The sequence below is a fragment of the Chenopodium quinoa genome, unplaced genomic scaffold, assembly GCF_001683475.1.
Source record: "Chenopodium quinoa cultivar QQ74 unplaced genomic scaffold, ASM168347v1, whole genome shotgun sequence".
Taxonomy (NCBI): domain Eukaryota; kingdom Viridiplantae; phylum Streptophyta; class Magnoliopsida; order Caryophyllales; family Amaranthaceae; genus Chenopodium; species Chenopodium quinoa.
The window spans coordinates 7,299,691-7,371,779 of NW_018742914.1; the positions used below are offsets into that span (position 1 = coordinate 7,299,691).

Below are 72,089 nucleotides of genomic sequence, written 5' to 3' on the forward strand. Positions count from 1 at the left end.
CACTATAAATTTTAGGAATTTTTTCAATATGTAAGAGTTGTTAATAATAGTACGTTTTCAACTTATTTAGTTGACATTTTGTTAAGTATACGTAAATTAATATTATTTGATCAAATATTTTCGTTGATAAATTGTAACTTACTAAAAATCTAAAATTATAGGATGTCTAAAATATTTACTAAAAAGTATCCATATACATGTAATATTTATAGAAGACATATAGGTTTAACAAATATTTTGATAATTTATAATAAAACTCTTTAATTTATTTAAAATAGCAGAAATGGCCAGGATTGGAGAGTACCAAATTCTAACAATTCTAACTTTGATCTTCCAATTTTCTTTGAGAGTTGTGAAATCATTACTCATGTCATATGCCATTTATAAATAAATTATAAAGCTGTAAATTTTAGTTATTCAGTCTTAGGGTGATAATATTATGTCACTATGTGTATGTAAATATGTAATAAGATCAATTTTTTAAACTGGCTAAGCGCCTGTTCACTTCAGCTAAATTTCAGTTCGGTTCAACTCAGTTCAGTTCAGTTCAGCTCAATTCAGTTCAGTTTAGTTCAGCTCCAATCAGTTGAGTTCAATTTAGTTCAGTCAATGTGAACAAACCCTTAGTCACTATTAATTGAATCACAATTACAGAAATATTATATCATAATTTAATTTATAATAAAAGATTTTGTGCAATCAATATATTCCGTGATAATATATTTTGTAATACTAATTGATCTTATTAGTGTAAGAATATTTTTAAAAAAAATTGTATGGTGTATGAATATACGTATTTATAGTGATATTTACAATATCACAATAAGATAAGCTGATTTTTTAAGGTAAGAAAAATAAGCGGGAAAATTTTTAACCACGGAGTGACATGTGTTAAGTTATAGATTGAGCGTCCTCTGTTTTAGTATATATATAGATAGATAGATAGATTGATCCTATTATTAATTTTCAATTGTTAAAATTTATAATTATTTATACTTATTACCGAGTATCTTTCAAATTTACAAGAGTCTATACTATATACTTAAGTAATCATCGGATGGGACACTTGGCATAATTTTAAGAAAACTAGTTTAGGTCCCGTGTCACGCACGGTAATTTTTTAAAAATAATACCCCTATCAAATTTTAAATATAATTGGTTATTTTACAAAAACAAATTAAAATCTAAAAAAAAAAATCAATAAATATACACACTACTTTGATGTGAATTCTAATCAATAAATGAACAACTATTTTTATTAGAGGAAAAATATGAATACTTCCTTGAAGTACATTAAAATAGTAATTATCTTATTAAATTATACTTCATATAAGAAATTATTTTTGTATAAGATTTTATATTATAATTAATTTTTTTTTTCAAAAAAAAATAATAATAATTAAAGGACACACTAGGAGAATTAGACGTAAACTAAAGAGTCCCTCTCTAGGGTGAGTGAGTCCCGACTTAGGGTTTGTGAGTGTGATATCTTGCTTTCCAAACCAATCTTGATCAATTTCTCAATCTTTCGAAGGCAAATTCCCTGAGATTTAGTTAGTGCTGTGAATCATGGGGGACGAATTGGTGAAGGAATGGGAAAAATTGCGTTTAACGGATGAAGAAGGTGTAGTGCTTGGGGGTGCTTATGTAGAAGTTGTAAGCGATGTTACTAAAGCCAAAATTAATCTCATGTTGGTGGGAAAATTATGGACAGTGAAACCCTATAATTTAGAAGCTATGAAGAGAACCTTATCAAATGTATAGAGACTAAAAGAGAAATTCGCAATTAGGGTTGTACAAACAAACCTGTTCGTTTTTCAATTTTTATGTGTGGAGGACAAGGAACGAGTATTAGAGGGTAAACCATGGTTTTTTGACGAGAAATTGCTGCTGATACAAGAAGTTTTTGGTGATGAGCAACCGTCAGAAATTTTTTTCAAGCAGACTCCTATGTGGGTTAGATTATTAGACGTGCCTTTGAATAAACGTTCACTGGAAGTGATGTACGATGTGGGGGAGTTTCTGGGAGGCTTTCTGGAGGCAGATGAATCTGATCCTCGAGGGTGGGGTCATAGTTTGCGTATTAAAGTGTTGGTTGACATCAACAAACCTCTACGGAGAGGTCTTTTCTTAGCTATGGGGCAAAATAAGTCTCGATGGGTGGATACCAAGTATGAGAGGCTTGCTGATTTTTGTTTCTTTTGCGGTAGACTTGATCATACCGAAAGAGAATGTCAGTTTAAAGAACACGCAAAAGGGGATGCTGAGAAGATGGTGTATCAATATGGGCCATGGCTGCGGGCTTCACCAAGAAAGAAACTCAGAATTGATGTTGCGGAACGTGAATTAGAGAAGACCTGGATGGAGAAAATTAAAATGTCAGCATCATCCAAGAAGGTTCCTACCTATAATGACCCGAATACAATAAAGCTGGGGCCTATAGGGGCTGCTCGAAAACTTGCTTTCTCCTCTCCGATTGATCATGATTTAGAAGAAAAAAAAGGCTCCTATGCAGACTAAGGAGGTTGACTTGTTGCGGTGAGGGACAACAGCGAAGGGAAGTTGGTTTTGAGAACCATATGCACATCGATGAGTAAGAAGAGTGAGGTCTCTAATTTAAATATGAATCTTGGAGGAGAAGAGGGGAAATCTAAAGATGTTAGTGTGGGAAGGAGTGGGGAGAGGGATGTAGGGAGTATAGTGGATAAAGCTGGAGAGAGTGTAGATGATTTTAATAGTAGTGAGGGAGTGGTGGATATGGACACTAGAGAAAATTCTGACTTTAGTGGTTATCATGTGTCACCAAAGGAAGGTGTAAAGGAAAATATAGAGGATAAGGGAAAGAATGAAGAAAGGGAGGGGGCTGCTAAGTTTGGGGAGGCAGGGAGAGGGCTTAGGAAGGTTAATATTCTAAAAAGTGAGAGTAAGGGGGAGGGAGTTAAAAACCAGGTAAGTGGTGTTAAAAGGGGAGGGCGTGAAGAGTTAGAAGAGCAGCATGTGATGGTAGTTGATGGAGAAGATATTGATACTGTGAGCAAGAAGCGTAAGACTATAAGCACAAAACAAAATGTGGTGGGCCCCACACCATGGGCTCTCGGTGATCAATGAATTACGTCCTCTCATGGAATGTTAGAGGTTTAGGGTGTACCTCGGCAATAAATGTTGTAAAGAATGTGGTTGTTCTTGAAAAACCCCAAATGATCTTTTTGTCGGAAACAAAATTAAAAGCTCATGAGATGGAAAGAGTTAAAAACAAGCTCAATTTTAGTAATATTCTTGTTGTCAGTTGTGATGGAGAAGGAAGGAAACGAAGTGGTGGTATTGCGTTGCTATGGAAGGATTCTTTGGATGTTGAAATTAAGTCGTAATCTATTCACCATATAGACTCATGGATAAAAATTCCTCATAAAAAGGGATAGAGATTTACAGGAATATATGGTAATCCGGAAGCAGAAAATAAGCACTTGACTCGTACCTTGCTAGAAAGTCTCAAGTGTAACCCGAATATCCCTTGGATTTGTGGGGGTGATTTTAATTTGATGTTGATGTTGAGTGAGAAGCAAGGTGGGAATGATTTCCGTATGGAAGAGGCGGATATTTTTAGAGAAGCAGTGGAGTTTTGTGAATTGATGGACTTGGGATTCGTGGGTCATGGGTTCACATGAACAAATAACCAAGGTGGTCAATGTAATGTGCAAGAGCGGCTCGATCGCTACTTGGAAAACAAATCATGGAAAGATATCTTCCCTGGTTCTTTCGTGATGCATTTATCGAAGAGGAAGTTGGACCACCTACCAATTCTGCTATGTATTAGCGAGGGTGTTGGAAAAATAAAAAAGAAAAAAAATAAAAAAATATAGGTTTGAAGAAATGTTGCTCCGAGATGAATCCTGTAGTGACATTGTGAAGGAAGCGTAGGATTGGGGTGGTGACATTTGTTCGAAAATTGCTCATACTTCGATAAGTTTGAGTGCTTGGAGTAGGAACAAATTTGGTGATTTTATGAAAGAAATGAAGGAGTGTAGAGCTACAATGGAGAGTCTTATGGGGGAAACGCAAACATATGAGATTATAGCCCAAATTCGAGCTCTGGATGATAGAATGGATGAGTTGGAGGGAAGGGAGGAGGCTTATTGGAGGCAAAGGAGTAGACAAGATTAACTTAAAAATGGTGATAAAAATACTACATTTTTTCACACAAAAGCTAGCCAAAGGAAGTCGAGAAATCATATCAGAAAAGTGAAAGATACAGCTGGGAACATTTTTCAAGATGAAGAGCAAATTTCTGAGGTTTTTGTGCGCCACTTTGATGATTTATTTTCATCAGGTGGACAATGTGATACGGCCCCTGTGATTGATAAAGTGGACTCTGCAATTTCTGAAGCTCAGTTTGAGGATCTTGCGGCCCCTTTTGTTGGAGAGGAAGTTCGTGAAGCTCTTTTCCAGATGCATCCTACTAAGGCTCCTGGCCCCGATGGTATGTCTGCTTTATTTTTCAAAAATTCTGGAATGTTTTCGGAAGTGATGTAGTTGATAATACTCTGAATATTTTGAATAATGGTAGTGATATAGGCTCTATTAATCAGACACACATTGTTTTAATTCCGAATAAAAGAGTGTGAGTCTCCTGTTGATTATAGACCTATTAGTCTGTGCAATGTACTATATAAATTGTGTCAAAAGTGTTGGCAAACGGACTTAAAAAAATTCTGCCATGTATTATTAGCGAGTATCAGAGTGGGTTTGTGCTTGGTAGACTAATCACGGACAACATCTTGGTGGCTTATGAGTGTTTTCATTTTTTGCGGAAAAAGAAAAGTGGGAAGAAGGGTTACTTGGGGTTGAGATTGGATATGAATAAAGCATATGATAGAGTTGAGTGGGTTTTACTGGAAAAAATGATGATGGAATTTGGTTTCCCGGACTCTTATGTGAATAATATTATGAAATGTGTCTCTTCGGCTTCTTTTGATGTTCTTGTGAATGGGCAGCCGTATTGTGCTTTTAAGACAAGTAGAGGTTTGAGGCAAGGAGATCCTTTATCTCCTTTTCTGTTCATTTTGTGTGCTGAAGGTTTATCTGCTCTTCTCCAGGATGCATAAAAGAAATAGCTTATTCATGGTGTTAAGATTGGGAGGCATGTTGATCCAATATCTCACCTGTTTTTTTGCTGATGATAGTTTATTATTCTTACGGGATAATGAAGAGGAAACTGAAAAAGTGCTTGATATTCTGTATTGGTGGACGACTCGTTCGAATCTCGTGGACTAAGTAGAGGAGCAACACTTGGGGCTCTATTCTCTCCCTGATTTGCCTGTCGAATAGCTTCGTGGAATTCACGCGTCAAAGGTATGATTATGTGTCTTGTGTGTTATGCATGTGATTCTTGGGATTTGTACTTGATTGAATATGATTCATGTTTTTCCGCTGCGTAGTACCTATAAACTCCTACAACTACTGCTCATATGCTTCTCACCTGCCCTACAGCCTTATCTATATGGAGACACTCGGCCCTTAGACTGGACACAAGTGCAGGGCACTCTGATGGCTTTCGATCTTGGTGCAACACGATGTATGGAAAAATGAAAGAAGCTAAATGGTGGGATTTTTTTGGTGTTTGGCGTGGGGAATTTGGTTGAAAAGGAATGCTTGGGTGTTTGAGAGAAAAGAGAAAAGAGAGGTTGATATTATACATAAGTCAATGGCTTTGGTGGGAGAATTTGAAGAAGCTAACACCAAGGCTGCCGTGATGCAGCAACAGACGCACTTGAGCTCCTGCTGGAAGGCCCCTGCTGCTGGTCTGTACAAGCTGAATACAGATGCAGCATTTCAGGATTGCAAGTTGGGAATGGGAGGGGTTTTGAGGGATGAGTATGGGGATGTTGTGGTTGTCTTTTGCTCGTCTGATTTTGGGAAGGTGGAGGTAGGTATCGAGGAAGCTATGGCAATGAGAGCAAGTCTCAAGATAGTGTTGGATGCAGGATTTAGAAGATTGATCCTTGAGACTGACAATTTAAAGCTCTTCCACCACATGAAGAAGGGCTATACTCCTCCCTGCTGTTTTGGTATTTTGGTGAAGGATATTGCTGCTTGCTGAGAAGTGTATTAGGTGTGATTTTTCTTTTGTTAAAAGGTCGGGTAATGAGGCTGCTCATAGCTTAGCAAAATTAAGTTTTAGTGTCAATGAGTATCGTGTTTGGCTTGAAGAGTACCCTCCTGAAATTCAGGGGGTCTTATGTAACGATATTGAACTTTTGGTGAATTAATAATATGTGCTAAGCTGGGGCTTTTGTTAAAAAAAAGGACACACCAGGATATAACACGTGTCATTGCTGGTGTGTTTTTTTTAGTATATATTATTATTGATTTTCCCTCCAAAATGCTTTTTTTTTTAAAAAAAAAAAAATTCTATTAAAAAAATTAAATTTTTTTAATAAATTTTATTTATATATATTTGTAACACATAAGAATTTAAAGGATAAACATTACTCCCTCCGATTCATAATGTTAGTCCCATATGGAATCAATCACATAAAATAAGAAAACAAATATATTTGGAATCTAATATTAAAGTACAACATATTTCATAATTAGTTTACCTTAATTAACTTTTTTTATTTTTTATTAGGAAAGCACAAGTCATAATTGCATAATTTAAGGTAAAAATTTCCTTAATTAGAGTCATGTCATCAATCCACAATAAATTAATTCCAAAAAAAATCAAGTCATAAATGAAATATATTCAATATGAGTAGAACTTTTTGAAACGCCCAAAATAGTATATGGGACTAACGTTATGAAACGGAGGGAGTAATAAATTTAAATTTTTATAAAAAAATGTTACATAAGTTATTTAAGTTAATTAACTCTATATCGATTAACTATTATTATTAATAAATAATGCTCCAAAATTATTATAGATGAAAATATTAGTCGTTAATTACTCATAAGGAAAGTGTAAGATGAGAAAAAGGAAGAAAATAATTACTTATTACTTCCCTAATCTCAACTCACTTGTAATGCCAAAAAATTCACCCACCTTTCCCTCAAATTCCTTTCTCTGTAAACGCACAAATTAAAGACCTCTTTCCTTATTTTGCTACTCATAAGCTTACCTCAAGAAATCAATAACTTTTTTTTTTGAATAGAAATCAATAACTTTTTTATGGATAATTATACAATTGATTACCGTTTAATTATCACCCAATTTTGGGAATTATTTAATTTGCCTCCCTTGAATTATGGTAGTCAATTACAAGGGAGATTGAGAGTGGTAGTAGCGGCATCGGATGGACGACGATGAGTTTCATAAGTAAATATTATTCTTCTTAATTTCGTAGTGTTATTTTCAATTTGATGATCTTGTAGTTATGGTTGATTTGAGTCCTCTGTCGTATGATTTTTGATTGATTATCTAAATTCAAATTTGGTTTAATATTAAAATTACATTGTTTAATCAATTTTATGATTATATTTCAAGCTTAATTTGTTATCTTATTATGTTTGGAGTATAATTGAATGCTAATTATGTGGTTTGGGTTAGTTTAAATTCCATAATAATAGTAGTTTTAATCTGAATTTTGGTTGGAATGCAATTCGGATTAATCACCTATGTATTAGTTCAATTAGGATTAATGATGTCTTATATCAATTGATTCTTGATTTAGCTATTGTATGTTATAATTATATTTAATTATTTACCGTAGAAAATTAGAATGATATGTGTTGGAGTACACGATCCAAGTCAGCAGCCAGCTCATCAGTTTGTTACAGCACAGTCAGCAGAAGAACAGCTCAGCAAATAAGTTTGTTAGAGTTTGTTAGATTTCTGTAACAAACTTTTGTATAAATACGATTCTTGTACTGTAATAATTCATTCAATAATAAAAACTTCTTTTCTTCTTCTCCAAGTTTATTTCTCTCTCTATTTTCTGGAGAAATTCTCCAAGCTAAAGTTCAGTTGATGAACTTCAACATGGTATCAGAGCAATTTTGATCCAAATTCCGCATTATCTTCTTCAAATTTCTTTGTTCTTCTTCTTTCTAAATTTGTCTTCAGATTTTTCTCTTGATATTTTTCTGATTTTGATCGATTTTGATCAACAATGGCACCACGAAATTCTGGAAATTCAGAAACAAATGGAGAAAGCGATTCTACACAGAATCCTAATTCAGCTTACTATTTGAGCAATTCAGATTTATCAACAACAAAATTAGTCAATATTGTGTTTGATGGAAGTTGCTTCAATGATTGGAAACGATCAATGATCATTGCATTATTTGCCAGAAACAAGCTGAGTTTTGTTGATGGAGGTTTGAATCAACCTTCTAATAACTCACCAAACTTCAAAATCTGGATCAGAGTTAACAATTTGGTGATTTCCTGGATTTTGAATTCACTTGATCCTTCAATTGCTCGAAGTATTCTTTATCTGAAGACAGCAAGGCTAATTTGGCTGGATTCGGAAGAGAGGTTTAGTCAGTCTTCTGGACCTCAGTTGTTCTCAGTTCAACAGCAGATAGCTGACATTTCTCAGACTGAAACTGAAGGTATTCCTGAATTTTACACTAGAATTAAGCAATTATGGGATCAATTAGATGGTTTAGAACCTTTGCCTGCATGTGTATGTACTGGTTGTAATTGCAATTTGACACAGCAATTACTTAAGTCTCAGCAGAATCAAAGACTTGTTCATTTTCTGATGAAAGTTCATGACAAGTATTCTCACATTAAGAGTACTATTCTTATGATGAATCCCTTGCCAACTGTATCTAAGGCATACAGTTTGTTGCTTCAAGAACAAACTCACATGAATTTGAGTAATATTAAGAATCAAAAACTTTCAGAATCTGCAGCATTCTATGCTAAGAGGTTCAATGACAGCAGAAATCAGTTCAATAGCAACAGATTTCCTATTACTGGTGGAAGTGCAGGACAATCTTCAGATCTGAATTCTAGTGGATCAAACACCAGAAATTTTGTCTATACAAGAAATAATCTGTATTGTGATTATTGTAAGATGAGGAATCACACCAAGGATAAGTGTTTCAAGCTACATGGATATCCTTCAGATTTCAAGAACAAAGGCAAAAAGATAGCAGCAGCAGCTCAGCTAGATGATTCTACTGTCTCTGAATCTGCAAATTTGGTGAATCTGTCTGTTACTCAAGATCAGCACAAACAGATTTTACACTATCTTGATAAGCAACAGTCAGCTGAGCAAGGTGAACTCTCTGGAGGTTCAAGTTCCCTTGGCTTAGCTGCAACTTCTCATTTGGCAGGTAATTTATGTCTTGCCTCTACTTTTGTTTCTAAATGGATACTAGACAGTGGAGCTTCTGATCATATGTGTGCTGATATTTCTATGTTCACATCATTTTCCAAAATTAATGATGATAGATATATCACTATACCAGATGGAAAGAAATTGAAAGTTGAACACACAGGAACAGTTTTACTCAAATCAGGCATTACTCTTAGTAATGTCCTGCATGTTCCTGGTTTTCACTTTAATCTGATTTCTATATCAAAATTATGCAAAGATGTTTCAGGATCAGTATCATTTACTAATGATACATGTTTGCTTCAGGACCCTTCTTTGACCAGTCCAATAGTGCTTGGTAGATTGGAAAGAGGCCTTTACAGTCTTAATGAAGATTCCTTAAGTTCAAATAATGCTGCAGATTTTAGACACTATAGTCTAGCAGCAGTTGAAGAAGCCAAACTTTGACACCTTCGTTTAGGACATATGTCTTTCGATAAAATAAAATCCATCAAAGGCACTGATGTACATGGTTGTTTAGCTGAAAACTTGTGTCAAATTTGTCCTTTAGCTAAACAGTCTAGATTTTCTTTTCCTACAAGTTCAATAAGAACATGTAAGCCTTTTGAGCTTATTCATATAGATGTATGGGGTCCTTATACTCAAACTACTCATACTGGTTGTAATCAATTTCTCACCATTGTAGATGATTATTCAAGGATGACTTGGGTTCATTTTATGAAAAGTAAAAGTGATTCAGTCTCTATTATGACTCAGTTCCTTAGTTTTGTTGACACTCAGTTTTCTACTAAGGTTTTAGCTGTGAGATCAGATAATGCTCTTGATCTTACAGAAGGAGGCATGAAACAGCTGTTTTTACAGCATGGCATTGTACAGCAAAAATCTTGCAGTGACACACCCAAGCAAAATGGGGTGGTTGAAAGAAAACATAAGCATCTTCTGGAAACTGGAAGGGCTTTGTTTTTTCAATCAAAAGTGCCAGCTCGTTTTTGGGGAGATTGTATCTTGGCTGCAGCTTATTTGATAAATAGAATGCCACTGAAGTCTATTGGTTTAGTCACACCCTATGAAAGACTTTATGGTTCTGTTCCTGTTCTTTCTCATTTAAAAGTCTTTGGATGTCTTTTTTATGTTTCTACAACAAAGATTCACAGAACCAAACTAGATCCTAGAGCCATTCCTTGTGTTTTTCTAGGATATCCCCCAAATCAAAAAGCTTACAAAGTGTTAAATCTTGCCACAAACAAAATCATCATTTCCAGGGATGTTGTTTTCTATGAAAAACATTTCCCTTTTCATTTTTCCTTTACACCTTACAAAACATATACAAACAAATTTTTTCTTCCTGTCACTCATATTTCACATACAAATATTGATATTCCTGAAATCTTTTCTGATTCAGGCAATAATTCTATATCTCCTTCTTCCTCAAACACACCAACTTCACCTCTTCCTGCTAATACCCAAATTTCTACCCCAATTCTTCCTACTTCTTCTGATTCTAAAACACAGGACATTCTTCCTAGACAGTCTTCTAGAGTCAGCAGACCACCTTCTCATCTATCAAATTATGAGTGCAATGCTGTTACTAATCATTGGTGTAACCTAGTTAGCTTTGATTCTCTTCCTGCAAAGCAGAAACTGGACATTTGTGCTTATGAGTCACTCATTGAACCCACAAGCTATAAAGAAGCTGCAGGGGATCCCTCTTGGGTGGATGCAATGGACAAAGAAATTTCTGCCCTTACCAAAAACAATACATGGGATATTGTAATGCTTCCTAAAGGAAAGAAAGCAATTGGCTGCAAATGGATTTTCAGAATTAAGAAAAATGCAGATGGCAGTATAGAAAGATACAAGGCAAGGCTTGTTGCCAAGGGTTTCACACAAAAATATGGAGTTGACTATGAAGAAACATTCTCTCCTGTTGTGAAAATGTCAACTATCAGATGCTTAATTTCTCTTGCTGCACAAAATAGTTGGGATTTATTTCAACTTGACATTAACAATGCTTTTTTGCATGGCACTCTTCATGAGGAGGTATATATGAAAATTCCAAAAGGCATCTCAGCTCCTACAGGGTATGTTTGCAGACTTAAAAAGTCTTTATATGGCTTAAAGCAGGCTTCAAGGCAATGGTTTGCCAGATTGGTTGAAGAGTTTAAGTTTCAAGGGTTTTCTCAGTCTAAGAATGACTATTCTTTGTTCTTGAAGAAAGATGGAGTTGATACAACAATTATTGCTGTATATGTTGATGATATTATCATCACAGGTTCAAATAATCAGTTAATTTCTGATATCAAAGCTCATCTGCACACCATTTTCAGCATCAAAGACCTTGAACAGTTGAACTACTTTCTAGGCATTGAAGTTAGTAAGTGTGCTGAAGGTTATGTCTTATCTCAGAGGAAGTTTACTAAAGAGCTATTACAAGACTGTGAGTTAGATATTTCTAAGCCTGCAAATTCTCCTTTTCCCTCTCATATGAAGCTTTCTTCAGATATGGGTGACCTTTATGATAATGCTGCCCTTTACAGATGTTATGTTGGGAAGCTAAACTTTCTCACAAACACAAGACCTGATCTTGCCTTTGCTGTTCAAACCTTAAGCCAATTTATGCATTGTCCAAGAGTTCCACATGTTCAAGTCCTGCAACATACTCTGAGATATGTTGCAAGCACAGTGGGTCAAGGTATTTTACTCAGGGCTTCTGATCAGCTTACTTTACAGGCTTTCTGTGATTCTGATTGGGCTGCCTGCCCTTCAACAAGAAAATCTGTTACTGGTTATGTCTTACTTCTTGGACAGTCTCCTATCTCTTGGAAATCTAAGAAGCAAAGCACTACCTCAAAGAGTTCAGCTGAGGCTGAATACAGAGCCATGTCTCATGCTGCTGGTGAAATTGATTGGTTGGTAAGGATTCTTGCTGAACTTGGCTTTCAGAATTTGAAACCTGTGAAGCTTTATTGTGACAGCCAATCTGCTATTCACATAGCCAAAAACCCTATTTTTCATGAGAGAACAAAACACATTGAGGTCGATTGTCATTTCACCAGGGATAAGGTTTTTGCAGGACTGATTGAACTTACTTATGTTCCTACTGGTTTACAACTTGCTGATGTTTTTACCAAACAACTCTCTATTCCTCAGCAGCAGTTGGTTTTATCCAAACTTGGCATGGTTAACTCTCCCCTGCCAAGTTTGAGGGGGGGTATTGGAGTACATGATCCAAGTCAGCAGCCAGCTCATCAGTTTGTTACAGCACAGTCAGCAGAAGAACAGCTCAGCAAATAAGTTTGTTAGAGTTTGTTAGATTTCTGTAACAAACTTTTGTATAAATACGATTCTTGTACTGTAATAATTCATTCAATAATTAAAAACTTCTTTTCTTCTTCTCCAAGTTTATTTCTCTCTCTAATTTTCTGGAGAAATTCTCCATGCTAAAGTTCAGTTGATGAACTTCAACAATATGCTAATGAGTAATGAGTTATAGTGAATATCCGTTCAAAAAAAAAAAAAAGTTGTAATTATATTTAATTATTTACAATAGAAAATTAGTATGTATGCTAATGAGTTATAGTGATTAGTGAATATTGCTTGTTTATTGGCGAAATTTTTGCAATCAATTTTTTTTTTTTCTTTTGAAAACACAATCAATTTTTATTAACTCAACATAATAACTTAATGTGCATCAAATTGAGTACTTTTGTTGGTTAAGCTCTGTTTGATTCACCTTAATTTTGCTGAACTGAAATTATTTTTACTGAACTGAACTTATTTTTACTGAACTGAACTTAATTTTACTGAACTGAAATTATTTTTACTGAACTTAAATTATTTTTACTGAACTGAAATTAATTTTACTGATTTTCTATTATAATTCTTCTTTAAGAAAACTGAATTTTATTGAACTGAACTTATTTTTACTGAACTGAAATTATTTTTACTGAACTAAAATTAATTTTACTGAGCTGAACTTATTTTTACTGAATAGAAATTATTTTTACTTAATATTATTTTTTTAAGGTGAATCAAACAGGGCCTTAGTTAATTTAGTTTGAGTACTGTATAAATACAGCTAAAATCATGCTAGCTAATTACACAACTTAGTTCTAGGAGAAGATCATGGGATTGCATGATTATGGGAATTACAAAGATTGTTGTCATGTTTAAGATTGCAGAATTATTCTCTTTTTCAAATTATTACATAGCGTTTTATAAAATCTCTGCTCATATTTGCCATTACAACAAATAAATCCATTTTGTTAATGCTGCAGAATCACCTATTGAAGCAGTCTGTTTCGAAGTCCTCCTCAACATGGTAAACTTCGTAAAAAATATTTTCAATATTCATACCAAACGTCTCCTAAATGTTTAATGAAATTGATTGTTGTTGTATCAACTTTGCTTGTATCAACGTTGATTGTTTCCTTGATGTGTTTGTGGGCAGGAATCTTACTTATCAGAAATTTCCTTTTCCGAAGTTATGGAGAAACTATACAAGGAAAAGCTGAAGCCATTGGAGACTGAGTATCACTTTTGTGACTTTGCGCTACCTCCTATGTTGGTAAAGTCTAATACCTTGTAGTTAATTATAAGCACATATGCTTTGTTTAGTTGGTGTTATCATCATAATTCTTTTGATTTATTTTCTTTTGCTAGGATGGACTTGCATTTGCCTTTGACCCGCTTATTATGGTGTTGGGAGAGTCTTTAACTGGGAAAACTTCATTAATAAAACAACTGTTCGACGGTGATTATCCAGGTCTTCAACAAAGTATTTGCTTTCATGATTGTGCATTAAAATACTTCGATTTTGACTTCACTAAATGTTATTTTTGTGCTATACATCCAACAGGTTCCGAATCTGGCAATACAGACAGGTTTTATTTTATCAAGGACTATTGTCACTAGCATTTTTTTTAGTTGAGTCCAGGATCTAGATGCTATCATTATTTGGCCCTTTCTCTTCTACTAATTTACTTGGAATTTTCGGCTGTGTAAGGAATTGTTGTGTCACAATTGGTTTTTACTTGTATAAAAAGATGTGAAACAATGTGTGTTTTTTGTTACTGTTTTTGTTGTTAGTAAACTGGGTCATTTCATTTCACAGCAAGGACTTTATAATAAGACCGTGATGGGATCTGGGTTGATTAGACATCCAGATTATAAATTGGATTCCCTTCAAATGTGTGGGTCGGATGTCTTATCATGTATGGAGGGTGTAATGCTGAAAAACAATGTAACTGTATATATATAATACAGTGCCATTAAATATTTATTCACTGTCAATTTTCATCTTGCTAATGTTTAGAGTTTGCATTGCTTGACATCAGGTGCTGGGGTATGCTTCTTTTGTGGACACACCTGCGATTCGTAATAGACATGTGAAAACCATTCAATATAGAAAGATTATATTATGGTGTGCGCAAAAGTGTGACATGATTCTTCTCTTTTTCGATCTTCACAAGCCTGAGATTTGTGCTGAATTCAAGTGGTTACTTTCATCACTACGTGGTCATGAGCACAAGTTCCGTATTGTTATATATAGTGTTGATGGCATTAATCCTGAGAAGGTAAGATCTTGATTTGAAATTATAGGGTTGTACAAAGAGAGTTGCTTGAATATAAAATGTAGGTGTAACTAATGGAGCAATGTACAAATTGCAGTTGACCAAAGCATATGGTTCACTGATGTGGTCGCTTGGGAAGGTTATAAATAGACCTATTGCTTGCCGTGCTTATATTGGGTAGGTCTTGCTTTAATTTATGATTGGTCTCAACTGTCTAGATCGTAGTCTGCGCATCTAATATCTATATTATACGTCTTATCATCAGGCTGATTTCGGTTAATTTACATTCTTTTTGTGGCTTGGATATAATCTGCTTAATATTTACATAGTATTGGTGAATGTGTTGCTACTAATCAACATCATTGTACAATTCTGCTTCTCTGCAGCTTCTCGGAGAAAGTAAAGAATGACTTTCTGAATGAACTGAAGAATTACAGAAAACCTGATATTCGTGAAAGAATAGTAAGTCTAATTTTGTAAAATCTTGCTTGTTCCCTCTTTAGTTGTTGCAATTTCTTTTTTCATCTTGAGACTATATATACGGTAGTAATTATCCTATCAAATTATACAGATCATGGACTTTGCAAAACGTGCCAAAGATGCGAAGATTCATGCTTGTATTATGAGTCATTTGAAGAAAAAGATGCCTTTCAGCTGGGGGATTACAGATCAGTTTCAAATATGTGATAATCTTGAAGATGACTTTGAGAAGGTTAATGCTTTTAATTTCCAAGTCAAAATCCTTAACTTTGTTCTTTTGATTTTGATTTCTCTTCAATGCTACCTCCTCGCATATCATCAACTTTGCGAAACAGGTCTCAAAGAAGTATGGAATACCATTGGAAGATCTTCCTCGTGTGGACAGGTATAAAGAAGTTCTCAATCACGAATATGATTTTAACAAATTGAAGAAATTGAAGCCGAAGCTGGAGCTGGTTAAAACAATTGAGGATATGCTTGCCTATGATATTCCCTTGCTCATTTGCTAATAGTTGATGGCGGTTTTTCCTGCACGAATAAATACAATGTTTTGAGCAAAGGTCTACAACATGATTCATATTTTGTTTAGTTCTAATCTCCATATCATGTTAATGAGTTAACTTTGATGGTCTTATCTTGATCGCATAAACTGACCATGTTGCAGTTTTTTAAACCTCAGATAGCATTTTTTAGTGTCATGTGTTGAACTGATGGCATTTTTTATTACTCCTATTTTTAGCAACAATGAAAGTCGTTGCTATGCTTGTAGTTTACAAGATAACCAGATTCATGAATTGGCCACAACCAATATGTAAAGTTCAAGAGTCCAAAGAGCCTAGACTTGCCTCACAACATAAACATATAATACTAAGGTAAGTCATAACACAACATGACAGAAAGAAGGGTTTTTTGACGAGTATAAAAAAGGGTAATGAGTATATACAATCAAATGGCATTGGAAGGGGATTGAAACATAATCATTCAGAATCGAGTCTCATCCGAATTAGGCCAAAGGGTGAATTGGGTGGGAACACAAAAAAAAAAAAAAAAAAAAAAAAAACGAAGTATAAAACTGCATTGGGAATTGATTGCAAATGTATAGTATAATATTCTAATAGCATGCCAATATGACATAATTCATACAAGATGAGTTCCTAAATAACTTAAATTTCAAATAATATTGTAATATTGATTATTTAATCAAAATCTTGAAGAGTATTTATGAGCAGATTGATGCCTTCTCAAGATTCTCAACCTAATATTTCAGAATGTACGAGTCAGAGTAAGTCTTGTTTATATTTTCAGGATAAATCTCGTATTAAATTTGAAATATCCACACATTAGAAATGAGATACTCATTTGTAAAATATTTTATGGTGTAGAAGAACCATAACTCCATAACAGATATATGTGTAATACTTTTTTTTTTTTTAGGAGTAAGATACAATGAGGAGTTTAGTTAAATCTTCTCACTTAAATATCCAGAGTAAAAAATAAGAAAATTTGCTACCTAAGAAAGGGTTTATATCTTGATTAGTCGGAGTCGAGTAGCTGAGAGAGGCAACATAGTCTGCCGCCTGATTTCCTTCCCGATAGATGTGTCTTGCTAGAAAGCTCGAAAAAGAATCTAAGGGCATGTTCTCTTACGTTGAAATTCAGTTCAGTTCAGTCTAGTTCAGTTCAGCTCAGTTCAATTCAGTTTAGCTCCTAATTTCCTTCTCTTATAAAATATCTAGTTAAGTTCAATTCAGCTCAGTTCAGTTCAGTTCAGCTCAATTCATTTCAGTTCAGTCAATTCAGTCAATGAGAACAGATCCTAAGATAGCATTGACATCCGCCATAAGAAGCTGAAGTTTCTATGGACAACTGAAATGACCTTGCAAAATATTAATAACAGTTAGGTTATTGCCTTCAATAAAAATATCAAAAATACCACTCCAAAAGGAGGCCATTTTATAGGACAATAACTTCGACAAGGAAGGATGGATAGGAGCCTATACAAATTTCTAGAAGATTGAGCTATGGTATTAATGAAATCACATATTCACATGTGTTGATGTGCCATATAATTGTGATTAAGAGAACATTTAATCAAATTTTGATCAATTTCTAATCAAATTGGCCTTAAATGTTAAAGCTATCCTTATACTATAAAATTATCATTTTCTTAATACTAATTTTACCATAAAAAAAAATTATGAGTATAATTAGATTAATCACATTAACATTTATAACATCATACATGTATACATAAAAAAAAATCTAATATATATATTTAAAGGGGAGTTTTTTCCCGAGTTTTTAGAGAGCTACGTAGCATTTAATTTTCTTAGCACGCCACGTAGGATTATAAATTTAAATTATAGCCAATTAAATAAGAGATTATTAATTTCTTTTACAATTAAATAATTCAAATGCCACGTAAGCAAAATTGACGAATGATATTTTAATGTTTAAATTAATTAAATACAAAATATTATCTTTTGAGATTAGGAATTTTATCTAATATTTTAAAACTAATATAATAACAATTTTAATCACATAAATATGAAAAATATTTTTGTAAAAAACACTAACAAACTGTGCATCGCACGGGTTTCATCTAGTATATATATTAAAATACAATTAAACTCATTATAATTTAAAAGTAATCATTAAGGTTATGTTTGGATAACAAAAAATGGAAGGAAAGGAAAGGAAGAGAAAGGGAGGGAGACAAAGTTCCTTGTTTGGATAATATGTTGGGGAAGGGAAGGGGAGGGGGAGGGAGGGATCCATTTTCCCTCCTCCTTTAATAAAGACCATCCCTTCAAAATTGGAGAGATTTGGAGGGAAAATGGAGCTCATCATTTCCTCCACTTCCCCTTCCTCCTATTTCCCTCCCTTCCATTTCCCTTCTAATTTGTTATCCAAACATAACATAAAGGAATCAAGATTATGATAAGATCTATTAAAGTTATCCTCACATTAATCCTCTTTTAATAAAATTAACGGAAATCCACCTTATATAAAACTTATTGCAAATTTTTTCTTTTAATACTCGGATCAGATTAGGCCCAAATCTCTACCCAAAAATAAAACCATAAATGACTTAAGAATTGGAATTTGGCCCATTGTAACTTTTACTTGGACCACTTTCCACAATTTTAACAAGTTGAAGAGGAAAATATGCCACAATTAGTACAAGTTTGAGAAACAAACGTGGCGAGATTCCATTAACATAGAAATTCCCGAGGTTATGACCTTGATTTTTGGGCTATATATTTATACCATAAGAAAACTGCTAAGTCGTACTAATACCTACCTTTAGTGTTTAATTACACCCATTGTCATCCCCACTACTCACTCATTTGTTTGTCCCCTAAAACTAACTCATTGAGTAGTGTTTGTGAAGCCAACCTTAATTTTTGAGATGCAAATTAATTATGACATGCATACTTGCCTTATTTTAGGCTCCAACCTCATATATATTGTTTATTTATTTTGTTATGATGTCATTATATCACATGTAATGCCCTAAATTCAGGAATTTGAGAATATGCATCCAAAATTTATTACTCAAAACTTCCCAACAAACATCACCTTCTCCACCAAATGTCCAAATGATAGAACATGTAAAATTTGATTATGTATTCACTCTTGTATCATTAACATGAAGTTACATCATTATGTTTTCAAACGTCAAAAGTTTGTCGTTCAATGTAATTATATATCTCCATGTATTATGAACAACATATTATCTCGACCTTTTTCAATAGATTTTAAAAAGTTGTTTTTCAACCAGATTTAACTCTCATGTGTAGTCAAAGTAAAGTAGGGAGTATAAGATAAAATTTGTATTTGTATACCTATGCTTGTTTTATGTGTTTTGAGTTTTTTTGCCCCTCCAAAATCCATTTTCTTATCATTACTAGATTAACATGAACATTTTTAGCTTGAGCTATTGAGTATAAATTATACGCACAATAAAGAGTATATATTTATTTGATTTTTAGCCTTGTAGGACAAGGTCGAGTATAAGCCTTTTGAAAGATATTTTTTATAGTGTAAAATTTAAAACCCATTATTATATGAATATATGGCAAATGCTAATCTATGTTGACTTTGACAAAAGCAAGCAACGAAAGTATTTGACACTTCGTTTTGTGTGATTATCATAGAGCTGAACATGTGCCTTAGATATGGCTAATGATAAAAATCGATTAAATTAATTGATAATATATAATTAATTAATTAGTTGAAAAACAAAAGATACTGTACAGGTCTGGACATATTGAATTATACTACTACGGGACTTCGCTGCTAATTTTGATTCTTAGTACTATTTGTATATTTTAAAAAAAAAAAATTAAAAAAAAAAAAAAAAATTAACTGTGATGAGAGGTAAAAGTATGTGTTACTCCACAAACTTACTTTTGCCTGGCTAATGAGTAATGTGAAATACAATATTATAAACGTAAATTAGCTTAGTTGATAAAGTCTTAAAATTAGCGGTGTGATATTAAGTATTGGTTTGTATTCCGTATTAGTCTAATATCATTGCCTTACAGCATATTGGAAATTCTAATGGTCATATGACATAATATCATTGCCCTACACAAAATATACATCATAACACCATTTTTTACTTGGTCTAGTGATAAAGATCGAAGAATTCTTATCTCACAATTCTTCTAAAGGAAATTGTTGAAAAACTGAAGAAAAAGGAGGGGCCAAAACATGAGGTGGAGTTGTTGAAAACTTTGCATTTCAAGGGTATATTTTTTTCTTTAATTTGGATTTATATTAATTGTGGTGGAACAATATGCTGAAATCAAGGAACCAAATGATGCTCATTTTACCAGAAAATAAGGGTAAAAAAAGAGTATGAGCTATACAATTTCAAATCATCTTAATGTGAATAACAAACTATTCAAATATGCTGAAGTACAAGTATATGTTTGTTTTGTCTTTGCTTTAAACTAATAGTAAGAGTTTAGAGGAGGAAGCAAGGTTAAAGCAATTTAGTCCACTAAAGTTTACTGATAATAGTATACTTTGATAGACTATCAGAACTTTAAGCTTTACTCCTTGTGGCATTGAGCAGTGTAATGTGCTTTTACTAAACCCTAAGCCTTAAATGAACAACTAACAAGCTAATCAAGATGCAGTGAAATGATTAACAGTTCGAAATAACAACGATATGTGCTTGGGCATCTAGGTGAGGTGTGGCCGTGTGGAGAGGTGCATACATGAAGCAACAACGTATGGACAATGGCAAATTTAAGATTTTTCATAAAGGAAACACAAACATTAATAAAAGTGGGATACAACTGTACGATCACATTCCTATCCCATGTACCTATATTGGATCCGCCACTATGAATGGGCGAGATGTTAAAAGGTCTAAGTGTTGAAAACCTTAAACACCGGGACAAAATACATTAACATAAGTTATCTTCTTCAAATAGAAAAATTAATCAAGGATGGATTCCAACGTGAGTTATTCAGATGAAGCAGCAAATAAGCATCACATTTAGACATAGTGAAGAACATAAACCTGGGACACAAACAAACACATATGTTAATTCTTTAATTTTCTATTTTCACCTTCTTGTTTGTCACCTACAATATGATACACAAACTCATAAAGACAAGAGGAAAAAAACCACAAGATTAGGAGGCATAGGATTAGGAGTCTCGCGACGCGCAATGCTAATTGTAATTAACAATAAGAAAATAAAGAACAGCACCAATAATTAACATTAGTGACTATAGATTAGAGGCTCGATTATCCAAGCTAAACCACAGCCCATCACTAATTTACTACACTGACCTTATTTTGAGGAAAACAATGCATGAACACATGGGGTTGCATGGCTACAAAAGCTATTCAATTCAAACTTAAAACCTTAGTATAAAAAATTACCCATAATCCTAAATCAATATTAGGAAGACAGACACAAAACACAGAACCCCGAGGTGAAAGCTGGTGGGCTATTAACTAAACAAACTCATAATTTTTCATCACCTAAGATTTTTTATACACTCTTTTTTGCTTGCTTGGTTTGAAAGCATTGTAATCTTAAACTGATGAGTAAGCAGTTGCCCTAGAGAAAGAGAGTGAAAACCAATGCAAAAACTAGAAGAGAAATGTGGGGTTTGAGGCCAGTGTCAATGCCAATGCCGATGCCAGCGCCGATGCCAAGGCAACCCTTCAAGCCCCACCACAAACAACACCGTATCCGCCGCCACGTCCATCTTCATCTTATCCTAACTCTTTCTCTCTCTTTATTTTTCTTCCCCACATCTTTTGCATACACAAACAATGAAGTTCTCTTCCTACATTCATGGCTTCATAGCTCTTCCCAACCTTCACCGCCTTCTGCTTTCTCAAGCTGGAACCCTTTGGACCAAAACCCTTGTAAATGGTCTTTTATTACTTGCACTTCTGACTACTTTGTTTCTGAAATAAACATTCAGTCAATACAGTTAGCTTTACCTTTCCCTTCAAATATCTCAACCCTTAGCCACCTTCAGAAACTGACCATTTCTAGTTGTAATCTCACTGGTTCAATCCCAGAAAGCGTAGGGGATAGCCTGCAGCTGACATTACTTGATCTCAGCTCGAATGGGTTAGTCGGCTACATCCCTCGTACAATCGGGAAGCTTAAGAACCTGCAAGATTTGACTCTGAACTCCAACCAGCTCACTGGAAAAATCCCAGCTGAGTTAGGTGACTGTATTAGCCTAGAAAATCTTTCGCTCTTTGATAACAACTTCAATGGTGAGCTCCCAGTTGAGCTTGGCAGACTCATAAATCTGCAGGCGTTGAGGGCAGGCGGAAATAAGGATATCTCTGGACCGATACCAGAAGAGCTAGGGCAATGCCAGAATTTGACAGTGCTTGGGTTGGCTGATACAAAGATTTCGGGGTCGCTTCCAAGGTCACTGGGCCAGCTGAGGAAACTAGACACCATTGCAGTTTATACTACAATGCTGTCAGGGGAGATCCCACCAGAACTAGGTAACTGCTCTGAGCTTGTGAACTTGTATCTCTATCAAAATAGTCTTTCTGGGTCAATCCCTAAAGAATTAGGTAGGCTTGAAAAGCTAGAGAAGTTACTGCTTTGGCAGAATAATTTGTCTGGTGCAATTCCTGAAGAGATTGGGAATATCTCAAGCTTGGTAATTATTGATCTTTCATTGAATACTCTATCTGGGACTATACCTTTATCATTTGGGAACCTACCTAACCTCCTAGAGATAATGTTGAGTAGTAATAACATTTCTGGCTCAATTCCATCAGTTCTTTCAAATGCTGCAAATCTAGTACAATTGCAGGTTGATAATAATCAGATAACAGGCTCTGTCCCGGCCGAGCTAGGAAGGTTAAGTGGGCTGCAAATCCTATTTGCCTGGCAGAATAGGCTTGAGGGGAGCATTCCTTCTGCATTGGCTAATTGTAGCAGCCTCCAAGCTTTAGATTTGTCACACAACTCACTCACTGGTAGCTTGCCCTCTGGTCTGTTTCAGCTTCAAAACCTCACGAAGCTGCTGCTGATTTCCAATCACATTTCAGGTTCAATCCCACCTGAGATTGGGAATTGCAAGTCCCTCGTTCGCCTCCGCCTTTTTAACAATAGGATCATTGGGGAAATTCCAAAAGAAATAGGTTTCCTTGGAAGTCTTAGTTTTCTTGATTTATCTTATAACCGCCTTTCTGGGTCGGTTCCAGAAGAGATAAGCAAGTGCAAAGAGTTGCAGATGCTGAATCTGAGCAATAATACAATCAGGGGATCAATTCCTGACGCACTGTCATCTCTGAGTAAGCTTCAAGCTCTGGATCTGTCATATAACCAACTTACAGGTCCAATTCCAGATGGTTTTGGCCAGCTAGATTCAATCAATTCACTCATCCTTAGAGGAAATTCTCTCTCTGGATCAATCCCATCATCCCTTGGAAGCTGTTTGGAGCTTCAACTGATAGATTTAAGCAGCAACGGATTTTCAGGAAGGATCCCACAGGAGCTTTTCCAAATTCAAGACCTTGATATAGCCTTAAATTTGAGCTGTAACAATCTTTCAGGTGTTATACCCCCGCAGATTTCTTCCCTAAAGAAGCTGAACATTCTTGACATGTCTCACAACAGGCTTGAAGGCAGTCTGATGCAGCTCTCTGCGTTGGATAATCTGGTGTCTCTGAATGTATCTTACAACAATTTCACAGGTTTTCTACCAGATAACAAGCTATTTCGACAGCTATCGTCTAAGGAGTTGGAAGGAAATCAAGGATTGTGCTCACAAAATCATGATTCATGCTTTGTAGGTGATGGCATTGGATCAGATACGGGGCATAGTAGGCAGTCAAAGAAATTGAAATTGGCAATCGGGTTATTGGTAGCTCTGACAGTCATACTGGTGGCTCTAGGTGTCGTTGCAGTTGCTAGGGCAAGGAAAATGATTAAAGATGACAGTGAGTCTGAGATTGGGATGAATGCCTGGCCATGGCAATTCACTCCTTTCCAAAAGCTAAATTTTGCACTTGATGATGTTCTGAAGAGCCTGGTGGAGAGTAATATCATTGGAAAAGGATGTTCAGGGATAGTTTATCGAGCAGAAATGGAAAATGGAGAGCTGATTGCAGTAAAGAAGCTATGGCCAGCAACAATGGGAGCCAAACAGGATTGTCATAAAGACAGATTTAAGGACAATGGACGCGATTCCTTTTCAGGTGAGGTAAAGACTCTTGGTTCCATTCGTCACAAAAACATAGTTAGGTTCTTGGGCTGTTGCTGGAACAAGAATACAAGGTTGCTTATGTATGATTACATGCCTAATGGAAGCTTAGGGAGTCTTCTACATGAAAGGAGTGGAAGTTGCTTGGACTGGGATCTAAGGTACAAGATCATCCTAGGGGCAGCTCAAGGATTAGCTTATATGCATCATGATTGTGTTCCTCCTATAGTTCATAGGGATATCAAAGTCAACAACATTCTAATAGGCCTTGATTTTGAGCCCTACATTGCTGACTTCGGCCTAGCCAAGCTTGTCGATGATGGGGATTTTGCTCGGTCTTCCAGCACTGTTGCCGGTTCCTATGGATACATGGCACCAGGTAAGCATATCTCTTCCTTACATTCATGTTTCTACATAATCAACCATTCTACCTTCAATATACTAGTTCCATATTAAACTCAAAATTTTTTGTGTAATGTGCAGAGTATGGCTACATGATGAAGGTTACAGAGAAGAGTGACGTGTATAGTTTTGGAGTAGTCATGTTAGAAGTATTAACAGGGAAGCAACCAATTGACCCAACCATACCCGACGGTCTACATATTGTAGAATGGGTGAGGCTAAGAAAAGGAGGTGCAGACGTAATAGACCAACAGTTAAAGGGAAGATCAGAACCAGAAGTCGAGGAAATGATGCAGACAATAGGAGTGGCATTACTCTGTGTAACACCCACCCCTAATGACCGCCCCACCATGAAAGACGTAGCAGCCATGCTCAAAGAAATACGACAAGACAGAGAAGCAGATTGCACAAAAGCTGACACTGTACTCAAAGGATCACCAATGTCAAAAGACCAACAAACAAGCAATACCAACAGCTCCAAAGGAGGACCATCTACAGCAATGCAACAACAATTATACACTCGAAGCAATAATACGAGCTTTTCTGCTTCGTCTCTCCTATATTCTTCCTCCAATGGCAACATTACATTCAAATAATAGCCTACAATGTCAGCCATTCACTAGGATATCAAATTTGTTTTTTCTTACTAGGTTCTGTATCTTCCCTTTATCTTATGCTTTCCCTTCATTTGAGTGTATCAGGGGGTAAAAAAAACGAGCCGAATTCGACAAACTAGATGGAATCAGGCATTTCTGGTTCTGATCATATTCTATAAGCAATAACATGCTACCATCTATAGTTTTGTATAAATGCAAGAACAAATTTTATATTATTAAACTCCATTAACATAGACAAACTATCATGTTAAATTCAGCTAGGCGTTTTATCGAACAGGTTATGGGCACTCAGAAATGATTTCAAATTTTATGCGCTTTTTTTTTTTTTTTTTTTTTGGCAATTTTAGCAACAAACAAATTAAAAACATTCATCATCAACAACTACAAACCTTTAAAAAAAAAAAATCAACCTAAAGCAACCAACAATTCAAATTCAACAACTAATTGTAGAAAGGTAAATCGAAATTATAAACTAACCTTTGAAATATTTGAATTGCAGAATTGTAGATCACAGAATGGGAAATTTGTTGAAGCAAATAGAATATTTTTTTTTTCACATTGTACACTGGGTAGATGACAGATTGACAGGTTAATTACAAGTAATATAACTGTTTATTTATATTTTGTTTATATTCCACATATGTAAATAATTTTGGAGGGAAAATCAAATACCCACAACCTACCCACTTTTTTTTTCCTTTAACATCCCATGAAGGGGTGGCAATTCGTGTCAGATCTCGGGTTGTGTTTAGAAACTATAAAAATAGTGTAAAACTTAATATTATTATGAAATATGAAATTTGGGTCAAATCGAATTGTTTGGGTTTCTCTCAATAACTTCGGATCGGGTTATCGTGTCGGGTCAGGAATTATCAGCCCTAATTCAATCACCAGTCACATAGAGTAATGAAGGAAGATCTACCCAAAAGTTTAGATTATACGAAGTACATACCTCATAGTCTCATACGAAGTAGTACTTACTGTAGTTGAGATTATTCTTGCAAATTTTTTCTAAATCAATAGTGATACAATAGTTCTATTAATTGTTCGCGTTTAAATAATGGCTACAAAATTATTGTAACTATTTGTAAAACCATCATAAATTCATATATTGTCTTGGTTTATTATATACTTAACGGTTAAGAGCACTCTCACTCATGGGCAAAAAAATGCCCATTAGAAAAATATCATGGTAAAAATGGTTAAAATGACATCCCACTCATGAGCAAAAATAAAATGCATATGAAGAGATTGTCAATTGTCGGAAATGGTAGAGAGAAAAATGTTAGTGGTAATTTTTTTTAAGCCCAAAAATGTATGAAGAGTTGTTAAAAAAATGCCTATGAGAAAAAGTGGGAAAGTAGAGTGAAAAAGTAGGTAGAGAGAGAATTTTTTTTTTGCCAATGAATGAGATTGGTCTAACGAAGTTGCCACAAAATTTCAATGCAATTCAATTCTAGTCGTTGCAAATTTGCAATTCGAGAATGAACCAAAGTCTATGAAGAGAGTACGAATTGAACAGAGTGAAAAAGAAAACGTTGTACATGCCCAAAAGTCAGTAGAATGATTAAATTGCTTAAATTCAAATCATTAGTAAACATAGAAATTAAACTTAGTAGTGATGGACCAACTTCCCCAACCAAGTCACAATTTTTATAAGCACACTACAATTTTGGAAAACAACATTTCAAGAACAAAATACACAACACTCTCAGATATTCAGAGTAAACTGTACGTAGTAAAGTTTTCCACTCTGCATAACATTCAAATCACAAATGAACTTCAACATAGCAGGATGATTACACACTGCCAGTACCACCAGTTGTTGCACCCCCAAGGAGACTACCCGCTCGGGTCATCGGTCCATTTTTCGAGGCACGCCTCTGGTGAATAATCCCAACTATGCGAGGACCAAAACCACCATACCACAAAACAATCAAAATCCACAACAATACAGCAATGACTAACACTGCAATAGAAAATGCAACGACCTTAACTTGTTCATCAGGAGGAGCAAGCGTTATTATAGAAGACACGTAACTCGCTGCAATCGCAACAATAGCCATCCAAATCGACACCATAAATAGCCCTTTAAAGAACCTGTGTTTTTGAGGCAACCCTGTAAGAAGCAACAGGAACACAGACAAAGCAGCTATGAACCCGACCGTGTTTTCAACAATGAACAACGTGTAAAGCCCCGGGGCACTGTATGCCATGATGGATGTGCCTGCTTTATGCTTGTCCATTACTTGCTGCTTATCATCATTTATAGTCTCTTGGTAAATGCCTCCAGGAGGATTGACACCGGCTTGAAAGGCGGCGGCTGCTATCAATGATGCTGCAACCATTACAGCTTCTTGTTTGTCCTGCAAGTACTTGAGCAAAAAATTCTTCCTCATACCGCCGTTGTTTTCAGGAAGCGAAGGTGATGGAAGGCTGTTAGAATTTGTAATTACGGCTCCAGCATTATGAAGGGTGCGTCCAATCATACCTCCTACGCCCTTGAATAAGATGTCCATTGCTGTTTGCCCTGCACCATTCTTTGCGTTCACTTCTATGGTTTGGATTTGAAGTAGATAGTTGACTGCCTGCTAACATTTTTGTACACATTACAAAATACAGAATATGTTTTGAGTCGGAGTAGAGAGATTCGTAACAGGTAAAGTAATTGATGTAACCACGCACTTGACATATGCCCCAGTTTCTCATAATGAAAAAAATGTTGATTTATTAACAAAAATGACCCCATCAGAAACAAATTTCATTTCTCACCATGAGAAACAGGGAATTTCCCTTTACTAATTTAGAACCCGTGTCATGCACGGTAACTCCAAAACAAATTATACATTAATTAAATATAGCTTATGGGTGTTATGCACCATTAGATTCATACAATAATATCTTAAGGTTGTTATTTTCAAAGTAGAAAAAACATAGAATTGTATAAAAATCACCTTTAATTTGCGTCTAATAACACCATTTTCAAAGAAGTTAGTTTTATTAGGATAAGCTTTTGAAGGTACAATCTATAACCTAACTACTTTACCCTGTATAATTATATGCTCATTAGTAGGACTATTATTGTTAATTGAATCCTGATTTAATTTGATGCCAATTTGCCATGATAAAAAGAATAAATTGTAAGAGGTGAATATTTTTTACCAATTGGATATTACATACATTAACTACAATTCCTTTAGTTATGTTGTTTTACTCTTGTTTTTATCAAGAAAAAACTTTGTTGTTTTAATTTTAAAAATCTAATAATTTGTTGATCCTTTAAAAAATCTAATGATTTGTTGAAATTTCATTATTTCGTTTTTAATAAATATATTAGGTTACATGATTAAACTTAAAGAACTTAATAAATTAGATTATAAATTGTACTATCATGTAATTTAGTAATTAGCCTTTTAAAAATATATTCCTTTATTTTTTTTCATAAATAACTATTATAATGAAATGATATTATTTTTAGTATGTAATTGATCAAAATATATTATATTTTCTAGGTTGAAATATAAAGAGAATAACTAGTGTTAAGTAATAATTAGTATTTTTTTTGTACTTTTTTTTGTGTTTAGAGAGCCACAAGGGCGGATAATAAGAATCGATCACAAGATCTCTTGGAATCGAGAGGGGAGCTCTAACCACTTGAGCTATCCCTCACTCTCGTGTTTTTTTGTTAAACAAACCTTTTTTTTTTATATTCTTGGTTAATGTTGAATCATTTTTAATTTACTAAACTAAGTTAAACCTCGTGATATTGCACGGTTATTCAACGATTATTAAAAACAATATTTTTTTAGGCTACACATAAAATTATATTAAACAATTTAATATTTTAGAAAGTTTGTTTTATATTTTATATAAAGCAAATGTAATATATTGGATGCAATCCTTTTTTAGAAGTTATAATTTTTTAAAGCAAGGATTATTGTGGAAGATGATTTATTTTTAGCAAGTATTATTGGAGGAAAAAATTTAATAGTATGCTACCAAGTGTCCCTATTAATTTCGCCTTTGGTAATATGTAATAGATTACATACGAGTATGTATTTATGATTTGATTATCGAGGTATAATTTCTACTACTTGCTTGTAATCTTGTATATATATAAAAACTAAAAGTCATTTTTCAACTTTTGTATTTATCTTCTTCAATTTATGAAAATCAAATCTAATTAGATCTAATAATATAAGCGTAGGTCATCAGACCTGATTAGATTTAAATAAAGAATTTATAACTTATAAACAAACAAAAAAAAAATCAAACCAAATTACTCCGTAAAAAGATATAAGTTCAAACCAAATAATACTAGATTAAAATCAGTTTAGGTTAGATCATATGAAAAGAAATAAGGAAAACATAATGTTATTAAAAGAAATACAACTCCAATGATTTGTACGTTTCAATTAATTTAGGGCTTGCTTTTAGTTCATCTTGTTTTTTCTTATCTAATCTGATTGTCTGATTTGATCAAAATTTGACCTTAAGTGTGCGATTATCTATAAAGAAACATATATTAAGTGGGATTTTGTTAAATTAAAATCGTAATAATGTGTATTTTTTTTGTGACAAGGTAATAATGTGTATTTTAATAATATGTAATTTTCATAATTTTTTATTATGAAATTAAAGATATTTAGCTATAAATAACTGCACATAAAAAAACAATAATCTGATCTAAACTTATTTTTCTATTTTCTTTTGCAAAAATAATATCAAATAGAATAAAATGAATTGAGATTAAGCTTGGAAATATAATTTTTATTTTTAAATTTCATTTTAAAAAGTACACTATATTTGAAAACTTTTATTTTAAAGTTAGTATATAAAGCTGAATGTTTAGTTAAATACTACTTCGTATGTATTAAAATTAAGAAATTTTTACTTTTGGTACCATTAAATGTTGGGAATATAGGAAAATATATTATTGTGATATATTTTCCATATATATCTTATGATATTATATTTAGGATAATAATATATCTTAGTGATATTCTAAGATAGATTTATGGAAGTTTATATGATAGAGTTTATATTGTGTAGGTTATCTTATGTAGGCTATAAATATTAGCCAAGATTATCAATACAATTAAAACTATTCTCTCATAAATAATTTGTCATGGTATCAAGAGCAGGTTAAATCTTGGGACCGTTCACACAAATTCTCTCCCTGCCGGTGGGTTAGAATATTAAACCCACCGGTGGGATTCATAAATTTGCTTCCGCTATGCAATAGTATTGCTCTTTGAAATTTCTATTTTTTTTTTATTTAATCTTTTTTTTTTGGAATAACCATGTGATACGTGATCAATATGAATGGTCATATGTGATTTGGTTAGGTTGTAGTGTTTGAGTGTGCTTCCTCCATAATTGCATCTCCAAGGAGATGAAGAAAAGCCACGTTTGGCGTATTATTTATTATTTAAAAAAAAAAATTGCAAAAGAACACGGACACCAACAAAGGGCCTGGCAAAGAAGATCACAGACACCAGCAAAGGGTCGTGGCAAAGAAGATTACGGACACCAGCAAAGGGCCGTGGCAAAGAAGACCACGGACACCAGCAAAGGGCCGTGACAAAAGACCACGGACACCAGCAAAGGGCCGTGACAGAAGACCATGGACACCAGCAAAGGGTCGTGGTAGCAAAAGTTCTTTTTTTTTTAAATAAAAAAAAATTGAAGCCGACATCAACAGAGTAGTGCAACTCGATCAACTTCAACAAAGTGCGAATTTCCAACCATAACGTTCGTGTTATTGCCGTTACGATTGCGGGAGGGTGTTGGGAATATAGGAAAATATATTATTGTGATATATTTTCCATATATATCTTATGATATTATATTTAGGATAATAATATATCTTAGTGATATTCTAAAATAGATTTATGGAAGTTTATATGATAGAGTTTATATTGTGTAGGTTATCTTATGTAGGCTATAAATATTAGCCAAGATCATCAATACAATTAAAACTATTCTCTCCTAAATAATTTGTACCCTATTTTAATTTTTGGTACCTATCCATTTTTTTTTTACTACCGACATATTTTAAAAGTTAAGATTTTGGTAGCCACTGATCTGATTAAACGCTGACTACATTTTTTACAATAAAAAAATAAAAATAAAAATAAAAACCTTGTTAAAATGGATCTTGTTATATAGGTAAATCTTATTGTGTACTTTTAAGGGCCTGTTCATATTTACTGAGCTGAACTGAACTGAACTAATTGGAGCTGAACTGAAATGAACTGATTGGAGCTGAATTGAACTGAAAAATTAAAATGCATAAAACTGAACTGAACTGATTAGAGCTGAACTGAACTGAACTGATTGGAGCTGAACTGAACTGAAAATAAGTAAATATGAACAGGCCCTAAACCACACAATTAAAGATAATTAGTACTAATAAGTAACTAGAATTAAAAAAATTTATCACTTTTAATTTAACATGATTAGACAAGAATAAGTAGCGATATTTGAACTAAGTTGAAGAGAACGAGTTCTTATAAGATAAAATGATCAACTTGAACAAAGCAATTTTTTAAATACTTGTAACATAAAACAAGCATACCTCGGATTGTTGGTTAAGAACCGAAAGATGTAGGATGGTATTGCCATCACAATCCCCACAATTAAGGAGCACATTATCATTTATTCTTTCAATTAACACCTTCAATGCTTCAAATTGATTAAACTTAACACACAAATGTAAAATGCTATCATCCTGGTCCGTCCGCAGGAGAGCGGCACCAGAATCAACTCGCATCAACTCTTTCAACACCTCGACCCGACCCTTAATAGCTGCAACATGAACAGGACATCTTCCATACGCATCCCGAGCTCGGCACACGATCCCGGGGCTAACGCTGAGAAGAAGTGTTACCAATTTAACATTGTTGGTAGCAGAGGCAAGGTGAAGTGGTGTGGATTTGTGTAAATCAATTTCAGTGGCAAGGGTTGGCTTTCTTTGTAGGAGTTCCTTAACAAAGTCAAAGTTACCTAAAATAACAGCTATGTGAAGGGGTGTTTCTGAATATGTTCCTGAAGTTGATATTCTATCTAGAATTATTGGATCTTCTTTAAGTAAATTTAGAAGGGATGTTACACTCCCTTCTCTTGCTGCATCAAACAACCTTCTCTCCATTATTATTACTCTCTTTAGTGTTGCAAGGTTTTTTGATGTACACTAATAACGGACGTACTCTTTATATGTACATATACTAATACTATAGTAGCTAGATTGGTCAACGGTACATCCGTACGTATCTTAAGGTGTGTTTAATAAAACTAATTTTACTTATCTTAAACTTGACTGCTACTGACAGCCTTTGTCACACAAACTTAGGAAAAAAATTAATTTATTACTCCATCCGTTTTTAAATTCTTGCTTCAATAGTTGTGATTTACACATAAGAAAAAATATAGTGTTGTGGATATTTATTGAAATCGTCTAAATGAATGGATTATTAATTTTCAATTGTTAGAATTTATACTTATTAATACTTAAAGATGAAATTGATCAAATATTTACATCAGCCTACGTACGTGCTCAGGAAAAATGGAGCTTAGTATTTAAAAACGAGGGAGTAAATACATTCTCATCCCATGACACATAAATCCAGGTCACATTTGTCAAATTATAGACGGACACGATTAGGGATGGTAATATCAAATAATTTTTTTTATTATTTTTTTTAGGTACATATGGAGATATGGTACTAGCTTAACATGCAAAACATGCAATGCTAGTCGAGACACACAAGTTTAACCATTGATTTTTTCAAAAAAATTTATATGTATTTATAAAACCATTTTTAATTACAAAATACTACCTCCATTAACTATTATTTACAACAAAGGGGTATTATTTGTGAGATATAAAATATTCCTTTATTGTAAATTAAATAATAGTTAACGGAGGTAGTACTTCGTAATTAAGTCTGATCTAATAATTAAATAATAGTTAAAGGAGGTAGTATAACTCGTGAGATAATATTAAAATAGTCAAATGGATAAGTAAGAAAATGGTAAAGTGAGGAAGGTTTTAATTTTAATACGAAGTATATTTTTTTTTTTCTCAGTAAGGAGAAGTTAAGAATCCTGACCGAACCTTAACCCTTCATGGGTTTTTTGGTTCAGTATTTGTGGGTCAGATACTTTGAGAGTGAGGGGGAGAAAGGTAAGGGATTCTCACCCTCAAAGTGTGTCTTGTGGGGATTGAACCCCCAACTTCAAAATTAAAAGGTGCAATCTTTTCTATTAGGCCAAGCTTAGCTTAACATTTTAATACGGAGTATTGGAGAAAGCGTAGTTGAGGACCTTGGGGGATGCTTGTATTTATTTATTACTCCGTATTATTTTTTTGTATGCTTGTTTATTTATTACTTCGTATTTTTCCTTTTTTTTTGTATGATTCTATTTATTTATTACTCCGTACTTCATTTTTTTTTTGTTTGCTTATTTATTTATTACTCCGTATTATTTTTTTGGGTAATGTTATATGTAGCCCTAAGGGCTATATATAAACATTAAATACACTCTTGAAAATTGTATAAAATTAGGAATTCATGACAAAAACACGCGTAAATCAGTGTAATTAGTGTTTATATTTTTAATGATTTCTTCACTTTTTACGATTTTCAAGTGTAAATGTAATGCTTATATGTAGCCCTAAGGGTTATATATAACATTTTCCTATTTTTTTTTTGTATGTTCGTATTTATTTATTACTCAGTAATTTTTTATTTTTCTATTTTATTTTTGTTTCTCTTTCTTCATTTATATCTCTTGTAGGAAAAACGGAGAAAGAAGACAGCTGTATAGTAGCAACTAGCAAGTCCAAAAGTAACATGGGTTGGTTGTTTGTAACGGTACAAGTGCATGGATAATTTTAAAATTACTCTACTTGTGTTTTTTACCGCTTTGCTATTTCCTTTCCCAATGGCTTTGTTTTATCCATTTACAACCATTGTAGATTAGAAATTTAGAATTATAGACTCCACCAACTGGAGATTCTTAATTAATGAGAAATCAAGAGTGTTAGTTTCTACTCAAACTTGTTGTGTTTTTGTTTTGTGGTAGGTTTTTAAAAAGAACTTAATTGATAATTTTGGCAAAATTGGTGCAGTAATATGAATGTAACTTGTAAGTTATGTACTCCGTAACTAGTAATTTATGCATGCGATACATGCGTTGATGTATGGAGACCAATATTAATATAAGTGTTATATTATCTTTATTATAATTCAAGGTTTAAGGTGTTTGGTTGTTTGTATAAGGGTTAAATAGATGAGAATGAAGTGTCAATGCTACTTATAATCGGATGGTACGTATTTAGTAATTACTGCACCAAAAGCTATAATAATATTTTTTATATTTCGAAATTTTAAGCTCTAATTATACATGGATGCACTTTGAGTTGATATTGTAAGGAATATTATTATTATATTAAATTATATCTTTAAAATTCCTCAAAAAAAAGTTATATCTTTAAATTTTTTTAATATTGTATATTATTATAGGGTGTTTGGTTCATCAAGTTGGAATGGAATCTCATACTATAAAGGTATGAACTATAAAACTCAAACTAGTCCAAAGTTGTTTGGTTTAATAGTTGGAATGAATTCTATCCTTCATTAAAAGAATAGAATGTGAATCTTAGGGGGGGTATGAGATTCCATGGGTATGGAGGGGAGTTAGAAGTTTAGAACCCCTAGGGAATGAGATTCCATTACCAAAAACCTCAACCAAACAAAAAGCTAGATAAAATATATTCTAAGTCAATTCCAACCCATTTCAAATTATCCAACCAAACGACCGATGTTGTAAGAAATTACCTTATAGAACACTTAATGTTGTAAGAAGCTACCTTTTACCGGATTATTGTATTGAATAAGGACGTTTAATGACCCGTTTTCAATATTTTTCTCCTTTTCCCACCGAATTTCTCCATAGCCCCATTATAACCCCTAATTTCCCTTCTCTTTCATTGTTAATTAAACCAAGCACATGGTAGCAACTTACAACATTTAGTTTTTATAAGGTAGTTTCTACAAAAATTTTATAAGGTAGTTTTTTCACAAAATCAAATGTATATAAGGTACTCCCTCCGTCCCTTAATACAAAGCCTCTTTCTCTTTATTGTGTGAGTAATAAATGCTAAAAAAAGGCTTTGTATTAAGGGGCGGATCGGAGGGAGTAGTTTTTTACAAAAAAAAAAAATATTATCTACATGCCCTTCAAACACTTTCTTATGGTCTATTCTGTTTTATTGAAATGGATTGAACAGAACTGAATTGAGTTGAATAAAGCTGAAATGAATTGTTTATGATAGAAGGAACTTAGGAACTGAAGTGAACTATGATAGTGTTATGAGAAAGAGAATGTTGGAAATCTTAATTATATTGATGAAGATACACAAGTATATATAGTACAAGATTAGAACATTGAACATACCAAACTATGACTAGATACAATATGTGACTTGGTACGTTAGCTAATTATAAGGGATATATTTTGACTATCAAAATTAAAGAATAAATCAAGGGATTTACATATTCTAAACAATAACAAATAATGATAAATAATCATCTTTATCCTTTATACGCCCCTGCAAGACGGACGTTCGGAACGAGAAGCCGATCTTGGATATAACATCTCAAATCTTGTTCAATATAAGAATTGAAGTGGTGGTGAGAAAGGTTGCATTGCATTGCGATTCTCCAATAAGGTTTGGAGGGAGTGGAGCATTAGAAGGTTTTTTTAGAAAAAGAAAAGGAAGTGTATTAAAGGAGCTTTTTTGGTTTTTTTTGGATGGAGGAGTTGCGTGAAGAAGTAAAAAGATAGTATATAGAGAGAGAATAAGAAGTTGTATAATGGGTGTTTTTCATAGTTTTTAAACTCATGACCATTGATTGTAAATATTTACAAAAAAATAAAAATTTGCTAGCGTATGCTTGCATCAAATGGGAGGGAAAAAAATATAAAGGTTCCTTTACCGCCATTGAAGGCGTGATAGAAAATATTAATGGTGGTGATGGTGGTTTAGAACAGAATGTTATGTTTCTCCATAATGGTTTTGGAGAGAATTTCGTATATGGTAACACATGGTAGGTAAACTATAGGATATCGAAAAAGGTTTGTTTCTCCGTGTAAGGGGTTTGGAGAAAAAAATATATCAATGGCATCTCTTGGTATATTGAATACGAGGTGCCAAAAGAGTTGAGTGAAAAGTGTGATTTTGGTTTGAAGCATTCCGAGAAGAAAGTTTGATATGGTCACCATCATTTGTCGGCGTCAACAAAAGGTTTTGATAGTGTAACCATGGTAGTAGCGGAAGCAAGAAAAGATGGATCAAAAGCTCATGATACGAGTTATGAGAAAAGAGAATGTTGGAACATTGAACATACAAAATTATGACTAGATACAATATGTGACTAGGTATGTTAGCTAATTATAAGGTCTATACTTTCAGGGGCTGAGCCAAGGGGGGGCTGGCGGGGGCCTTGGCCTCCCCATTGGCTTAAAATAATAAGGGGTCGTTTGGTTCGCACGGGGGAATCGAAATGGAATGAACAAAGGGAGAGACAAGGAATGGAATGTAAATCCCCTAATTTTGGGGTGTTGTTTGTTTTAAATAACAAAGGAATGGAATGAATTAAAGGCCACCAGTCCAACCACCTTCACACCACCACATCACCACCCCAACACCACCGAAAAACCTACCCTGACCACTGCCGCCGTCCCCTCCCCCGAAAACACCACCCCTAGCCCCGCAAAACCCGATCGTTGTTTACCATCGCTGCTTCTTCTTCTGCTGCTGTTTACCATCGCTCCCACCCCGCAAAACACCGCCCCGATCTCCCTCGACCCCGAAAACCGCCGCCCAACCCTCCCACCATTACAAAGGTGGCTGGGCGGCATTGGGTGGAGGAGATTTGGTGGGTTCAACGGCAGGAACAATGCTAATAGCAACAAAAGTCGATTCCGATCTCATCCATTTTTTGTTCCTTTGTAATTCGTTTCCGTCAAGTATGTCACCGAGGGAGATCGGGTTTTGCTCGGGGTCAAAGGAGATTGGGTTTTGCGGAGCTAAGGGTCGAGGGAGATCGGGTTTTGGGGGGCTAAGGGCGGTGTTTTCGGGGGAGGGGAGGGCGGCGAGGCTCAGGGGAAGGTCGACGGTGGTCAAGGGAGGGGCGGCGGTGGTCTGGGTAGGGGCAGCGGTGGTCTGGGCTGGTTTTTCGGTGGTGTTGGTAGGTGTGAAGGTGGTGATGTTGTGGTGTGAAGGTGGGTAGGGAAAGGGAATGGGAAAGTCTAGGGGGGTGGGGAATGGAGTTGGAAGGATTTGGGGTAATGAGGAGGGTAAAGGGAATAATTAAAAGTGTAAAACAAACATCAACAAAGGGAATCGAGCCAGTTGATTCCCATTCCCTTTCCTGATTACCCCCAACCAAACGGCCCCTAATTAAATTTGCTCTTAATTGTCATGAATTTTGGTGTAGAGGAGTTGGTTTTTTCCATGTGATAGTATGCAAGTTATCACGGGATCAAATCTTGTAGCTAATAAAATTTGTTTTTTTTAAAATTTTTTTTTTGTTTAAAAAGTAAATGTAATACGTAGGTATAATCGTGCCCCCCCCCCCCCTCACTTAGAAATTCTGGTTTCACCACTGTATACTTTGACTATCAAAATTAAAGAGTAAATCAAGGGATTTACATATTCTAAACAATAACTAATAATGATAAATAATTATCTTTATCCTTGATAAACTAAACTAAACTGAACTGAAGAAAACAAGCCCTTAAACAATCCAAGATTTTTCAACCTGGAGGTCGTGCATAGTGTTAAAGTTGTACGGTACATAATTGACAATTCAGGTCTATCAAAAATATTGAGCAATTCCCCTCCAAAAAAAAAAGCAATTATTTATCATCTTCTTCACCAAATTATTTTACCATGGTTATATTTAATTTTTCACTGCAACAATTTAGGTGAGTTGTGTCAAAAAGCTTCTCCTCCAAGAGAATGAATAAATTCAGAAGTTCACTCAAAAAAAAAAAAAAAAAAAAAAAGGTTCAAGAGTATAGAGTATTTACGAAAAAGAAAACAATGTTGTATATGCCCAAAAAATCATTAGTTTGAAAAAGAGAAAATTCTACTATGGTCCACTTTATTTGGATCATCACTATATTGAATTATCATCGGCCGATTTTTTATTTATTTTTTTACCTTGGTCAAACCTTATTTTTAGTTATTTCCTTTTTTAATTCTTTTTTTATTTTCCAAAATTTAATTACTAAATTTACGAAAATCATTTTAATTACATTTTCGAAATTTAATTATTAAAATCAGATTTTAATAAAATAAAAAAACGATTAAATTAAAAAAATCAAATAAAAAAATTGTTCATCAATGTTCTTCATAGTTCATCAGTGTTCTTCAAGTTTTTTCATTCATGGATGAGATTAAACACAAACACATGATCTATGTCCATTAAATTCACTTGCACGTCGAAAGCGAATAACAATATGGATCGATTCAAAAAGCAAATGCGAAATTTTAAGATATCAAAAAGTCGTAGTCGTTGCGAATTTGGGCAGCGATTTAAATCTCTAAATAATAGGTTTGGATTGTACTAAATCAGTCAACGTTTGCAAAAACGGTGATTTTATATAATCGAAATAACAATTTTTAAGTTTTACGATAATCGGGGTTTGTCATGAACATCTGAAAAAGAAATCGCATCATTATTTTTTCGAAACCTTGTTTGATCCAAAAAAAGGGAAATCGAAATTGAAATCTTGTTTGTGTAAAATGTTTTACCCAAATAAAGGATAGGACATTACCTGTTATGAAAATTGTAATTATTAAAAACATATGATGACATCAAGTTCTTTTGGACATTACCATTACTGATTTATAATTCATTAATATCTTGTTATTTTCTTAATTCGGTAATCTACTTTCTTCAAGATAATCTAATTAGAAAATGTATGATTTTTCTTTGAAACACTGTTTGATCCAAAAAAAAAAGGAGACCGAATTCCAAATCGTATTTGTGTTTAAGGAATTTACCCACATACGGATTGGACATTACCTATTATATACATTTTAAATATTAAACGACTATTATCATACGTTATGTTAGAAATAACCAATTATTTTAAAGTACTTTACGACCTTTGCAAAATATATGTAGCTAAACATGTACAAAAATTAAAATGAATCTATTTTAATGATTATATATATAAAAATAAATATAATGGAATCAATATCTTTTTGGATATCTTTTACCATTAGAAATATTATTTAAAAAAATTTCAATCACCAATTATAATAAGGATATTTTCCTAATTTCTTATCTTATTATTATTGTATAGAAGATTTTAAAATCTGTATATTTTTCAAATTTCAAAAGATTATATTCTAATATAATCTAAATATTAGAATATATATCTTATTGATTTTGTCGACATATCTTATGATTTTGTATAATTATTGATTTTTATCACGCCTAGAATTATAGTAATATATATTTTTAATAATAAAATAAACCTGGAATGTTTGATAAACAATCGTGTAAAATGAATTTAAAAAAGGATAAAATTTAGTAAATGGAATATTAATAAATCTTAGGATAATAGATGATTTACTTTCCCTCAAATTTTAGATTTTCCTGAGATTTTGTTATTTCTTCACGCAATTTGATTAATAGAATCTTAACAAAATCTTAGGATAAAAAATTACGTACTTTCCCTTAAAAAAAATTAGGACAATACCATAATTTAATTAAGGTTTATGATTTTAAATCTATCTTTTTTTTTCAAGGAAACACTTTAAGTCTTTTTTTTCTAAAATAAGATCATATTTTCTGATTTTTTTGACATGCTTATCGTAAAATAAAATCAAAATGTTGGTTTCCCTCATCTCCACGTTAAAAAAATCATAAAGTTGGAATTTTCACAATATCCAAAATACATATGGTCATTCGTCAAACTCAATAAACTTTCTTTTTTAGGTAATAACCAAAGTACACATAAGTTAAAACCTGAACTATAAACAGATCACAAAACTCACACTTGTGTTCTACGTATCAAACAAGGTTTATGAGAAGAATATTTAAAAAAAAAATTGCGTCTTCTTCCTCTAATCTATTTGCTCATTATATATCTTTGTATCCTAAAATTGTGTCTTCTTCCTTTGACCAATCTGCTCATTATATAGGTTTGGTCATTAATTTTTGTTTTTTGGTTTGTGTAATAATTTGAAATTTAAACCATCTTTCTATAAGGTAAAAAAAATCATATATTTAAAGCAACCAATTAAAATTGAAATTTAGATTAACAATGGAATGTGTTAGATTTAAGATCTATTTGAAGACTATTGCCTATATGATGGCTGTTGATTGCTTATTTTTAGGAAATATTGTTATAAATGAAACATAAGTTATCCCATATAAATTGTCGTCCAAATCTTTTTCAAGTATTCTATTATAATATTTAACGTACTATTTAGGAAATAAATCAATGATATACAATAGTGTTGTTATCAATTAATTTTTATGACACATAAAATATAGACTATAAATTAAAAATGAAACTAAACTAATAAAAAAAAGATACTCGCGGAGTCGTAGTACTAAACATTGGGTAAAAAAACAAAATACAAAAAATCACATTTAACATGTAACGCTATTTTGACAAATAGGAAATAGAATATTTTCCATTATCATTAATAAAACTAGAATACATGTATATACAAAACAGAAGCATGATATGTCCTAATTATAAGGAAACAACTAGCAATAATAGTATGTATTTAGCCTAAATATAAGGGGTTGAATATTGGCTTTCCTAATTTATAAATACAAAAATATATTTACTATATTTAACAATTTGTCATTGTATTCTTTCCAAAAAAAAAAAAAAAAAAAAAAAAAAAAAAAAAAAAAAAAAAAAAAAAAAAAGGTTTGCCATGTAATTGCTCACCTCTACATTTTTTTTTCATTTGGTTATTATATGGGATTCGTCCAATATTAGGATATGACATTACTTATATATTTAGAATTGGTCTCAATCTCCTTAATTATTGTAAAATTATAATAATAATCGAAGACGGTTCATTATTTAAATTAATAACAAACTAGTATCCAAGTAATCCAACCATTGGGTCACACGATAGATAAGAAGATAATCATCTAATTTGACAATTAGATTCCATTAGAATAGCTCTAAAGGTGGTTTGATTGAGAGTTAAAATTTTGAGGAATATGCATACAGAAATCAAACCACAATAGCTGATATATAAGTGATCATTGATACCAAACTTGGTATATGTAAATTGTGACTTGGCTAGTGAATGAGGACTGAGGACCACGATCCTATTTGCTATCAATTAAGAAAAATATTAGGATACTAATGCATGCACAGTATGAACTAATTATTAACAATGTCCAAAATAACGTATGATCGTAGACCAAATAAACAATAATATTGCGTTTTATAAGTAATGTCCTATTAGCATTTGGGTTAATACCTTATATGCAAACAGAATCGAAAACTATATTTTTTTTTTCGGATCAAACAAGTATTCCAAAACAAAAATCGTTGTCTTCTCCAATTAGCTCACAAACCCAGATTTCGAAAAATTGTTACTTTTTTTTATTATTATTTTCGCATACATATAATGACCGATTTTTCATCCCTTGTTTGCGATTATCCATTTAACACTTATTGTTTTAGGATTAAATACAATCCCAAATTCATACATGAATCCAAATTTCGAATGAACTCTTCACATATAATATGTAAATCGATGCATATTTTCAATTTTCATTGATGTGCGAGTGTATTTATGAGACAAATTAAAGATTACCATAATGGTGGTTAATCTCATCCATGGATAAACAAATTTGAAGAACAATGATGAATAATGAAGAACATTGATGAACAATTTTTTTATTTTGATTATTTTAATTTAATGTTATTTTTTTATTTAATTAAAAACTGATTTTAATAAATAAATTTTGAAAATCATAAAATAATTTTCAGAAATTCAATAATTATATTTTGGAAAATAAAAATTGAATTAAAAAAGGAAAATACTAAAAATAGTGTTTGACCAAGGTTAAAAAAAAATTAAAAATCCGACCAATGATAATTAAGTATAATGATGGTCCAAATAAAGTGGACCATAGTAGAAACATCCATGAAAAAGTTATTGATTACTCTATTCAAATCATTTAGTAAAAATTGAAACTTAAATAGTGATGGACCAACTTCCCCAATCAAACCACATTTTTTACAAGCACACTTTGTATACAAATTTGAAAAACAACATTCAGCAACAACAAAATACACAGCTATCACAGTACATCAAATGTACACAAATGTTTCCACTCTGCATATAATTCAACCATATTATCCAGAAAACAAATTCAACATAGCAAGATCATTACACTCTACCAGTACCACCAGTTGCACCCCCAAGAAGACTACCCGACCGCGTCACCGGTCCCTTTTTCGAGGCACGTCTCTGGTGAATAATCCCAACTATGCGAGGACCAAAACCAGCATACCACAAAATAATCAAAATCCACAACAATACAGCAATGACTAAAACTACATAAGAAAATACAACGATCTTATCCTTTTCCAAAGGAGGAGCAAGTGTTATAACAGAAGACACGTAACTCGCTGCAATCGCAACAATAGCCATCCAAATTGACACCATAAACATCCCTTTAAAGAACTTGTACTTCTAAGGCAACCCTGTTAGAAGCAACAGGAACACAGACAGGGCAGCTACAAACCCGACCGTGTTTTCAACAATGAATGTTGTGTAAAGGCGTGAGTCACTGTATGCCATGATAGAAGTGTCAGCCTGACGCTTCGTTCTTACCTCACGCTCATGATCATCTATAGTTTCTTGGTAAATGCCTCCAGGAGGATTAACACCGGCTTGAAAGGCGGCAGCTGCTATTAATGATGCTGTTATCATTACAGCTTCTTGTTTGTCCTGTAATTTAAGTACCTCATTACAGAGTTTTTCTTTATGCCGCCGTAATTATTTTGAAGGAGCGAAGATGGTGAAAGGTTGTTGGAAGACGAATGATTTGAAGTTATGGCTCCGGCATTGTGAAGGGTTCGCCCAATTATACCTCCTGCATCTTTGTATAAGATGTCCATTGCTGTTTCGCCTTTTGTATTCTTTGCGTTGATCTCTATTGCAGTGTTTTGGAGTAGATAGTTGATCGTCTACTAGCATTTTAGTAGATAGTCTTGACATTAGCTGATGATGCACTAGTGCATATATACAATACTATAACGAGATTTGATCCCATGTCTAACAACAATATTTTAACCAATTAATAAGCTAGACAGCTTGGAGGATGCCCCATTTTCTCATGGTGAGAAACAAATTTGTTTCTCACATGACATTTTCGTAAATAAACCAACAACTTTATTCAATTGTGAAGCCCATAATAATGAAAAAGTTGTTGATTTATTCACGAAAATGCCATTATGAGAAGTTTTCTCATGAAATTCCAAGTTTATCTTCATGATAAACGATTTTTGTCAATCTAAGGGTATTTATGGTATTTCCCCTACATTAGTTGAGGATAAACTTGTCAATTCCTTGTGCTGATTGGATAAACTTGGAGTGACTAAGCTTCCAGCATGTGCAAGCCGAAGCCTTGTTGGACTTAATGGCACATGCCCAGGCCTTGTTGGATTTCACGGCTTCCATCAAGGAATTTCTTCCGTCAGTCATTCATCCTCTTCATTAATTTCATGCAAGTTTGTTGACATGTAATTACCCCACAAGTGGCAGAATATGATTTTGCAAGAAGGAGGCATGTTTATTTATTTGTATATTTGCTTTCTTCATTTGTATGACTTTCAGTAAAATTGTAAATGATGTGTTATAGAAAATTTGATATGGTAATTCGGTTACTTTCTTTATTTGTATAAATCAACATCTTTCCAAAGTATAGTTACTTTCTTTATTTGTATAAATCAACATCTAAATTAATATTGTAGTTAAATTTGTAAGGTGTTATATTTATTATTTTTTTTAAAAAAAAATTTGTAATATATTAATCAATATCTTAAGTTATTAATGTAGTTAAATTTGTAATGTGTTATATTTATCTGATTTATTTTAATTATATTTTAAAGAATATTGCCTTTACCCAAAGAAAAAAAAAAAAAGAGATTTAATTTATAGTCTTTTTCATCTTACAATATTAATTGACAAACATAATATTTAAGAAGCATGGCTTAAAAGGCCAAACTATGATACACAAATAGTCCAACTAAAAAGTAAATAAAGTGGCTACCCTTAAGGCTCATAACTTAATAGAATAGTCCATCTACAAATGGCCCACACACTCTACAAATAGTAGTCTACTTAGGAAATTGACAAACAATTAAACCAACTTAGTTAATACCAAATTAGACATTAACCCTTTACAAAAAAATATGTATATACACTAATTTAATTATTATGAAATTCTATTTATGGATACAATCACTAACAATGTCCATTTAAAAGGCATTCATACTACAAAATCTAGATCACACGAAAGTCAACACATTTTAAACAAAACAAACCTATTTGAATCAAATGAAAGTCAAATAATACACTTAACAAAAGCAAATTGAGTCAAATGAAAGTCAATTACACTTAAAAGAGCAAATTGAATCAAATGAAAGTCAAACTCATGCAAACAAATTTTTGAATAAAATGAAAGTAAAATGCATTCGACAAAACTAATTGAGTCAAATAAAAAACAAACTCATTCAAATAAGTTATTTATAAGTGAAAGTCGATCAATTGCATTTAACAATATCTAATAAAGTCATACGAATGAAAGTCAAACATATTCCAAACAAAACAAACTTATTTGACTCAAATGAAAGTCAAATACACTTAACAAAAGCAAATTGAGTCAAATGAAAGTCAATTACACTCAATAGAGCTAATTAAATCAAATGAAAGTCAAACTCATGCAAACAAATTTTTGAATAAAATGAAAGTAAAATGCATTCCACAAAACTAATTGAGTCAAATAAAAAACAAACACATTCAAATAAGTTATTTGAATAAAGTGAAAGTCAATTACATTTAACAATATCTATTAAAGTCATACGAAAGTCAAACACATTCCAAACAAAAGAAACCTATTTGAATCAAATGAAAGTCAAATACACTTAACAAAAGCAAATTGAGTCAAATGAAAGTCAATTACACTCAACAGAGATAATTGAATCAAATGAAAGTCAAACTCATGCAAACAAATTTTTGAATAAAATGAAAGTCAAATGCATTCGACAAAACTTATTGAGTCAAATAAAAGTGAAACACATTCAAATAATGCATTATGAATCAAATAAAAGTCAAACACATTCAAACAATGCATTATTAGTCAAATGAAAGTCAAAACACATTAAAACAATGCTTTATGAATCAAATTAAAGTCAAACTCATTCAAATAAATATTTTTGAATCATCTGAAAGTCAAATGTATTCGACAAAGCTAATTGTGACTCAAATGAAAAACAAACACATTCAAATAAGTTATTTGAATCAAATAAAAATGAAATTCATTCAACAAAGCTAATTGAATCTAATGAGCTATTGTGCACAATTTCCTTGAATTTGATGAAAGTAAAATGCATTAGAACACACGTTTTAAATTAAATGTAAGTCAAATGTATTCAACAAAGCTAGTTGAATCAACTGAATGTCAAACACCTAACAAACAGAGCTAATTGAATCAAATAAAAGTCAAACTCATTCAAACAAAGCAATTGAATCAAATAAAAGTCAAACTCATTCAAACAAAGCAAATTGAATCAAATAAAAGTCAAACTCCTCATACCCCCCTCCCCAATTATTTTTTTTGTTTTATTTTTGTTGCGCATTCCAATATAATCAGATTTTTTTTTATAAGATTTTTAATATTTTTTTTTATTCCGTTGTTTTGAAAATTAAAATTAAAATGACAGAAATTTTTTTATTATTAAGTCGTTCACACTGCCTAAGTTTACTATAAATTAATTAATATTGGATTTAATTTAATTTTGGTGTTACAATTTTGTGTCTATTCTACAAACAATCGAAAGCAAAATTTGTGAGGTTTGTAGCCGAATTTCGATCAGAGATTCTGAATTGGGATTAGTGTTCGAACTTTTGATACATCAATTAGTACAAGAATAAGGGAGAGTTGTGGAGAGCAGTAATTAAATAATTTTGAACTGTATAATCAATTTAAAGTTGGAACAATCATCTTGGTTATACTAATCCTATCCATGTATAAAACTTAAAATAATCCAGTGTATAAAATTAGATTCCTTTTTTCAAGTTTAGTGGGGGTTTTCATTGATTATCTAGTTATACTTTAATTTCCATATTTAATGGAGATTAAGTTGAAGGTTGAAAGTTGGATACTTAGAACTATATCAATGGCAGCAACAAGCAGTTTTTTTTTCTTTGTTTTTTTTTCTAAAATAAAGTAGCTTTTGAAATTAATTAATTTTGTTTTTAATGTAAAAGTCAAATAATGAATGGACAAGACTAATCTTTGATATTTAAACGGTTGAGATTAAAATTAGTTACAATGGCTACAATTTTTATGCAGCCATTGAATAGTATTCTTTGTGTTTTATATGATTCCTTTTGCCTTCAACAATAGCATAAGACTAATATCATTCTTAACCTAGTTCACTTTAATACTTATTTGTTCCGTGTAGGATTATTGGTTAACTTAAACAATAATAGCTTATGTAGAACACATTCTTACACCGAATCAAATGAACGTGAAATACATTCAACAAATCAAATTGAATCAAATGAAAGTGAAATGCGTTCAACAAAGTTTAATGACTCAAAATGGAAGTCGAAAACATTCAAACAAATTTTTTCTAATCAAATAAATTTCAAACTCATTCAAACAAAGCTTTTTGAATCATTGAAAGTTTAATGCATTCAACTAAGCTAATTGAATCAAATCAATGTAAAACATATTCAAACAAAGATTTTAAAATCTAATAAACGTCAAATGCATTCAAGTAAGCTAATTGATAAAAAAGAAAGTTAAACACATGAATACAAAGCTTTTTGAATTCAAATTGTTATTAGGATGCATTGAACAAATCTAGTTGAATAAAATGAAAGTCAAAATTCATTTTTATTATTAGGGATATGAACAAAAAAAACTTTATTTTATAACTATTTCGATAAACGAAAATGAACATGTCCAACTATTAATTTATGCTCACGGTTGTTATCTATATATTTTGGAATGGATTTTCGCTCGTGTCACATCTTTTTTTTCCATATCTTACATTGAATATTAATTTAACAATTCACATAGTCCACCTCAATACTCGATCTCCATGGTAATCGAAAAATAATATGAATGTATGAAATGTTCTTTCTCAATATCTGAGTTTCAATGTACTATGAAACCCACTTGATTTATTTATTTTTCACAAAAATTTTACTAACACGGTTATACCACATAGTATGTTTAAATTCCTTCACTCAATTATTAAGATATAATTTATTTTGTGATCTAGCTAATTGAAACACTATTTAAAAATGAGGAGTTCATATTGTACTACATTGCTATGAAGTACTTACCATCAATAAATGCCTTACACTTGTATTTAGCTTTAATGATAACTTGTTGACCAAGAAATATGTTGACCCATGCATAATTACATGATTTACATCTATATATACTAGGTAAGTATTGACAAGATTGTCAATATTATCAAATTATCAATCTCTTGCTAGTTTATTTCTCTTCTTGCAATGGCTAGACGTTGCAGAACAAGAAGTGGAAATTTAGCTCTTATGTTTTTCACTCCACCATCTGGGCTTGTATCTGAGATAGATTTCTCATCATTTCAATATCTTTTCAAAGATCCTAGAGAACCAACTGGTTTCACAAAACTTTCATTGGAAACAATTGTTTATTTGATTATTAATCCTTCAAACCCTAATAACAACACACTAAACAACCTTTTTATGACCCCAATTGATGGAAGTGGTGTACCACGACCCGCTCATTTACCCAACATTCACGACATATACCCAATACGTTATGAATTTGAAATTTTTTGAGGTGGTGTCTTGGATACCAACAATTCAACCCAAACAATTTAGTTCCAGCTTTGCATGTTCTAGATCCGAGGCCTATTATAAATATAGATTCTCCTATATTGAAATTAGATCATAACCCTATTAGGTTGTTGATGGACCCGTTTACAGATGCATTTCAACTTTTGAAAACTCCATCATATCCCCATGTTCTTCATATATGGGTTGGATTTGACATTTTCGCTGAGTATGTTGCAGGTTATTATAAAGTCGATTTTACTACCTTTCACGGCGCAAGAGGGGTAGCATTTGTTAATACTCCATGTATTGCGATGCCAAGTGACACAATTATATGTTGCTGGAACGTTAGAGGACTTGCAAGGCCATCATTTGTTGAATATTTTAAGCAATTATATGCACCTGGTGTAGTTGTCTTGTTGGAAACAAGGCAAAGTGTTTAGAATGTTCAACTAATTGTAAGGGAACTACCAGGTAGTTATCGCTTCTCATTTATATCCCCTAATGGTGTCTCTGGAGGTGTTATTGTTCTTTGGAGGGATGACATTATTGCGGGAGACCAAAGACATGTACACTCGGATTACGTGAAGGTGGATATGTTTTTTAAGGTATGGAATATTTTAAAATTAAATTTATATTTGTTGTAATTAAATTATATATACTTTACTATTTTGTAAGAAGTAGAATCCAAATTAAATGTATTTGCTAATTATATTATATTTGTTAATTTAAGGGACATCCGGTTGCAAGGCGTGCTTTATTTTGAATGGTATGCCATTGCAAGTCTGAAAGAAAGCACATCAAGCTTAAATACTTGAATGAAGCTGTAGTAGATCGTGGAAATTAACCAACTGGTGTTATTGTTGCATTAATTTGGGAATTTTCAAAATATGTCTTGTTATTCAACATTTTATGATTTGTGTTATCTTAAAAAGGTACCCTATGCGTAATGTATTTTATTTCAGTTCTTAATGAATGTTTTATTTCCTTTAAAAAATATTTATTGTGTTTTTTCATGCATTTTTGGTTTAAGTTATTATGGATTTCATGTACAATTTATTGATGTACAATGATTAAGTGTGAATTTTTTTTTTTCTTACAAAATTTATTGTACAAATGTATTTACTTTGTGTTCCATTTATTAAGTCACATAAACTGATAAAATAAGATTTTGAAAATTGATGAAAACACATAACACCATATTAGGGTTTTCATAAATTAATCTAAATTTTTTAACAATCTTTCCGAATTAGGCGTAATCAAACTGAAATGACTTTATTGAATTTGAAAACTTCAAATCAAACAAAGTACATTGTTTGAGTGATTAGGCATAACTTACATAAACAAAATAAAAATTACAAATAGTAATATTATTATTACTACAAGTAGACAATTATTCCTTGCCCTCAAGTTGACAGTCCTTAATTGAGTCTTCTCAACCAAAGTTACCAATCTTTGTAATTCACTTATCAGTTCCTCATTTTCCTTTGTAAGTGTGTCGTTATCCCTTTGAAGCATGATAATTTGTTCTTGAGCTCCGATAAGGGTTGTTGGTAAATCATCTTCCCACTTAAAAAAACGACAATCCTTAGATCTATCCTGGAAAATAAAAACATAAAGAATCACAAACAATTATTCAGAAAATAATAATTATCTTGCAATTTTAGAAAAATTATACATGTATTACCTTCCAAAAGGGACAACTATAGAAACGTTTACCAATATTAGGACCTCTACGAACTGTTGCGATTCTAGAGTGCACACCATGCGCGCAGGTGAGATTAGTTGCGTATGAAGGGCTTGAGCTTGAGGAACTCATCTTTGAATGATTGTATCTTTAGATATAATAATAAATTGCAATAATGCGAAGTCTTGATATATAATGCTGGGTTCATATGTGTATACAGTGTTATTGAACAACAATTTGTTTTGGATCTTTTACCAAAATGCCCATTTAACAAAAGTATTTATCAAAATGACCATTCATATTTGTTAATTCCAAAACTAGCTAGGTAAACTAATTTTATATATATATAAAAAAACAGCTTGCTTGGTTCAGGTTTTTGGATTTTAAGCTAGCTAAATTAAGTAATTAATTCTAGAAATATTAAATACTGGATGTTTTTTTGTTTGACTTTAAATAATTGAATTATTGAAATAATGTTTTTTTACACAAAATAAATTAAATATTGCTGCAACTATGTTGAAGATTTTTTTCCTATATTAATGGATTATTATAAAGTATAGCTATAGAATTTTTCAAATAATTAAAACCTAAAATGTATATAATCCTCTAATTCAACTAAAATGTATATAATCCTCTAACTTCAACTAAAATGTATATAATCGTACATAGTATTGTACTATTGTGTCATTGTGTGACTTTGTAATAATATATAAAATTGAATTACTGAGTTAAATTATATTTTATATCTCATTGAAATACGAATGTAATTATAAAATATTGAATGCTATTTTATTTGAGAAAGTATCGAATTAACAAAATTAATATCAATTATTATATCTAAAGTAAGTATCAGGACTGATATCAATACATGATTTTGTAAATTATTCAAAAGCTAAGTATATGTTTGTAAATTTAGCAAAAGTCATAATACATTGTTTAAGTTTCTAAAAAAATTATAGGTAGTAAACTAGTGATGCATAAGAAGCTAGTATGTAGTATAGAGTAGGTCATTTAAGGATATACTCTACACTCTACACCTCAAACATGCAAAGCTTTGTATTGGACATGCAAGACTTCAATTCAACATGCAAGGGTAGTTTGTGTTCCACATGCAAGGCTTGTTTGAACTCAAACTATGACCTCAATGATGATTTTGGCTATTGACTTCAACATGAAGACATGAGTAACAAATGAAGACTTGCAAAGTGTACTCTCATGGACTCATTGTTTCATGCACCCTTTGATTTTTTTGTCCATTAACCAATAGATGATCTTGGCTTCTATGACAAGTTATTAGAAAATAATCAAATATATCATAGTTTATATTTGATACATGCAAAACCACTTCGGAACGTGTACAACAAGATTATAACTCGACTTGCTTAAGGTAGAGTTTGATCTTCAAATTAAACGAAACTAGCCCGACTTGATCTAAGTGGTGAGTCGATATATTTCAATTAAGAGGAACATGTACATGGTTTGACCTAAATTTTTGGTTTGTTTATTGTTTCATTTTAATTAAATGTTTTTAGCAATTTTAACCTTTAATTGTATGGGATTAAGTGAGGTAATATCTCTCATTATTTTTATGATCAGTTTTGTATTTTTTCCAATTCATTTTAGGCAAATAAACTTAAATCAATTGTTGGTTTACAATGGAAATTGAATACAAAAAACTTCAATAATAGAGCCATACTAAGCATTTTTAAGGTAGACAAGATAAAAAAAAACCTAATCAATTAGGATACTTAAAGCATTAGTGTATGTTAATTGAAATTGTGGATTTGCTTAAAAAAAATAACTAATTAATTAGGGAGTTAGGGTCTAAATCAAACTCGTAATTGTCAAATATAAACGAAAATGTCTCACTTTTCGCAATGGCACATGCTACTACACTATGTTCATATTCCCCTCCACACATCAACGGTTCGATTACTGCTGCCATCTTATTTGTTTTTTTTTTTAATGAAAAATAATTAAATAAGGTTATATATTATTTATTATAGTATATATTAATTAATTAAATGGCGTGACAATGATATTGGAGCTTTTTGTTGCCCATTAATCTCAAATGAAATATATGTCTAGAGTATTTCTAAGGGAGGCATGAAATTGGAAATTGGGAAGGGGATACAATGAATATGGTGATTTAGTGTTATAGTGTTTGTGGATAACATGGTACCTCTAAAGTACACAATTCTTACAAATGAACTGAATAGTTTGGTTTTAAGACATATAAGTAAAACAACCTAGCACCATGAATTTGTTGTTCTACTCATTCTATCAAGATATAGTCAGAATTATCTATTCGCTGATTTATGAATTCAATGGTAACTAAGATTATGAATTCATAACACCTTGACACATATACAAGCCAATCCACTTAATCAGTTTTCTATATTTCTAGAGATATCTTAATAATTTATCCTAATCATTTGAGCTAGGCTTCTAATCCTTTCATTATGTTACTTATTCTAGTATAAATGATAATTGAACAACTTGGTTGCTTCCAAAGTTTATGGTATTTTAAGCAAAGCAAAGTCTGATATTAAGCAAAGCATACCAAATCCAAATCCATAAGTCTGATGGTATTACATAGACAACCAAAACTAATAAAGAAATCCTAAGGTGCTTAAAACAAGAAAAACCCTTTCAAGTGAAAGGTAAAAACTTGTAAGTCAAAGTCTATCTAACGAAACATTAAAATCTGTTAAGAAAGGAAATCTTGGATGCTCCCCACATCAATTTAAGTGTGTCTTTTCTTTGCTCCATCACTTGAAGGACGACCAATGTTCATCTCTTTTGTCCCCTTACGCTTATTCTATAAAAACAAAATTGTACTTAGTTACAAGTTACATTAAACGTATGGCTTTTATAGAACAAATGACTTTTGTCCCCCATATTTTTTTCTTGTCTTACATTTTTTGTAAGATCCACTAACGACACCAAATCCTCAAGCAATTTAACCTTATGCACCTACAATTCAAAAATCAATGTTAACCTTAACAAAACTTATATGGATTAATTTATTAATAATAATAAACTATCATTATAAATTGTTTATTGTTACCTTGACTCTTTTTTCCTTGTCTTTGACTGTTGACTTCTCTGTCAGCTTACACTTAGCAGACCCTTTGGTAGTGTTATCCTTGTCTTTGACTTTTGACTTTCCTGTGGTAGTGTTATTTTTCTTCACTTGACCCTTACTACCATATTTCTTCCCTTTTACAATTGATTCATTAGTCACCTTCCCTCTACAATTCTTATTGCCGAGTTTGATTTTGTTCTTTGTTTTCCCTGTTGTTGCACTCTTCTTATTGTTGCCTGGTTTTTTGAAACCCATCTCTGCGAGAGTTTTATTTCTAGATCCCTTCGGCCTACCACGAGGTTTTTTGTTTAATATGGGATCCTTCACTAGGAGGAAACAAATCTGCAGTATCCATATCAAGATCAATTGTATTCTCCTGTGTCTGATTTATGCTTTCACTTCTTAAGCCAGATTCATCAGGAAATGACATGGAAATACTCTCTGCTGCTTTCCTAAGCCTGCATTGTTCAATTTGAGATCTGACATGCATCATAGCATTTCTGGCAATGTCTATAGCATCGTCATTCACCATAGCTGCTTTGTCACATAAGTCTTCAAACTCAGCCATCAACTTATTGTACCTTTTTACAGCGGCAGATTTATTTGGGTCATGGTATGATACCCCGACTCGAGTGTGTTTCCTAAAAATATCCTTGCGCCATCGACTAACAACATATATGTCTGGTATATCAATCACATGGTTGTGCTCTAGTATTTGCATCATATGGTTGCACATGATTCCATTTGTTACGAATTTATGTCATAAAAACAAACCTTTGACATTTCCCCAATTTTTCTGGAATTTTCCTAATAATGTGCCAAATGCACCATCTATGTCGAGTCAATGGCATAACCTCCTCTAAGGGCTTCCTCATGGCCGCTGCCTGGTCAGTTAGAATTGCACCCGGAGCTTAATTGTTCATACATAACAACCACTGTTCAAATATCCATCTAAATGTATCACAATCCTCGTGGGAAACTAATGCACATCCCAACAGTATAGTTTGTCCATGGTGGTTTACGCCCACAAAATTAACAAATGGTAACTCATACGAATTTGTCAAATAAGTAGCATCGAAGCATACAACATCACCAAATTCTTCATATGCGGCCCGACTACGCCCATCAACCCAAATAACATCTTTCAACCGGCCGTCTGGGTCTAAGCGTTCAGAATGAAAAAAATTATTGTTGCCTTCTTGCATTTTTCTAAAGTAACTCATCAATGTTGATGCATCACCCCCAACCATTTTCAACCTTCTTGCCTTGTATACCACATGCGACAAGTCTTTCACAGTAAATTGGAGGTTATCTAGCCCTTTCACTTCAGTCGCAAAGCACCCATGAATTTGTGAAATGGGCACACCTTCTTCGAAAAAATCTATCAACCTCCTCTTAACCCTCGATGTTATGCCCTTTACTCTATACTCCTTAACAAGCTTTGCCTTACGTGGTGTAGGGTTGTGCGTGTGTTCCAAATGCACCTTCCTTATCTCCCACTCCCCATCACGATTAAGACCAGCATATACCTTTGCTGGACACTCACACTTTTTGGACTTTCGCTTACATTTTTTTAACTCATCCACACACACGACACCCCCAACTACTCCACCTGAACCAGATACATCCATAACCTTTGCCCTCTTCTTGGCATCCCTTATTGCTCTCATGTCTGGTCTGCCCCAGCATTCACACCTCCATGTAGTTGTAATACGGTCTCTCACTTCACCTTTTGAATACACACCTTGTGCCCTAGTCACCCCAAATCCCTGCTGCTCTGCATATTCTTTATAATAATCCTCGATATCTTGCCACCTCCTAAAAATCATTCCAACCCTAGGAGGTTCAACAAAATTCACTACACTCACGTCATTACTACCAACAACTGTCTGTAATGTCTCGATTGTGTTGATGGGAGACATAAATTGATCACCATCACGGTCCCCGAACCCATCTTCACTAACAATGTCATGCTCATCATCATATTCACTTCCTTCGTCCAATGTCTCGTTTGTGTTGATGGGAGACATATATTCATCATAAAGTTGGTCGTCATCATCATCATCGCCAAGATCAATAACTGTGTGATGAACATCCCCATATTCACTTCCATCATCCATACTATCATCCATTCTTTAAATCAAATCCTTACTACCAATTCATACACCTGCTCGAAATGTTTCAAAGTATAAGACCATCTTTAAAAAGAAATTCAATGCTAACCAAACATACCAATAAAACATTCAAACTATTTATATATATGCAAACATAAATTACTAACCTTTTTAAAGAACATAAATTACTAAGCTAAGTCAATACTTCTTAATAATTAATAATTTCCTAATGAAGAATTAACTTAGATATATACTTCGAATATATATATATATATATATATATATATATATATATGTATATATGAGCTGCTTTGTTGCAGTGTACAAAGCTACAGAAATCAAAAGTGCTAATTACCTTAATAATATCACTAACAATGCTGCTGACTTTTCCTTTATACTACCAATTTTCATCACTTTACTTTAGAAACATTAATGAGGAAAGATAAAAGGGGGTAAATATAACAGGTTGCATTTCTGAAATTTAGCTGGCAATTGCCAAATTGGACCAACCAACTAAACACATTTGGCTTCTAAATCATATGGCAAAATTCTCTCATTCAATTCATCTTACATCAATAGATTGAATAAAAAATTTTCTTCCTGATTTTTTACACTTTGCTAATGTAATACTCATTATTTGCATGTTCAACTTAAATAAAAACAAGGTTCAAAGTAATACAAATTAAAGCAGATACAATAAAAGATCAAGCATCTAGATGCTCAAAAACAACCAAGAAAACAGGTCTTAGAATCCAAAAAAAGTAGCAAAACATATAAACACAAGAATGACAGAGAAGTAAATGTACAACAATTTACAAATAATATTAAAATTCAACAAATATTTATTTACACCATCTAAATACGATCTTCACCCGAAATTGTTTTCCAAACAGCAAAATATAAAACCAACTTTTCACATATTAAAAACTTCATCGTTCATTAATTCATGCAAATTTGTTTCAATGTAATTACCCCACAAATGGCAGATATGATTTGGGAAGAAGGAGGCATATTCCCTTTGTATATTGACTTTCTTTATTTGTATAAATCAACATGCAAATGTTGCTTGACTTTTATTAAAATAGATTTTGAATATTATAGTAAATTTCATCGCTCACACTAATTATTCTTTTTTCACGAAAGAATGCAATTATAATTCCAAACTTTCTATCAACCAATTCTTAGCTATAATGACACCAAATCAATTATATATGTGTACAAATTATTAACAATAATTAATATTAAAATTCAACAAACAATTAATTTAACTTGAAGTTATTTCATCTGGGCTACCATTTTTGTGATTATTTTTAATCCCATTAAAATATATTTAGTCCCATTTAAACTATTACTTTAATCCCATTTTTGTTTCTTTTAAAAAAAATAGACGGAATTGTTTAAGCCTAGCATCAAGATGCTCAAAAACAATCAAGATGCTCAAAAAAAAAAAAAAAAATTAGACGGAATTGTTTTAAGCCTAGTTAATGTTTTTGATATCTTTTCCTTATTTTAGTTTCCTAATCCTATCATATTAGGATTACCTTGTATTTTATATATTGGTGTTGGAAGCCAAAAAAAAGAGAATCAAGTCAATCACTTCTATTTTCTATCTAATTTAGCATTTTCCCACAATAAAATAAATGACCAATTGCCACACATATTATAAACTTCATCCATCTCAATTTCTCAATATTGTCCATTTTAATTATAATTGATTACAAAATGTTTCAAATAATCATTTTTTTTTTGAGGAAAATAATCATTTAGTATAGGTTTATTTATTCATATTACATGCAATCAAAAAATCCTTTTTTAATAATACAAATTTAAATAATAACTTACAAAGATAACTTTAAACAAACGATTGTACCATTAGTTCGGACTTGTGATGTTGATTTTTCCTCACCATCTTTCCGTTCTCAATCGCTCACTCAAGTTTTTTGTTAATGAATTTTTGTAATCAAGAAATGTTGCTTGGTTGGGAAGAAATATGAGTGAAAGCCTTGTATTTGCATGGTCAATACCAACAATTAATTCATCTTTTGACTAAGCAATTTAAAAATAAAAAATTAAAAAAAAAAAAAAAAAAGAAGTGACGGAGCCGTTAACGACATCCATCTAAGTGTATTCTTCAACATGTGACTGGGCTGCTGACATGGCTGCTGACTGGACTCCCTCAAAGCCAACATGCTAACGTGGCTGCGAAGATTGACAAAAAACGTTAATCATGAAGATTAACTGGGCAGCCCTCTTGTTTCTCACCATGAGAAATAGGGAATTTCCCCTTAAGTAGTTGGTATTTATGCATCCATTGTGCATTTGTGCACGACTGACGTTACGAATAAATTCAAAGCATGACTGCATGACTTAATTAAATATTGTGTCTTTGTCATATCAATGTGTAAAATGTCAAGGTCAATGGAACATTAATCTTTTTAATTTGAATCCTTAAAACTACATATGTTTATGAGAAATAAGACTAAATCAATAAGATGAATAGATGATATATAATTATATAGTAATAATAATACTAAGAAGTGGTGCCCATTAACAAGAACAACATATAACCAAAAACTATTTTATGTAATTAACTAATTAAATGTTGAAGGATATGTGATGCAATGAAGAAAATCATAGGGGCATTCAAATTGAACTCGAATTTAATCCATCGTGTGGTAGGATAATAAAGGGAGAGTAAAATTGTAAAACATAGATTACTTACAACTTATCCTAATGAAAGAAATAAAGTGCAAGTCTTAATACAAATGAAATGGCGTAAATGAGGTCATTTTTTAAGGACGGAAGAGTACATATAAGTAAAACTAGTCCATACGTACATTGTAACTAAAAAACAAGCATACATACCTCAGATTGTTGGTTTAGAACCGAAAGATGTAAGATCGTATTACCATCATAATCCCCACACTTAAGAAACGTATCATCACTAATATTTTCCATTAAAACCTTCAACGCTTCAAATTGATTAAACTTAACGCACAAATGTAAAATACTATCATCCTGGTCCGTCCTAACGAGGGCGGCACCAGGATCAACTCGCATCAACTCTTTCAAAACATCGATTCGCCCCTTAATAGCTGCAACATGAACGGGACATCTTCCTAACGCGTCCTGTGCTCGACACACGTTCCCGGGGCTAACGTTGAGCAGCAGCGTTACGAATTCGACGTTGTTGGTGGCTGATGCAAGGTGGAGTGGTGTAGATTTGTGTAAGTCAACTTCAGAGACAAGGGTTGGCTTTCTTCTTAGGAGTTCCTTAGCAAAGTCAACGTCACCTAAAATAGCAGCTATATATGAAGGGGTGTTTCTGAATATATTCCTAAAGTGGAAATTCTGTCAAGAATTATTGGATCTTCTTTGAGTAAATCTAGTAGGGATTTTACACTCCCTATTCTTGCTGCATCATACAATCTTTTCTCCATTACTATTACTATACAACTTGGTAGGTTGGTTTAAGGTTGCAAGGTTCCTCAATGTGCACCAACTCTTTATATATATATATATATATATATATATATATATATATATATATATATATATATATATTATTATATATATATATACGGGGAGGTTCCGCTAAAAACAGAGCTTATGGTGAAAACTAAAAACAAGCAATCTTAGTCATTCATTACTAGCACAAAAGATCAGACGGTTCTAAAGCCCTAAGATCATTCCAACCTTACATATAATCAATTCAACCGTTTTAAAGGTTTTTTTTTTTTTTTTTTTTTTTTTTGACAAACGCAACGTTTTAAAGGTCACTACATGCTAAAATAAAGTAACTTTATCTAAATTGACGATATTTACATAGAGTCACTATATATAAAAATAACGTAACTATATACAAAAATAGGGTAGCTATTTCAATTTTTACAATATTTACATTAAGGTCACTATATACAAAAATAGGGTAACTATTTCAATTTTGACCATATTTACATAGAGGTCACTATATACAAAAATAGGGTAACTATAACAATTTTTACAACATTTACATTAAGGTCACTATATACAAAAATAAAGTAACTATATCGTCTGAGTTTTTGACACCATTTACATAAAGGTCACTATATACAAAAATAAAGGTCACTATATATTATAAAAATAAGGTGACTGAAACAAAATTTACAACATTTCCATAATTCTAAGGTCATTATATCGAAAATAAGGTAACTATATATTAACTTCGGGTAATTATATCAATTTGACACCATTTACCTAGAGGTCGATAAATATAAAAATAAGTATTAAAAAAGTCTATGTAGGATTCGAACCTACATCCCGTGATTACACGGTGCTCGACCAATTGAGCTAATAGGCTTTCAACATGCCAAAACAGCCAATAAAAGCATACCAACATCACAGACCAACATCATACAGACCAACATCATACAGACTGAAGCAAAACAAGCTTGACAAGATCAACGTTTCAAGAACAGAAGCAGAGGCAAATAAAAGCATACCAGGATATCATGATACGAGCAAGCCACCTGTATATGAGGAATCCCAACTAAATGTAGATATTGAACAGGCAGGCACCAAAAATCATACAATCAGAGATAAATCTTCACAAAGGCTGAAGAAGGTTACTATACTAACTCCAGCTGACAAGGTAAGATTAGGCATGATAGAGCTCGCAATAACGCAAACTAGCATACTCGAATTTTAGAAATAAATTTCTAAGGACACACTTCTACCATTTAACAGATATAAGCCTATGAGGCTATGATTCACAAAACAATACATATCTAGCTCCGTATCAGAGTGCACTTAGATTCTGGTACCATTACTTCAAAAGAAAGTCTATAGTAGGATAACAATACAATTGACCACTTGGTATTAACATTCAACTCTCTTACTCTTTGAGTGGAATAATAACAATAACTCAAATGTCTAGACTGTCATGGATGATCTGCACTACTGTTCGAATAAAATCTTAAATGAAAATGTACAAATCTACTGCAGAATTAAACAAAATATCGTTCACAATCACAATCACAAGCAGAACTTATTTAATCACATTCTTTCTTATACACAACATATAACAACCCATTAATAGGCAAAATCACATATCTACACATCACAGCACACAGGAGTGAAATCAACACGCTCACAATCACAAGCAGAACTTTCACCCAATCACACACCTATACACAAACGAGCAGCTTACAGTCCATTCACAAACGAGCAGCTTACTGTCCAATTATAGGTTGTATATATAAACAATTTCTACGGCAACACAAAAGCAAGGAAATCACATTTCTGACAATCAGACTAAATACATCAATAAAATGCAGCAACATTAGAAAAATATCATCAAAATAATCAAATAAAACACAAAGTTCAGAAAATTTGATGATGAAATTGAAAATCGAACACAAAGTGATAAACTAAGCCGAAAAAATCGAGCACAAACTGATAAACTTAAAATGAAAAAATCGAACACAATTGAGAAAAAATAAAACCGAAAAAATCGAAATCAAATTCAAAAAATTAAGCCGAAAAATCAAACACAAATTGAAAATAGAGAAATTGATCAATATACAATGAAATGATCGATTAACGTAGAAAAATTTGATGACGAAATTGATGTGCTCAGAATGCCAAACGAAGAAATTAAGCTGAATTATAACATAATTAAACTTATATGAAACTCGATTAAGAATGAACTACCTCAAATAAAGTTAAATTACTCCTACGAAACTTACAAAATTTGCCAAAAATTACAAAATTAATAAAAAACAGAAGCAAAGTACTCAAAAAAATTGCACAAATCGGAAACAAAAAACTCAAGAAATTACTCAAAAAACAACGATATGAAGAAATTATGAAAAACGCAAAATAATAACTCAAAAAACAATTAAAAATCAGAAAATAACAAAAAACAGAAACGAAAAACTCAAAAATTACACAAATAAGAAACGAAAAACTAAAAAAAAAAAAAACTCAAAAAACATTGATTAAAAGCTAAAATAAAGCAAAATTATAAACGATTTCCTTACTTGATAGATCGTAGACAATAATAGGAATCAATTTGATGAAGAATCGAATCAATCACAACTATGCTTTGGAGAAGTAGTATGAAGTTTGAGGAAGAATGTAGAAATCAGGAAAGAGAAAAGAGAGGAGAGAGAATGTTATGCATGAAAATGCAGGAGAGAGAAACCAAAAGGCTGGAAAAAACCCCTACCGTAGGATAAGATGAGTTTGAATCTACGGTCAAGATTTTGTGTTTTCAGTTTTTAACTTAAGGTTGGTTTTCACATGATCCAACTCCTATATATATATATATATATATATATATATATATATATATATATATATATATATAGTAGTACAACTTGTAGCTAGGTCAAGGTCTCAAAGGGTACGTCCATGGCTTATAGTTTGTTTTATTCGAATTATTTTAATTCGACTACTTTTCAAACTTATTATTTTAAATTGAATTTTTACCAATTGATTGATCTATCACATTGACATTCAGGGTTTTTATTTTAGTTGTATGCTTACGACACATCTTTATAGTATGCACCTTGAGAAAGAAATTAGATAATGTAAATGGATGATGAATTAGTCCAATTAAACCCTTTTCTATTTCTATTGTTAAAATTACTTTGATAAAGTTGTTCATTTGCTTAACTAATAATAAATACCTCTTAATATTGTGTACCTTGAGGCTATGTTGTAAGTGAAAGAAAACAAATGAAGTAAGATGTATAATTTTGTCTGGTGTTGTTATTTTAGACTCAAAAATAGTTCTGATAATTAGACAAACTCAATAACTTTAAATAAGTCAAACATACTCATATAAGGTTAGCTTTATAGTTAAAAAAAAAAAAAAAAATCGAAAGAATATAATTTCAGTTACAAAACGTTGAACCAATCAAACAATAATTGAAACTTAGTCTAAACTTCTAGATAAAAATTGTTTAAAATTTTTAAAACCTTTTAGTTTCTAAGCTTTTCTAGTCTCATTTAATCTCAAATAATTTTAACGGAGTACGTAAAAACTACTTTTCAACAACCGATCCAAGAAAACAACACAAAGTATTTTTTTTAACCTAATTGTACACCTTGCTTCATTGATTAGCTAATATATAACAATTGGTATTACAAAGGTTGAAAATTCAGTCAATTCCTTTTCTAGAATTTAATACTTAGTGAGAAAATGAATGGTGATGTGATGCTCGGTAGCTAGGCCTTAAGACAAGTTTTTACATTAATATAAGTTAACTAAGGATAGGTTGTTTGCTTAAGTCAACTGCAAATTAAAGACATAGATCTTTGACAAAGTCATATATTGTAAAAGCTTTAAAGTATATAGAAATTACCTGCAAATAAATTGTAATAATTGTATACATATATTCCGAGACAAGTATGCTAAATTCTACCATGTTTCTTGTTTCTTACTGTCAGATAATGTAAACTCCTTGATTAGAGTGATTTCCATTGATCAATATTTATAGGGTTACAATGAGAAACCTAATCATATTAGGTAACATAAGATATGTATAGATATCAAAGATAATCTTATACAAAATATATCCTAAACCTAGAATGAGAATATTATATGGATATTCTCTATCACACCCCCGCAGTCAGAGCGGGAGAAAATCGGATGCTCATACTGGATCTGAATCACGCATCGAACGGTAAGGATAGTATAGTAACTCATGATCAAAAGAGAAGTAGTAGACGTGTGCTGGTGATGACGATGAGAAGCAACAACCACGACCTACGTATAGTAGATATATGCGCTTTTAGGCCCAAGGAGAAGAGTCACGCATATACTTGGGCCAAGTTGCAGATCCAGAGAAGAATAAGTTAAGGGATCAAACCATCGTCGGGGAGAAGACACTACACTACTACGTGAAATCACAGTTGAAGAAAAACAAATAAAATTGCGCAAGAAAATATTAAATCCCACCGCTTGAAATTAATCAATTATCAAAAGAGAAACCAGGTAGCAAGAAGTAATACTCCACAAAGATTCCAAGTGTTGCAACAATAAAAGGAGCTAACTTGATAGCAAAAGAGATCTGCAAAAGTTGACCTTATTGTGATATACCACCACCAAAACAAAATCTATGTGATTATGTGTTAAAAAAACCAATGAGGCAATGTAAGAATCATTGTTGGTCATGGGGAGATGGAAATAGAGTGCGGCACATGGAGTAGGTTGGCAGATGTGATTACTGCCAGTAGTGGGAGGCGGTAGTGTATGCGATTGCCACCAATGATGGAGGCGGCTTTCGCGGTTGCTACTATCGGTGGGAAGCGCAATGCTACATAAAGATTTTAAAAAAAACTTTGAGAAAAGAAAAAAAAATCTATGTGTGTGTTTGCGGAAGCATAAAAAAATTTGTGTATATCCCGCCGGTGGGTTTAATTTTCTAACCCACCGGCAGGGTGAGAATTTTTGTATATGATCCCAAGATCTCACCTAAGTTGTGATACCATGTCAGATAATATAAACTCCTTGATTAGAGTGATTTCCATTGATCAATATTTATAAGGTTACAATGAGAAACCTAATCATATTAGGTAACATAAGATATGTATAGATATCAAAGATAATCTTATACAAAATATATCCTAAACCTAAAATTACTACTCTGTAGGACCGTAAAAAATTAAATTTTTCACAGCCTAAAATTCAACAATTCATTGGAGCGTGGTTGTGATCGGGTAGAATTAGAATAGAGATGGAAAAGGCTAACATGGTACGATAATACGATATAAGTTGGATACAAAAATTGAGTTAGCTGGTGTTAAGAGTTTACAATCCATTTAATTAATCAAGTTCACATGACATGACCTGTTTAATTAGATAGTTCTAATTGATAATGAAATTTTACTACACCAAATTAACACGACAATCCTCTAAAATAAATTATAACACTGTTTCTACATTGATATATTTTCTTACATTTTTATTAAATGTTTTTTTTTCATAATGTCATAGTGGGTGCTTTAAAGTATAAGGGTTGTTCTCTTACGTTGAAATTCAGTTCAGTTCAGCTCAGTTCAGTTCAGTTTAGTTCAGTTCATAATTTCCTTTTCTTATAAAATATTCATTTCAGTTCAGTTCAACTCAGTTCAGTTCAGTTTAGCTCCTAATTTCCTTTTCTTATAAAATATTCAACTCAGTTCTGTTCAGTTCAATTCAGCTCAGCTTAACTCAGCTCAGTTCAGTTCAATTCAGTTCAGTTCAATTCAGTCAATGAGAACAGACCCTAAAAAAATGCCAAGTTCTTTCTTTTTTTTTTCCAAACCTTGTAATTTATAAAAACTTCATAATGTTAAGATGGAGAGTCTAGAACTATAGACCAAGCTAACTTCAAGGAAAGTGGTCTGCATGTCTTAGTTAGCCAACTAACACAAATAGTTTATGAAAACTCCGCGCACAAGGCCCACCAGAATTTGCCCGAAAGACTGGACTATCAGGCCCCATTTGGGCCGAAATGCCTCACCCCTACGGCCCTACCTCACGTATTAATTTTTCAGACAGGGTCGCATCCAGCTAATGGTCACAGTGGTCAGAGTCGCGCAATATAAATGAACATTTATAGAAAAATAAATAAATATTTATTTTTGAACATTGAAATATATAAAGTTAAACATTCATAATATAAAAGTAGAATAAAGACTATGAAACTGAAGAAAAAAAAAAATTATACATCTAATATTATATAACTGAACATTTTAATTGTAACTAAAAATGAACATATATAATATTTTTTGAAAGAAAAATAAACATATAAAATTATTGTTTATTCATCAACATTTTTTTAAAGCTTCAAGTGAAGAACCTTGATTTGTTCAATTCTCTTGAATGGATATTTTGCAATTTGCTGAAATATATATGATTTAGTATCACTTAATTAAATCAACAATATGTTTTTAATAATGAACAAAATTCTAATAAGTAATATTATTAATGCTAATGTTAATTGAACATCCTTTATTATAAAAATGAACATTGTATATATACAACTGAACAAACACAAAAAATTGTATTAATTAAAAAAAAATTATGTTATAAAAATGAACATCATACGGCATAAAAATTGACATTTATTTAATAAAAATTAGCATCATATTCCATGAAAATAAACATTTAATTTATAAAAATGAGCATTATACTTCATGACAATGAATATTTGATTATTAAGAAATACAGAATTATTGTAAAATAAATATTCATTTTTGCCGTAGTAAATGATTATTTTGATAGCAACTTCATAAATACGTATAGTTGGGCTCGACCTCAGCTTAGCGATTGTATAAAAATAATGCAAAATATATATCTCTTCAAAATATCAATAATAATAGTCCATAGTCCATACCATATACTTCCTTTTTTTTTTTTTTTTTTTTTGAAGGCCATAATATACTTCCTTTGTCCTCGTTATATACTACATTTTGAATTTTGTAGTTGTTAATGTGTTATCTAACAAGTATTGACTTTGACTACATAATATTAGAAGTATTAATTAGTGTATGTATATTTGGTTAATTCCATTATATATTCAACATATTAAAATATTTTTTTCAAAAATAAAAGTCAAAAAGTTATAAATTTTTATAGATTGAGGAAGTACTAAATTGTCTAACCATAAGTAGTAACCCTTGAGAGCTTATTTTTACTACCTCCGTTACATATTAGTTGCAACTTTGGAATATTTTATCTCTCAAAAATAATACCCAAAGTTGCAACTAATATAGGTAGTAAAAAGAAAAAAAAAAATAGAAATGTACAAACTATTACAATTCCCCTATTTCAGAGTAGACTACTAGAATCTAAATCTCATGGAGAACCTTGTTACTACAATAACTTCAGTAGTGAAACGAACTTGAGCAACATTCTTCTTAACTTTGTTAGAGATTGTTTAGGGCATGTTCTCATACGTTGAAATTCAGTTCAGTTCAGTTCAGTTTATTTCAGTTTAGCTCAGTTCAGTTCAGCTCCTAATTTCCTTCTCTTATAAAATATTCATTTTAGTTCAGTTCAGCTCAGCTCAGTTCAGTTCAGTTCAGTTCAGTTCAGTTCAGTTCAGCTGAGTTCAGTTCAGCTCCTAATTTCCTTCTCTTATAAAATATTCATTTCAATTCAGTTCAATTCAGTTCAGTCAATGAGAACAAACCCTTAGTGAGATAAGTTTCATAAGAAATGTCTTGTTCTTTGTTCCTTATCTTATAGATGTGTTACATGTTTTGGTCAAAAAACTTTGTAATTTTGTGCATTTCTAATTAAATATATTTTTTAGTATCAATAAATATCATAAAAATAGAATATTAAAAAAGACACCACATTAAAACCAATATAATAAATCTCACTTAACAATATATGCTCTAGGACATTTGTTTATATAAATAAAATTTTGTGAGTAATTTGTAACTAATGGAATAGGTTTACATGATTCTATTGATGAGATAAGTATAAAACTAGCACCATTAAAAAGGAGAAAAGAAGTATGAACACAAAACAAGAGAGTGACAAAAGAAAAAAAAAGTTTCGGTTTAAAAATAAGAGCCAATAGTATGTTATTACTTGGTCATTGGAAGGAATAACTCGTTCATCTATCCGTAGCCTAGCAATCGATCCCAAAAACAAATTAAACAACTCCAAAATAGAATGAGGGCTACACGTGAATGGCCTCCCAAATGGACCAATTATCATACAACTAATGCAACAGAAGTTGTTACAAACTTAATGCTTTTTATTTATTTTTCAAAATTGTTCTAAAGTTGCTTTCTAATTGAATAATATTCAAAGCATATAATATAATTTATTTTTATAATAATTGTATATACTTGTACATACATACACTAAAAGTCTAGAAATACGTATGTACATCGCCACAAATTGATGAATCATATATATTTGAAATACGTGGCTTTGAATTATTGGTTTCTAAAAACAATGTCATTCATTATGCATGTGGCTTATTGATCCCTCCCTTTGCCTTCCTTGTGCAAGGAATAAAGATGGAACATTATAGATCATGTATACATGAGGGGTGTATTCAAAGTGTATTTATATTATACCTTAATTTAATCACCCTCAATCATACAAAAAGTCAAGTTTGTTGACTAAGATTCATCGAAATCTTAATTATTTTCTATGTATGACACACTCATTATATTCTTAATGGAATGAAAATCTATCTATAAAATGTTATTTATTCACTTGGTGAGGTTTTTACCTTGGATTTTAGAGGTATGAGGTTAGAATCCTATTAAATAAGGTATTTGGTGGTAGGGATTCCCTTATCCTATCGTGTCTAAGCTACAGATACTGGATCAAATCTGGTATGGTCAAAGTCTTATCGTACCTTAAAATAAATGAAGACCAGCTGATCAAAACTATTAGCAACAATGGACGACAAATATGATCCGTTCGATGATTTGGTTTATACTAATGTCTTTGTAAGGAGCATACATATGATATTTGTTTTTATTGCAACATAAAGATAATTACGGTTTTCTTTTATTAGAAAAAAAGGGGAAAAAAAGATAATTTATGGTAAAATAGGACATGAAAATATGACTAAGTCATAAGTCAAACATAAAACATATTTTGGAGGAAATTTGAAATAAAGATTTCAAGTCATAATTCTACAACTAATCAACTATAATACATACGCTATACATATTTATTACTCCGTACTATGTATTTACCAAACGCGGCCATAGTCTTCTATCAAATTTACACTAGTTAAAAGTGTCATCAACTCACCAAGTATTATCATTTATCAATTCATCATATAAAGAAATTTATAACTTTCTTTTGAACTTTGCTCTTAAGTCTTTTTTATTTAACCAATATATACGGAGTATAATTTTAATTAAAAATTTATTCTTGGTATGTAATTGTGGCTTGGCTTATAGTATATACGGAGTAGAAACAAAAAAAAAAATGGCAAAAATGAAATTGTGGGCATAGGAGGTATAGTACTCCGTAATGTACTACTCGTAAAATGGATGGGAGACAACAAAAAAAAAGGCGGGTTGGATTTTAGTAAGAGTTTACGTCAGAATTGCATTGACACGCCAAAGCAATTACTATACGAGTATTTTTCCAAAGTGCCAAAATTAAATAAAACTATCACTCTTTTCCTCTTCTCCAACTCCCCGCAGTTTTTCCTACGAATCCTGACAATTTTGGTTCCATCATCTTATGCTTAACACCACACATATAGTACAATTTAAGTACTCGTATAATTTAAGTTAATGTATTAAAGTAGATTCCAAGTGTGAAAAATATATGGAGTACTTGATATATAATCAACTTTAGTTGATTTTTATTTTATTTTTATTTTTTTTATAGATAAGGTGCACGGGGAGCCCCCTCCTATCACAGGTTGGAGAATGAGGTTTGAACCCTCGTCACACGGGAATTGAAGGAGATGGAGGGACTAAGGGCCTGTTCTGATTTACTAAATTGGACTGAATTGATTGGATTTGAATTGAATTGAACTGAACTTAATTGTTTATGAGAGAAGGGAATTAGAAACTAAGCTGAACTGAACTGAAATTAAGCCGAAGAAAACAAGCCCTAACTGATTAGGGGATTTTTATCCACCAATCAGCATCCGACACGTGGGCCAGCCAGGTTTCGCCACGTGTCCTTCATGTAGGCCAATAGGAGTCTGCCACGTGTCATCAAGAGATTCGTCCTCCTTGGACCAATTGCAATGTGACACGTGTCCACCCATGCCAAATGGGAAAACCGGCCAACAAGGTCCAATCATTGTGGGAGGCCCAGTCAGCCTTAGGTTTAACCTAAACCTAGTACTGGCACGCATCCTAAGGCATATAAATATGCCCATTAATCCTCATTAAGGGGGATTACGCACATTTAACACTCTCACCTAGAGAGACCCAATTACTTTTATTTCCGCATTAATTACTCCTTAATCAAGTACTAACTTGACCGTCGGAGGCGGATCTCCAATCGTCCGGAGCATCCGTTTGTTTTGCAGGTACAGTCGTCCGGTTCCAGTCTCAGAATTGTAACTCTCCCGCAGGACATCAGAAAACCCCGAAACATTTTGGCGCCGTCTGTGGGGAGAGTACTTATGAGATGGCATCCACGTCTGTACCGACTCCTGAAGAGAGGCGTCCCCTGGACGACCCTCAAGTTCAGTCGGATCATGATACTGAGGAAGAATTTGAAGTTGAAGCTCACACAGCTTCAGACGGGACCCTAAGGGCCCGACGCACCCGTCATACCGAAAGGAGAGAACGGGAAGATCTTCAAACTGGACTCAGTGATCCAGCCGGCGCACCGCCTGTTCAGCAGCAGTCGACTGATGGGTCTGCTCCCATTACAAGAAACGAACTCATGACCTTCATGAGGGGCTTCAAGGGAGAGATTCAAGAGTTGCTCAACAAGAAGCCGCCTGCTCTGGCCAAGGAGCAGTCGGCTAAGAAACCTTCCTCTTCAGGGAAGAAGAAGCATGTTCAAGGGCGAGAGGCGACCCCTCATCCTAACTCTAGGAAGTGGGAGCCGCCTGTCCTTGATTTCACAAAGTACCGCTTTCCTACTCCAGGAAAGAGGAAACTTGTTCGTCATATTCAGGCGGACGGGTCGAAGAAAAGATACACAGATGCTCGGCTATTGCTAGAGAAGAATAAGAATGACCGATTGTCAGAGTCGGCCTCTACTTCAGACTTCCAAGACAGTCTACGCAATACCTCGATGAGGTATACTCAGTCGCATCATGAGAGTCAGTCAGGCGGTACCTCCCGTCAGTCCGGCTTTCATAGTGACCAGGCGGTACCAAACTTACCATTTGTACCGCAACAACAATATTTTTTGCAGCCACCTCTGTTTGGAGGGCATGCAGCAAAGAATGTCCAACCTATGGACTGGCAGCTACGGTTGCTTAGACTTGGGGAACAGCCGTCGGCCTTCTCCAAGGAAATTACTGAAGCCGCTCAGCCGGCCAAAGTGAAAAATGTATTAGTAGGCGCCTATGACGGCACTACTAACCCAGAAGTCCATTTGATGGCATTCACCAACCTGATGTACCTTCAAGGGTTGGATGATCCCACTTGGTGCAAGTGTTTTCCAGCGACTCTCAAAGGAATCGCACAACAATGGTTCGGCAACCTGCCGACTGGTTGCGTGAATAACTTCAGGACGCTTGCTTACTTATTCACCTCCAACTTTGCCATGAACATACCTGCGAAGAAGACGACCCTTGATTTAGAAACGATTCAGCAGAGCGAGAAGGAGGGGCTTCGTTCTTACATCAGGCGTTTTAACCTGATGAGAATACAGATTCAAGGGTTACCGGATGAGGTAGCCTATACTGACTTTTTCAGAGGCCTCAAAGGCGGGTCGACATTCAAATTTGATTTGGTTCGAAAGAGGGTGGCGACTCTTCAAGAGGCCTTGATTGAAGCGGAAGCCTATATACAGGCGACTGATCTTTGTAGTACGGGAAAACAGTCGGACGGGAAAAGGTTCGACAAAAGAGAAGGACGACAGAAACAGTCGTCGAACAAAGATGAGAAGAAGAGAAAAGAGGTTTGGGCGGCTGATTCCTCAAAACAGCCGGCCCAGAAGAAGAGGAAAGAATTCAAACCATACTCCCCAAAGTATGCGTTTAACAAGGATAGCCAAGATATCCTAAAGGAAATCAAGGGACGGATCTCAATTGAGAAGCCGGCCCCCATGAAGGGTTCTGCAAGCAACCGGAACCAAGAAAAATTCTGTGATTATCATGAAGATGTTGGTCATCACACCAACGAATGCATCAGTCTCATGCGGTATCTGGACCGCCTGGCTGAGCAAGGCGATCTTGACTCTTATGTCAAGAAATCTACGGGGAACACTTCCTCGAAAAAGCAGTCGGCCAAAAAGAGTCAACAGGCCGACAGCTCTGATACAGATTATGCAGTCGTCTACACCATTGCAGGCGGCTTCTCAGGAGGCGGCCCCACTATTTGGGGCAACAAAGACAATATCAGGCGGCTATACGTAAATTCCGTTCACCAAGAACGGCCCTCCAAGTATTCATTTCCTGAGATTGTCATCACTGAAGAAGATCTAGGAGGGGTAAGGCGGCCGCATGACGACCCTATCGTTATTGAATGTAAAGTGGCCAACCAGAGAGTTGGCCGAATCCTTATAGATACCGGAAGCTCCTCAGATCTTATCAGTAGCAAATGTCTGTCAAAACTCAAATATCAGACTGATTGCATACATCCGACATCCCACCCTTTAGTAGGGTTTGGAGGAGGAGTCGTCCACCCAGTGGGACGAGTGGATTTACCCATCCGCCTGGGTGAAAAAGGGGAAGGACGACACATGGTAGTCCGGTTCTTGGTAGTAGAAGAACTCTCGGCCGACAACATGATTCTGGGACGACCAACCCTGAATAATTCCAAGGTTGTTATAATCCCATCTCTTATGTTGCTCAAGTTTGAGAGGGATGATGGAATAGTCGGGTCCCTACGGGGAGATCAGAGGATGGCCCGAGAGTGCTATCTTTCGGATATCAAGCCCACTGTTATGGCCGCTGGGTCAAGTGGTGGAAAAACAGACCTTGACAATGTCAAGGAGAGTGCGCCTGTTCAAGAAGCAGGCGGCAAGAAGAGAAAGGAAGCCCAGATGTGGGCCGCAAGAAAAGACATAAAATAGCAATCATTGGCAGAGGAGCGGTCGGATGAATTCCGCCCTCAGCCGGCTGGTGAGCATACGGACCTGATCTTAGACGACTCGCGTCCTGACCGAACAGTCAAAGTTGGGACGACTGCTCTGAGAGTCCTGGGTGACGACTATCACAAACTATTGAAAGAATACAAGGACATTTTTGCATTCGAAGTCCACGAAATGCCAGGCATTAGTCCTGACCTGGCGGTACATAAACTGGTTGTGGATCCGAAAAAGAAGCCGGTAAGGCAGAAGAAGCGGAACCATGGCGAAGAAAGAAGTCAGGCGGCAGCCGCCGAAGT

The 72,089-nt window shown here is 33.0% G+C and overlaps 5 protein-coding genes and 1 long non-coding RNA gene across 6 annotated transcripts; 2 read left to right on the forward strand and 4 right to left on the reverse strand.

The window, feature by feature from the left end:
• The first annotated feature begins 7,572 nt into the window (after positions 1 to 7,572).
• Positions 7,573 to 9,732, forward strand: LOC110728098. The gene is made up of 2 exons (XM_021907735.1): positions 7,573 to 9,282; positions 9,591 to 9,732. Exons 1-2 carry the CDS (start codon positions 8,106 to 8,108, stop codon positions 9,623 to 9,625), a joined length of 1,212 nt encoding a protein of 403 aa, XP_021763427.1. The 5' UTR covers positions 7,573 to 8,105; the 3' UTR covers positions 9,626 to 9,732.
• A 10,854-nt stretch (positions 9,733 to 20,586) lies between these two features.
• On the reverse strand, positions 20,587 to 26,056 carry LOC110728101. The gene is made up of 2 exons (XR_002512644.1): positions 25,552 to 26,056; positions 20,587 to 20,876 (listed from the first exon to the last, which is right to left on the reverse strand). It is a non-coding gene; the product is annotated as an uncharacterized LOC110728101 (long non-coding RNA).
• Positions 21,087 to 25,419, forward strand: LOC110728099 (LRR receptor-like serine/threonine-protein kinase RCH1). Its single transcript, XM_021907736.1, has 2 exons — positions 21,087 to 24,434; positions 24,539 to 25,419. The coding sequence occupies exons 1-2, from the start codon at positions 21,470 to 21,472 to the stop codon at positions 25,051 to 25,053; spliced, it is 3,480 nt and encodes a 1,159-aa protein (XP_021763428.1). The 5' UTR covers positions 21,087 to 21,469; the 3' UTR covers positions 25,054 to 25,419.
• Positions 26,057 to 26,342: 286 nt separating the features above from the next.
• LOC110728102 (ankyrin repeat-containing protein BDA1-like) lies at positions 26,343 to 32,237 on the reverse strand. Its single transcript, XM_021907737.1, has 2 exons — positions 31,655 to 32,237; positions 26,343 to 27,662 (listed from the first exon to the last, which is right to left on the reverse strand). The coding sequence occupies exons 1-2, from the start codon at positions 32,225 to 32,227 to the stop codon at positions 26,874 to 26,876; spliced, it is 1,362 nt and encodes a 453-aa protein (XP_021763429.1). The 5' UTR covers positions 32,228 to 32,237; the 3' UTR covers positions 26,343 to 26,873.
• Positions 32,238 to 52,446: 20,209 nt separating this feature from the next.
• On the reverse strand, positions 52,447 to 53,855 carry LOC110727791. Its single transcript, XM_021907363.1, has 2 exons — positions 52,969 to 53,855; positions 52,447 to 52,874 (listed from the first exon to the last, which is right to left on the reverse strand). Exons 1-2 carry the CDS (start codon positions 53,239 to 53,241, stop codon positions 52,740 to 52,742), a joined length of 408 nt encoding a protein of 135 aa, XP_021763055.1. The 5' UTR covers positions 53,242 to 53,855; the 3' UTR covers positions 52,447 to 52,739.
• A 42-nt stretch (positions 53,856 to 53,897) lies between these two features.
• LOC110727710 (protein FAR1-RELATED SEQUENCE 8-like) lies at positions 53,898 to 55,118 on the reverse strand. The gene has a single exon (XM_021907291.1). It carries the CDS (start codon positions 55,116 to 55,118, stop codon positions 53,898 to 53,900), a length of 1,221 nt encoding a protein of 406 aa, XP_021762983.1.
• Between the last annotated feature and the right edge of the window lie 16,971 nt (positions 55,119 to 72,089).

What these genes read in the sequence shown, in the direction of transcription:
- LOC110728102 (XM_021907737.1), bottom strand. Translation starts at nt 32,227, where the DNA reads ATGGAGAGAAGGTTGTTTGATGCAGCAAGAGAAGGGAGTGTAACATCC. An exon ending in TTCTTAACCAACAATCCGAG is followed by an intron (nt 27,663 to 31,654) that starts GTATGCTTGTTT and finishes AAATGTTAGCAG; the next exon opens with GCAGTCAACTATCTACTTCA.
- LOC110728099 (XM_021907736.1), top strand. Translation starts at nt 21,470, where the DNA reads ATGTGGGGTTTGAGGCCAGTGTCAATGCCAATGCCGATGCCAGCGCCG. An exon ending in CTATGGATACATGGCACCAG is followed by an intron (nt 24,435 to 24,538) that starts GTAAGCATATCT and finishes TGTAATGTGCAG; the next exon opens with AGTATGGCTACATGATGAAG.
- LOC110728098 (XM_021907735.1), top strand. Translation starts at nt 8,106, where the DNA reads ATGGCACCACGAAATTCTGGAAATTCAGAAACAAATGGAGAAAGCGAT. An exon ending in TGCAACTTCTCATTTGGCAG is followed by an intron (nt 9,283 to 9,590) that starts GTAATTTATGTC and finishes TGTTTGCTTCAG; the next exon opens with GACCCTTCTTTGACCAGTCC.
- LOC110727710 (XM_021907291.1), bottom strand. Translation starts at nt 55,118, where the DNA reads ATGGATGATAGTATGGATGATGGAAGTGAATATGGGGATGTTCATCAC.
- LOC110727791 (XM_021907363.1), bottom strand. Translation starts at nt 53,241, where the DNA reads ATGGGTTTCAAAAAACCAGGCAACAATAAGAAGAGTGCAACAACAGGG. An exon ending in ACAAGGAAAAAAGAGTCAAG is followed by an intron (nt 52,875 to 52,968) that starts GTAACAATAAAC and finishes TTTGAATTGTAG; the next exon opens with GTGCATAAGGTTAAATTGCT.